The sequence below is a fragment of the Trachurus trachurus genome (assembly GCF_905171665.1).
Source record: "Trachurus trachurus genome assembly, chromosome: 6".
Classification (NCBI taxonomy): Eukaryota; Metazoa; Chordata; class Actinopteri; order Carangiformes; family Carangidae; genus Trachurus; species Trachurus trachurus.
The window spans coordinates 5577621-5638568 of NC_139897.1; the positions used below are offsets into that span (position 1 = coordinate 5577621).

Sequence of the window (60948 nt, forward strand, 5' to 3'; positions counted from 1 at the left end):
CTCATCAAATACACAATCCAACAACTCCAAAACACTCTCGTGCAAGTTGTGACCTGCTCATTCACCACGCTATGAAATAATAACGGAACGTTATGAGACAGAGTCGTTTTCGAAGTAAATGCGTAGCCAGAACCACATTCCAAATCAACTCATCAAATAAACTTTATTTGTCCCGGAAGGGAAATTTGTCTTGGGCAAGTGGCGTCGTATCAGCTGCTTTGTACTTGTAGTATATACATACACAATACATACACTACAGTAGTAACAACATATCCAAGAAAGGAAAGAGAAAAAGAGAAAGTGCAGAGAGTGCAATAAATAGTTTAAAACAGGGGTTCTCAACTAGTCTCACTCTGGGACCCACATTTTCCCATGGTCATTAAGTCGTGACCCACTTTTATAGAATTCAAACCAATAATTTTTTTTTTTTTAAAGCCTTTAAAAACTAATTTTGCTCTTTATTGAGCAAAGTGCATTTCAGAGCACATGAATGAAACTGAGGAGGACCATGACAACTGCATGTACGGAAGTTAATAAAATAATATCAAACTGCACAAAATGGAGACCAACAAAATGATATATTTGACTTCTAATGCATCTCTGCATTCAGAGCATATTCACAAAAGTGAATAAATATCCAATTGCACGAAATAAAGACCCACAAAACAAGGTATTTTCACTGCATTCAGGCCACGTTAATAAGAAACTGATATCTTTGCATTCAGAGCAAATAATAAGAAACTGAGGAGGACCATTACAACTGCATGTGTTCACGTGTCTCGTGTGCCTTTGAAAATAAGTTATTTTTCAAAATAAAAGACATGTCCAACATCAGATGTGCATTAAATATTATTTACTTTTTTGACCAGCTGTCCGCGACCCATCCAAAACGGGTCCGCGACCCACTTTTGGGTCCCGACCCACCAGTTGAGAACCACTGGTTTAAAATACTCATAATACAAGTTCAAATAAAAACATACTAAAAAACTAAAAAAAGAACAGGGGATTTTGATTAAAGCCAGTGAACCGGATGTAGGCTAATAGATATGATTGACTGACACGGCTGCTTGGCAGAGTGACTTCAAAAGCGCAAGTAGTTCCGAGTATTTGCCCCGCCAATCTAAAAATAGCTTGCACCGACAATTAAAGGTAATGAACCTACTGCTATGACTATAGAGATTATGGCAATAGGGGAATTTGCCCAAATGTTGAAATATCCCTACAAACATTCTTGAGAAAATCCATTAAACGTTTGTTCTCAAAGGAGCTGTATGTAGGTTTTGCTGTTGCTTAGCGTGTTGTGAGTTTAGCTTCAAACGTAATTGCTTTTCTCACCAACAGCTGTGTCCTGCAGTGAAAGCAACTCCTGTGTGTGTCTGTCACATTTTTTCTTTTAGTAAAGTTAGCCTGCTAACCAGCTAGCTCCACCTGTCTCATCACTTTGGGATAGAGACTTGCAATCATACATATCTATAGTGATTCATTACATTTATACTGACAATTACCGGCATATACTGTATGCCTTTCATGTGTTTAATTACACATCTTTATACTGATATGTAAATATGTTTACACTCGTACTCATAGATAACAATGTGCAATTTGTTGCTGCTGTAGTGAATTCTTCTCAGTGAACTAGTGTTTGACGTTTAACCACAAGCTGTAGAAATATCCTTTTTAAACTAAACCTCAGAATCTGATGAAAACTTTAACCATTTAATAACCTTACGGCTACATTACGGCTGTATAAAGAATAAGGTTACTATAGTTATACTCACAGCGACTTTATAATGGTTATACTAGTGTGGAATGTTACTCAACACAATGGAAGCATAACACAATAATTAGCATTTCCCAACATGTACAGGAGCTTATTTGCCGCTGACAGAAGGTTTACCTATTTCACTGCACAAGTTAAAAACACTGTATTCATAGGACATGGCTCAGACATACTGACATACTGTTGTCATGCTCATATTGATTAGTTTTATTGTTTGTTTGTTTTTTACCATCCGGTTGTTCAAAGAGTATACACATGATAACTACTTCCAGGAGTTAAAGTGGCAGTTAGAGGAATTAATATAGTGGGGAATTGTTGCTGCAGCACACAGTACACTTGGGAGAATTGCATCAAAGTTGAACCGTCAGTGCCGTTGAGTCATGTGCAACTGGATGCTAAGTGTTTTTTCTCTCCAACCAATTGTGACTCCAGCTTAGTTTATCGCTGAAAGTTATTTTAATGGGTGCATTATTAAATGCAGCCGGTGAGGTGTTGCATACAGGTGCATACATACAACGTGTCACCTTTTCCTGCCTAAAGGTCATCATGTCCTTGGTGTGGTGAAGACTAAATAAACTGGAGCTTACACCAGTTCTAAGTATTTATTTACGAGCTTATCTCTGTTGGTGTTCCGCGACCTCGGCCTGGCAAGATGTCTTCCACTTGTTTTAGTGCAGTCTGTCATCGCCTCAGAGGTTAGCAATGATGAGTTGTTTTTGGGCAGTGTAGCTGGCCCATGGCACCCAACACTCGTGCCTTGGCTCCACCTCTTACTTCCCATCTGCCCCTCACCCACCCCCGCAGGACACAGTTATTTTTGGGTCCCAAGGTTGGACGGTGGACTGTGTGTTGTGAGATTTGGTTGAGGTATGTCCTGGCAGAGAGATCAGGACATAGGAAGAGGAGTCGGCTTCGCAGCAGCCAGAGTGTAAACTGTTTCCGATGAAGTAATCCATGCCGTGTGTGAGCGAAAGTGACTTTTATTAAAGGGATAGTTCCGTTTTTTTGAAGTGGGGTTGTATGAGATACAAATGGTCACTAAGTGTAATATCTGCAGTAGAAAGGTCTCTGCTTCCCCCCACTGAGAAAAACCGGCATATTGTGCTGCACAGAGACACAGGCAGTAAAGCTTGTGAATGGGAGATGAATCATTTAATTCGCTGCCTGTGAGAAGTCCCGTCTCAAAATAATACACAAGTTCAAGAGTACAATATGAAGTAAAAATTTATAATGCATCAGCTGGTCGGAAAAAAGTTAGTGTATCTGGAACTAACCAACTCACTCAGTATTCCCCCGCGCAGCTGGATCAATTCACCTATCAGCTGTTTGATGTCATAACTGCGGTTACTTCCAGATGAACCCACTTTTTCCAACCAGCTAATATATATTATGTATTGGAAATGTTTACTACGTACTTGTGAACTGGTGTATTATTTTGGGACTTCTCGTACATGGTGAAAATACTCTGATTAATTGTCCCTCATTGACAACAGTGTACTGCCTGTGTCTCAGTGCAGCACGATGCACCAGTATTTCTTAGTGGGGGGGGGCATAGACCTTTCTACTGCAGATATTAGCCTTAGTGACAATTTGTACCACATACAACCCCACTTAAAAAAAAACTGAACTATCCCTTTAAGTTCTTGTAGACATTCAAAGACTGTACGGAGTGCACGGGCGGCCTGTGGTTCGTCATAAGAGGTGATATGATCTGCCTTGTCTGTTTGTGGAGCCTTTTCCCCTCGAGTCAGCTGTTTGCTGTAGGTGGCGGCGTGACGAGGGGGCACTGTCGTTCAAACGGGGGCGTCGGACCTCACTGATGAGAGGCACATGAACGGGGTTTTGGCCGCGTCTCAAGTTTGTGGACACACCGTTATAGAGCAGCAAGATTCCGCTTCTAGCTGGGCTACGTTTCCCACCTTGCACTTTGGCACACTTAATGACATAACTGCTTGTTTATTGTGCACATCGACTCAGGTTACAGATAAGCAGTAACACAGTTTGATAAACACACTGACCGGGGTTGGAAGTGGCTGGTGAAATTTGACCAGTGTTCACAGTTTAACATTTCACCCTGGACAAGACAAGCATTTTTTTATTGAGTATTAGTTTTATTGTATTTTTTGTAAATATATTTTTCAATAAGTACCAAATGATGTTCCTCTATTTTGTGCTAACTTGCTTCCCAGAATGCTTTACCCAAAGGCATGCTGGGAAGTGAAACGAAATAAAACACAAACGATTGCAGAATCGACTTGAACATTCAAGCGGTTTGTTGTGAACTGTGCATTAAACATGAGGAGCAGAAAACCAGCCTTGACTCAGTGACGGGTTTTCTGGCTGGATTAGAACAAGTGGCACCAGCAGCGACTGACACTTCCACCACAGCTCAGCCCAGTGCTGAGCCACAGTCGGCTGAGCTGCTCTGGAGCTGCAGGAAGCAGAGGAGCACTTTAAAACGGCTCAGTCCTTGTCCTTGGTGATTTTGTCAGTGATATTGGCGTTGTAAAATGACCTTCGTCAATCCATCCACATACCAGGACTTGATCTAGTCTTACAGTGTTGTGAAGAAGTATTTGCCCCCTCCCTGATTTCTTACTTTTTTGCATATTTGTCACACTTAAATGTTCAAGATCATCAAACAAATTTATATATTTGACAAAGATATCCCAAGCAGCCCTCACCGTGGTTCACTGGAGTCCAAAAGCTTTAGAAATGGCTTTGTAACACTTTGATTGATGTGTTGCTGTTTGAGATCTTTGAGCCTCCTTCACATTGTGGGACAGATTCAACCGGTCTGGCAGTGATCAGTGGGTGTGACGAGTGATATTGAACTCAGCTTTCCAAAAAATGTGGTTTATCACAGTTAGTTCATGATTTAACAAGTGGGAGGCAATTACTTTTTCACATAGAGCCAGGTAGGTTCGGATAGCTTTTTTCCCTTCATCAATGAAATCATCGTTTAAAAACTGCATTTTATATTGTATGATATATTTGTCTGATGTTTTTTTTTGATGATCTTCAACAATAAATATGGAAAGAAATAAGAATTCAGGGAGGGGGCAAATACTTTTTCACAGCAATGTATTTTCAGTGATGTATTAATGAGCAGCATCTACGTTCTAGTAAATGCATTCACGCACAGCAGTCAAAAACACACACCACTAAAGATGACTCATGCTCTTTCTGATCATGACTCAGAGTCTCATGTGCCTGCAGCAACAGTTGTGCAGCCAACAATACATTGTTTCCCTGATTAGTCTGCATTTTCTCTATTAAGCAACAGACTTGACTGAATCAAACAGTTTTGTTTCTCAGAGCCCAGGTACTGGCATCTTCAGATTCCCTCTTTTGTCCACATTGATAGAAAACGTCATGCTGCTCACATTTGAAACCTGCAACGGGTAAATGTTGTTCCTAAAGAGACTAATACAATTATTTGATTATCAGAGGAGTTAATGAATTCTGCCTGAAAGTGAAATGAAAACCAAGGAGGTAACGTGAACCACTTTAATGTACAGGACACAATAGAGACGTAGCCTGGCTCCTCTTCAGGCCCTGTTGCTGTGACAACCCCAAACAGTGACAAGGACTCTTTTTCGAACATTAAATGCGATGAGTCTGTATCAGGCTAACGTTGAGTAGATGATGATGATGTGTGTGTGTGTGTGTGTGTGTGTGTCTCATCTGACGTGGAGCAGCAGCAATGGATTTCTAACAGAAGTACAGATGTGTAACCCTTCACTTATTGTCCTTTAAGCAGACATAAAAAATAAAGCTATGCATATAGTCAGGGATGCGCATAACTTTCAGTGAGCTGGTCAGATGAGTACCACTACCAGGTGATAGTGTTTGGTACTCAAACCCTCACTTTTAGCGTCTGGCCTTTTTGAACTGATTCTGTTTTCTTATTGTTGTGCCTTTTTAGTTTTTTGTTCTATATTCATGTATTTTAATGTTATTTTATTGTTATGTATTTTATAGGGCTGAACCAAAAAATTCGAAGCTTCAATCGTTGCCATGGTAATTGATCATGAAGTCCGTGATCGATTTTTTTCCCCCTTTTTGACCAGCAACTGTTAAAATGAGTAGGCTAATTGACATCCTGGAAACCTTCCTGATAAGTTGTGGAGACATGCAGTGTTTCCCATCATTTGTGATTAATCTGATCTCTGTTGACTTCTCAGCCAAGTTTCATTTTTACAATAGAATTCTTTCTACATCTGTTTAAAACTTGAGTAACATTATTTCTTGACTCTTGAGTGTTGAAATGAACCAGGTTCCTCAGAAATGAAGCAGGCATGTCCAAACTATTCTACAAAGGACTGGTGTGGCTGCAGGTTTTTGTTCCAACCAGCAGCAGCAGCAGCAGCAGCAGAACACCAGACTGGACTCATTTAATCAACCATCACAGTCTTCACACAGTCGATTGGTCAAACTTTCCATGGGAAGTTAAGCTGGGGAATTTTGGAAATATTCCAAATTGGAAACTTTCCATGGGAATTATGGTAATTTATAGGAATTATTGGGAATTTGTTTCGTCATCCATGCAAAATAATACAATTAAAAAAAACATGACATTTCAACAGATTTATTTGTGAGTAGAACTTTATCAAGTTTTAATTCTCGTATGAACAATCAATTATTTTACTGAACAACAAAAACATGAATGTTGAGTAAAATATTACTAATTACTTAGTAAGGGCCAACCTTCAATTTAGTAAATTTCGGATTTATTCCCGTTAATTCCCATATATTCCTGTTAATTCCCATGGAAAGTTTCCAACTTTCAAAATTCCTGATATTTTGCAACCCTAGTTGGAACAAAAACCTGCAGCCACACCGGCCCTTTGTGGAATAGTTCAGACATGCCTGCAATAAAGTCAGTCTCCTGTTGTGCAGCTGATGTTACAACCCTGATGTTTATGTCACACAAACTTGTGCGTCAGTGTTAACCTGTTTTAAACTAGTCACTGAACCAGTTTCTCCATGTTTTTTCTATCCAGGCCAAGAAAGATGGTGCACAGATGCTGAGTGTGGAGTCTCCACACCGGGACATGTTGTCTCCCAGAGCCAGGCCTCCTCTGTCCTGACACAGGGAGTTTTGCAACCAGGATCCCGACCCGCCTACCTCAACACACATTGGGTTCACTTCCTCTGTTTGACCTCTCAGGGACATCCACCGCTCCTTTTCTACCTCAGCACGTACTGTACGCTCACGTAGCCGTTATCAGAAACGCCAACAAGACTCTTCACTTTATCACCACGGCTCTCGGCTGTCAGTCATCCCCGAGATAGCGCAACAAGTTGACAGAGTTTTCTTCCCTGCTTCGCTATCTGACCCCCCCGCGCTGGGGGAGGAGCCACCTGAAGCAGCCATGGTGCACGTCGGCCTGTGATGACCGACACCTGCGAAGGACCAGGACCAGGAGCAGGGGCAGGAACAGGGGACGGACGGGGGAGGGGCGACGGAGACGTTCCTCGGTTTGTGGTCGGATTGGAAGATGACGAGCGGGACGTCGGTCAAATGGAGGCAGGCGTGAAGAACAAGATGTTCCGGGAAGAAGAAATGGAGGACGACGAAGATGAGTCGGTAAGTCCCAGCTGGTGATTCAGGTGTGCACACAGTCAAATGTCTGCCATTCCAACGAGCTGTACCTTGTACCCTCGGGTATTAATTATTACACCCCCACTGACTTTTTATTAATTATGGAAAAGGGAAAAGAGCGGGGAGCTACATTATTGGTCATTTTCAGGCAGAAGGAGTGAGCAGGCAAATTGAATCTTTAAATAGGAAAGTTTTATTTGGAGTGGAAAAAAAAGAGACAAATATACAAAGGTTGGCGTGAGAACAATGTCGCATATAAACAACTGGAATGCCTCTGGTCTGTTTTGTGCTCCTGTAGCTATAAAAGGACTTTATCTCAGGGTTGTGTTGGCTGCTCACGCACTAGATATGATTTCCCCTCTGCCTTGTGCCTCTACATCTGTCTGTGAGCATGTGCTGATCTGCAGAGAGTTCATACATTAGCTGTCAATGTGACCACTGGCACAACAGCAGAGATTTCTGATTATTAAAAGTGTAGCAGTAGAAAACACCTCAGTGTAATTAAATTATGTCAATCAAATGTGAAAAAAATGACACATTTATGGTAAAACATTGTAAATCATTTATTCAAATCTTCGCCCAAAATGTGATACTAAAAACTAAACAAGAGCAAAGTCTGCAGCAGATCTAAAACTATTGGATAACAGCAAGATTTATGGATTCAAAGCAGGGTAATTATTATTAGCAGGATAAACATGTACCTACATCCGGAAGATTTCCCTTTTCCTACAGTTGCCATTTAAAGACATGTCCGTTTTGGATTTGACCCAGTTCACAGAGGCAGGACACGGCTGAAACTGCAGGTCACATGAGACCATAGCAGCTAGAAAGATATTTCTGTTTCACTCATCTGTGAAAGAAAATGAGTTGTTGTAGAATTGGATGAACCCATTATACAAATGAAGAATCACAGTACAAGACTCATACTGTTTGTGTCTCTGTGTCAGTGGTTCTTGAAGTGGGGTCCAGGAACCCCGAGGCTCCTTTGAAAGGGTTCCTCACATCAGTTTAATTGGGGATGTGTAGTGTCATTATTGTCAGTTAAGGCAATGGTTCTCAAAGTGAGGTCTGGGGACCCCCGGGGGTCTTTGACAGGGTTCAAGGGTGTCCCCAACTTTTTCTTGAAATGTTACCACCCTTTTCTAGAATTTTAAAAACTTTTTTTTTTTTTTTTAATGTTTTTGAGAAATGTTTCCACTTTTTTCTAGAATTGTTTTTGAGAATGTTACCTCTTTTTTCTAGATAATCTTTAACTAACTAATTAACTTTTTTTTCCTGAAATATCTCCACAGTATTTCCAAAAAATCACACCATTGGCTATAATTTGAACGTACATTGACTAAAAAAGTAATGTTCTTCAGTGTCAGAACAAATATTTGTGTATTTCTTGTGTTTGCTTCAAAATTTTGTCCAATGGGGTCTGTGGTCTAATTTGTGTCAATTTAGGGGTCCTTGATGTGAAAAAGTTTGAGAACCACTGAGTTAAGGCATTCTTTTTTTTATTGAGATATTTTCATTTTTCCACAAAACAAAACATTCACTGACATAGGACCTATTAAATGCAGTAGAAATACCACAAAAGTAAATCACATGGAAAATAGATATCTGTACCAAGGGGAATTACAGCAATACTGTATCAATCATAGAGAAACACAACAATCTTATAATAAACCGTATTCCTTCATCAGTCGTCCAGATACAGTTCCACCGTTGTTCAAAAGTGTCGATTTCCAGTTGTAGACCTGCAGTCCTTCTCTCCATTGTGTCGACCCTTTTCAGTCTCTGTACCCACTGAGTTATGGCCGGTGGTTTTGAATCCTTCCAGTTGACAGTTATCATTTTCTTGATACATGCTGTCCTGCAGAGTTTACCCCAGCACATTTCTACTATCAATAACTATCAATACACTCACCTCATTCCCTTATATCATGTCCTTCCACCAGCCATCAGAGCGACAGATTGTGGTGGGCATATGTGCCATGATGAAGAAGTCCAAATCCAAGCCCATGACTCAGATCCTGGAGCGCCTTTGTAAGTTCGACTACATCGACATGGTCATCTTTCCCGAGGAGGTGATCCTGGAGGAGCCGGTGGAGAAATGGCCGCTCTGCGACTGCCTCATCTCCTTCCACTCCAAAGGTAAAGCAGAGGTTTGGAGCTTTTCTTGCAAGTGGACTGTTAATAGCTACTGTTGAATTCTGACTGGGTTACAGTAACCTACTAACTTATTCTCTTGATACTGTGTGTACTCTTCTCTTATTTTGTCATGAAGAGTAGAATACCTAATCTGTCCACTAAACTGAATGTCATTAACAATTAAATACAAGGAAAATCAACCTGTAGTGTAACAGTAATAAATAATTGATTGCTATCAACATTCTGATCAGAAATTCCTTTTTATGTTGGGAGACAGAAAAGGAAATAAGTACACATCCCCTGCTCTTTGTGTAACAGCATATACATCTATTCAGTTTACTAAATGAAGAAAATACATGTTCCCTCTCTGTCCTCTAGTGAACTATATATACCTAAAAATCCCCCCATGTATTAGAGAGTTTGCCAGGTTTGTGTCAGGCTGTCTGACCAGGTTATGGGAATGTCTCGGTGTGAAACAAGTGGTGTGGGAATATCTATTTAAGGGTTGTAGTTAATTGTACTCCTGTCTACCAGATCAATGGACTGCTTCAAGACAAAAAACCCTTTCTAGTCTTGTTGACCACTCAAAGTGCCATACAATACTTTTGCAGCCCATTCATTCACAAAGTCAAACATCAACTGATGGAGAAGCGGTACCACTCGCCTGTCGTTTTAAATCACCGACTGAAAAACAGCCACCCGTCATTTAAAAATGAAACGGACTGTTATGATAATCGGTACCACTACCGCCTCTCATCACAGCGGTACCGTTCAATTAAGGCCTTGTCACGGACAAAGTCTCCTTTCGTCAATACTCTCCGGTAGCCTACTGCTTCTCATCACAGTTCGCACCTTGCAGAGTTTGTGCTGCTCCTCAGTTTCATTTGAGTTTCACACAGAACTTTCTGATGGCTGTAGGAGTCTTTCCATGTTTCTCCCTCTACCACAGTAAAAAGGGAACATTTACATATTTTCAGACAAAATAGTATTATTAACTTTTTTTTTTTTTCATTGAACGACTATTTGGTATTCAAAAATCATTTCCCACCCCTAAAACATAAAATACTCTTAAACATTGAGGACTATTATTTATAGACAAAATAACTTTAATTACCACACATACACATGAAAGTACCGAAAACAGGTACTGCTGTGTACAGGTACTGATTCCGAATATCGGTACTGCATTGGTTCAAATATGAAAAGTACCATCCCTATCTGGAACTAACCAAGCCGGTGTTTCTCAGTGGGGGGAGCAGAGACCTTTGTACTGCATCTAGTGTACTTAATGGGCATTTGTAGCTCATACAACCCCACTTCAAAAACACTTAACTATCCCTTTAACACACCGGTCATACACTTTTAAAGCAGCCACTCTCTGTGAATCTGATCTGTGTACTGTATGTTTGTGAGGCAGGATAGATCTTATGGGAATGCTGCTTTACAGTCTGTTTTTAATAGAGTCCTGTGTTTTTATCGTTGGAAAGAAGGAACACTAATATAAACCTAGTCATTTCCCACAGACATGCATGTTAGTCACTCAAATATGGTGAATAATCAGAGTCTTCTTGAGAGTGTGTGTTTTAGGCATGAAACACACTTGTGACTTGCATGAGTCAACGCCAGAAATGAGCAAACTTTATTTAGTGAACTACCCAGCTCATAGTGCTGTGCAGTGGTAATTATAAAGGTCCTGTTCCCTCTGTTAATGTTCTTTTCTATATTTAGATTTATTTAGTCTGAAAGGTCTTTACACAGCATCATAACAACATCATCTGCCCTTAGACCCTCACATCCACTGAGGAAACACTCCCTCAACAGGAAAAAAAAAAGCAGGAGGGATAGGACATCATGCAAATCAGAACCATAGCAACCATGATATGCCATCATAAAATGGGCTACACTGATCACGTGTCCACTCAAGCTTACAATGAATCTCACAGTGAAACTCACTGACATCTATGAAAATATGGTTTCAACCTGTTGGATGTCCAAAGGACGACGGACTTGTTGTAATACATTAGAAGTTAGAACCATGACATTTATTAGTTTGACTGTTCTCAATACTTTCACCTGGAAAAAACAGCAGACCGAGTCGAATATGGATCCATTCACTGTTTTCCTAAAGATTCAGTTGACATTTGGAAATGCAAGCTGAACTTTGCTTGTTGAACTCCATGGGCTGACACACTTTCTTTTTTATCTATGTGGCACTTTTTCAGGTTTTCCTCTTGACAAAGCTGTGGAGTATGCCAAGCTCAGGAACCCACTGCTCATCAATGACCTCAACATGCAGTATTTCATACAGGACAGGTACGTTTTCAGCAGTAAAACAAACACAGTCTCATGCCTCACTCCCAGTCACTCTCACTGTTATCAGTATAAGATGCACTCAAAATGTGTAAATGTGGGACATATTATGGAAATATCACTTTTTGAAGGCTCTTTAATATATATTTGGCTGTTTGTCTTGCCTTCCGGCCCCCAGAATGTGAGAATTGACAAAAAAATCTGTAATGTGCAGGCTCCCTACCTGGTACCAGTAGAAGGGGCGGGGCAAGCAGTGGTTCATTGCATTTAAAGGGACAGGCACTGAAGCCAGCTGTTTTGGACAGGGCTGTTTAGAGAGGATGAAAAGAGCTGTGATGTTTGATCCTTGGGGTATTTTGACCAAAGCATGTCACAGACATGTCTTTAAGACACCTGGGAACTATTTTAATTTGTGGAAAAGGGGCATGATATGTCTCCTTTAAATCAAATTCTTTTAGCAGCTGACTGTGAACAACACTCTGTACTACACCTGTTACAACTTTCAACAGCCTGTGTATTTCTGCATTTCAGCTAAATATCTGAACATCAACAGCCTGGGCATTTCAACTTTTGGTTTAGGATTGGTTCTATTCTTTTTTGGGAGGGGCATTTTGTGGAAATTGGGAAGTGGAAGTGAACTTTGGAGTTCCGCAGGGATCCATTCTTGTGACCTATTATTTTCCACTGATGTGCTGCCACATATCAACCGAACTTCTGCAATAGCATTTCAGATATTAATATCTGAATGCCATACTTTTTACAGCTACTTTCTGCAGCCAGACTACATTTCTCTCTCTCTCTCTCTCTCTCTCTCTCTCTCTCTCTCTCTCTCTCTCTCTCTCTCTCTCTCTCTCTCTCTCTCTCTCTCTCTCTCTCTCTCTCTCTCTCTCTCTCTCTCTCTCTCTCTCTCTCTCTCTCTCTCTCTCTCTCTCTCTCTCTCTCTGCACATACACACTATGGAAGCTGAGTGACAGTTGTTTGATTCCTTGTCAGGAGGGAAGTGTACCGGATCCTTCAAGAAGAGGGCATCGACCTACCTCGTTATGCTGTGTTAAACCGAGATCCCGACAATCCTGAAGGTGGCTAAGAGTTCTTTATTTTTTTACTTAATAAGTTTTGCATGAACTGCTTGATGATGATGTAGTAAAGTAAAGAAAGAATATCAGCATACAGTAACCAAATAATCTATTAATCATCTTCACTGTCACTATTTTTATGTTTTTATTCTGTAAAAATACAGGCCTGTAAAATTACATAACAGGAAACACTTTCTTTGTGCTGCTCTTGTTTTAAACATTACAATGTAACTTTTCTTACACCGTAATCTGTTGCACAATAGTCGAAGTAACAGCCAGTAGCCACATCCCAGATCTGCAGGGAGATTTGATTTGATTGTGCTTTTATATCAAGTGGAAATGTATGTGTGCATTTTCTTTGTCTGTGCCATTTTAGGATTATTCAAAGATTATGTTATCAAATATGTTTTTGTGCAGAGTGTAACCTTGTCGAGGCAGAAGACCACGTGGAGGTGAATGGAGAGGTGTTCCCTAAACCCTTCGTGGAGAAACCTGTGTGCGCTGAGGACCATAACGTGTACATCTATTACCCAACGTCTGCTGGAGGAGGCAGCCAGAGACTTTTCAGAAAGGTAGCAGCTCAGTGACAGAAGGTTCAGTCACGGGCAGATACGGCACTACAGGGAAGCAACTGTTCAAGATGTTGCTTAAACTCACACAAACTTTAATGAGTGTGAGTTGATGCGGGTCCCTTCAGGTATTATGGATATACAGCAGGGAAAATAAGTATGGAACGCATTAACAGTCTTGCATGGTGAGCGTGCATAGAGGACATGCTGGTTGAGTAAATAATCGGCTTTTAAACAGTAAAGAAACACGTCTGTAACCAACAGCGTCAGTATGAAGTTCAACATAAGGTTGTGAAGGTGTTGACCCGTCATGAGAGGCTTCTTGTGTGACACCTTGGTGATGACAAACCTTTTTCTAGGCATCAGTTAGGACTAAAGCAGCTGATGTTAATGAGCTCTGATAGGAGACAGGAGACTTTCTGAACACTGACACATTCCTGCTGCTTTCTGCACCTCCTCCTTTTCTTATTGTGTTCACTAGGTATTCAGTTTATTACACTGAACTTCATTTATGGACATGTATGTTTAGATGTATTTGTATGTGTGGAATTACTTGGGTTGTAAGTAAAGTAAATCTTTATTGGGCAAATGGTGTTACAGCATAGTGCTTGACATTTAAAGACACAACAGGCACTAAGGCAAGAGAGGGGAAGAGACAAAGAAGCAAAACAGCACTGCTGTACAATGATGATGACAGGTAAACATAAGACTCTTGTGGCAACAGTTTTCCCATCTCCACAGATAAGAAACAACAATTAGTCAAATTTAAAAATACATGAACATAGTGAATAAATAAGTGCAAGTGTATGAGTCCTTTTCCCTGCATTAAGGAGGGTGATGGCTGTGGGGGTGAATGAGTGTTTGTATCTGTTGGTTTTAACTGAGGGAGCCAGAGGGGAGGAACTGAAAGTGTTGGTGAAGAGGGTGGGAATGATTTAACAAAATAGAACTCGCCCTCTTCACCACCTGACTATCGTACAGGTGGAAGCAACCAGCTGCCGGTCGCTGCATGAAGATTTCATATCAGTAGTCTTATTAGAGATATATTCACTGAGAAAGATGTTGATGCGCTCAATACTTATTTTGTCTGATTTTCCCTGTGTTGTGTCTGCAGACTTGAACCTGTTAGCTTTTCCAAACATCAGTGGCACAAAGTACTGTTATGAAGCTACATGAGGGGTTGGGTAATGAGATGAAAATCTGATCTCTCTCTCTCTCTCTCTCTCTCTTTTCACTGTAGATCGGGAGTCGTAGCAGCGTTTACTCCCCAGAGACCAACGTACGCAAGACTGGATCCTACATTTATGAGGAGTTCATGCCCACAGATGGTACCGATGTGAAGGTATTGTTCACTTGGCCACTGACGGAGCTGTTAGATTTCTGGAGCTGGTTTATGTGCCAGCGACTCACACTGAATCATGAAGTCCACTCCAGTTAGAAAATGTCTTGGAGCGGGTGATGATGATGTGTATTTTGTGTGTCTTCTCTGTGTATGTGTTTGGGTTTTGTGGTTAATTCTGGACATCTCAGGTGTACACAGTGGGTCCAGACTACGCCCATGCTGAGGCCAGAAAATCCCCCGCTCTGGATGGGAAGGTAGAGAGGGACAGCGAGGGGAAGGAGATCCGTTACCCTGTCATGCTGACAGCCATGGAAAAACTGGTGGCCCGCAAGGTCTGCCTGGCATTCAAGGTAAACATCTGTCATCGTGTAGTAAATCAAAGAAAGAAGCCCAGTTCTGAGATATGTTTTTCTAAGTTGCATTATTTATCACAGTGGTCCTTCTCTTAACCCTGCCTTCACAAGCCATTAGTAGTAGAAACATTCCACTCAGTGCTTTTTATGTGCAGTAAACACAAACATTGCATCATGTGTCTTATGGCAGAAAGCCATAAGATCTTGTTCTATTAGCTAATCTTAGGCCAAGGAGAGAGTGTCTGAGCCAGTTACAGTGGAGCCGTCATGTGGACAAGCAGTTAAGAAATACAGTATTTCCTCATATAAATATACTTGGTGAATGGAGCCAGAAACATTTTAGTTGAAGCTTTCTACACATCACACTGCTCTTACCACCACATATTAGACCTGTAACCAGTAAGCAAACAAATTGCTGTTGCAGACTCCTGTAAGAACCACAGCTTATTTAGAATGACTCTGTATTCAAAAAAAGGTAACACTTTATTTGACGCATTATAACCATACTTATGAGTTATAATGCAGTTATAGCACTGTATAACTATAGTTATAAACACACAAATGACCATAATGCTTTATAACAATAATCATAACACACAATAAAGCATTTTATCTTGACTAAAAGGTCAGGTATTATAATAAGTTATAATTGTTAGTAACTCGCTGACAATGCCCACATAGATAATGCCTTATAAACATAGTTATAATGTGTTATAATTGGCTTATAAACGTGTATAACCATCATTATAAACACTCATAAATGATCATAAGGCTTTATAACAATAAGCACAACACATCAGATCATTTTATAATGGCTTATAAGGTCAAGTATTATAATGCTTAATAATAATTTATGAGTGTTTATAATGGTAGTTATACACATTTATAAACATAACACATAAGTATATTTATAATGCATTATCGATGTGGGCATTGTCAGCGAGTTACTACACAATTACTACAATTATAATGTATTATAATACTTACCTTATAAGTCATGATACAATGTTTAGTGCTATAACTGCATTATAACTCATTATAAGTATGGTTATAAATGCATTTGGTATGTGTCAAATAAAGTGTTACCAAAAATATATTTGATTGTCAATGTTACAAATAATCACTACAAGAGGCAGAGCTTAATCACTCAGTATGTATTTTTATTGTAAACACATGTCTGACCATCAAGACATTGTGAATTTCATAGTTTTCACAAAATCAAGCAGATAAAAAGGTCTCTGAGGTTGGAGAGAAGAGCACAAACAAGATGCCTGTTCAAACATACGTTCTTGTGCTCTTTAGGGAATAAAGAATCAAATACACAAACCTTCTTTACTGTGAGATTTTTATAGCTTTTTTTAAAACCCCCGAGGACATCTGTGTCTGCTACTGGTTTGTGTCAAAGTGTTTGCCTTGTTCAAGAGCTCAGATTATACACGTGTGCCACAGAGCTCATCCCTCCAGAACCTGCGTCTGTTTTCTCTGTCTGTTTTTAATCAGACTGAGGTAACAGCAACAGCATAATTTAAAAAAAACAGAACATAATTGTGTGTCTGATCAGTCTCTTAAACCTTAAACCCGGTTTGTTTGTGTTTGGTTTTTAGCAAACAGTGTGTGGGTTTGACCTGCTCAGAGCCAATGGCCACTCCTTTGTTTGTGACGTCAACGGGTTCAGCTTTGTGAAGAACTCTATGAAGTACTATGATGATTGTGCCAAAGTCTTGGGGTAAGTATCATGAGCTTACTAGCAGCCCAGGTTCATGTCCTATAGTACCTGTGCTCTGTTGCATGTCATCCCTTCTCCCTTCTCTCTATCACTGCTACTGTAATAAAGGCAAGATATATAAGTTCATAAATAAATAATAACTGTGTGGTCATAATGGCATTACTACACAGCCAGCACAGTGTTACCCATCCGGTGCCACTGAGTAACACAAATATATTGAAACACAAGACTAAAGCTTGGTTACAGTTGGATTTTTCTGTGCTGTTATGAAGAAGCAGTTCATTGTCTGACGGACTTTTTGGACAAACCTGGGCTTCTCTCTGTAGACGAGACCCCAGTGTCGTCCTTGGGAATATCCTGGAAGTAGCCGCTGGTTACCAACTGGTCTTAATGAGTGCTTTGCAGTCACTGTTTCAACCTTGTTCCGTTGTCTGACCACAGAAACACGACAACATGTAAATGAGAACAGCTCCAGTGGAAATTCAGCTGTATTCAAATCCTGTTTATGTAGAAACAGTAAGAGAGAAGGCTGTAACCAGCAGATGCCAGGCAAGAAACACGTGGCTAAAACTGACCAATTCATAAACTAACGACGAAACAGTTTAACACAGATGTCTTATAGGATTAAATCCATTGTAGTCCAATCCTATTATGTTAAATCATGCAACTTGACTAATTGGCGGAGGAAGTGTGAGGTAGTAATTCTAGCCTAGCTGTAGCTTTAAAGTAAATATCCCCTGGAAGCTGTCGTGTTGTAATTTATTCACAGCTCCAGACTCTGAGCGTTCGGTTGTCAGCTTTACATCTCAGTTTGTCTCTGATTTACCACCACTCTCTTAGAAAAGTAACTGAAGCTTTATGACTGCAGACTCATAAATTTTACTAATAGAAGGACAGATGAAAGCTTCTCTCCAGTAATGGACAGAATTCCTCAAGGTGTGATGCTCAGGTGGAAGGAACATGCACTGCAAATACAAAGTTGTCACATATACTTGTTTATTTTGGTAGACTGTAGTTTGTATGATCTGGCCTGCAGCATCTCCATAGAAACTTGGAAGTCAGCTTTTTGGAATATGTTAATCTGCCTCATCTCTTCTAGCTGAGTATTGTAACATAATCTCTATGTGCAATATGATGCACAGCTTTTAAATTTAATTTAGCCTCCTATATATTCAGAATTTTACCTTTTAACCTGATTCCTTCATGATTTTAAGTCTGTTTTTGCTTTTCACCAGGAACATGGTAATGAGGGAGTTAGCCCCTCAGTTGCACATCCCCTGGTCCATCCCCATGGAGGCTGAAGACATCCCCATCGTCCCCACAACTTCAGGAACCATGTATGTACTGAAACGTGAATGTGTGAAATATGTTGATCAAAGGCCTCTGTGCATATGACACATGATTCATGACCCTATACAGTATTGTCTGTCTTTGTAAACTTTATTTTGTAAATACTACTAATGATGACAGTAGATCTGATCTCTGCTAAATGGCGTTCAGTATTTGTTGTATTATTTCCACCCAATACATTTAGATATTCACACTAATTTCAATAATCCCATGTCATGCTTTATTACTGAAATCATGCCAGTTGTAATTTTGTAAATTTCAAAAGGATTCCCATGCATGCAGGATTCCCAATTTAGACAAATAAAGCAAAGGGGAAACAATTCGCACATGAAGCCAGAGTAATTCAGGATCACTGACCCACTGACCTCACAGTCACTCAGTCCTCACTGGAACTGAAATCCCATCTCTGTCACTGGTGTAAGTGACACTCTGGATGATGTGCAGTGCATTTTCCACAGTTGGCGAAAGCTTCAAAGGAGGTTGGATGAGGTCAATAGTAAAGTAGTCTGTGCTGCATTTTAATCTTGTTCCACCCCCTCCTCTAATTTCTCAAGGATGGAGCTGCGCTGTGTTATCGCCATCATCCGCCATGGAGACCGCACACCAAAACAAAAGATGAAAATGGAGGTCCGACATCCTCTGTAAGTGTCTTCCACTCCGCATTCAGATATTTCTCTTTCTTAACTAGACCCTTGTGAGTGAAGAAAACCTCAGCTGTGAAACTGTATCAGATTATGCAGAATCAATTCCAGCCATGTAAAATCACCATAAAAACACCACTCTAAATTAATCACAGACATACTCTAACCAACTATCATTATTGTCATGCTTAACAGTCATATGTCAAAATGTCACACAATTTGATTCAAGCATCTTATTCAGATCCAGATTTAACTTTATTGCCATTGCACATGTCTTGGAAACAAGGCAATGGAATGTAGATTGCATCTGACCAGAAGTGCATGAGCTGTAGGTAATATAACATACATCTATAAATGAAGTGCAGGAATGATATATATTTATAAATATTCACAGTTTGTACAAAATGTGAAATATGGGTGAATAAAACTGCAAAAATGTAGTGCAAGCAGATTGAAAGAGAATGCTTAAAAGTGCTGTACGGTATGAGTATGTAAACAGTTCACACAATATGTGAACAGTTGAGTTAAAATTTCAGTCCAACCCCTCCAGTGCATCAGTCTTAACCCACTTTGGGTCAGATGTGTATGTTCTTATTCTTCTTGAGAAATAATTGATCTTCTCTCTGTCTGTCTTTCGCAGATTCTTTGAGCTGTTTGAGAAGTATGGGGGCTACAAGTCAGGAAAGCTAAAGCTGAAGAAGCCCAAACAGCTCCAGGTGACTGTTGTTCCTTCTCTTTCCCACGCTGTCTTTCCAGCCTGCGTCTGTTTTACCCTGATTATCAGTGAATCCTTTTAGTAATTAAGGGTTTTTAGTTGGGATACAGTAATGTTTACATACACAGGACTGGGCCTCATAATCATTATGGAACATAAACCGTCATTGCTGTGTTGTCTAAATATTTGGACTGGGTTGTCTTGAGTCCTGTCATCCTGTCACTGTATCTTCTTCTATATTATAGAACATTGTTGACGCTTCCATCTTCACTATCAGTCTTGTCTTTCACACGATGTCCATCAAGGACATTTGCAGAGGATCCTGCGTGTGTTTAGTCTGGATAAAAAAAAATTAGAGATAAAAAGGCAAATTAAGGATAAGTGGCTCCTTGTCTGTGCAGGAAGTGCTGGATATTGCCCGCCTGCTGCTGGATGAACTGGTCCAGCACAATGACTGTGAGATTGAGGAGAAGAAATCTAAACTGGAGCAGCTCAAGACTGTCTTGGAGATGTGAGTGATGCTTCACATCAGATACACACACACACACACCACCAGTCATTATCCTCCTGTTTCTTCATCACTCATCCACTCTCATCTGTGATTCACGATGCAAAAACTAGCTTCATCTTTCAACACTCCACTAAGGTTCAGTCATCCTTCTCATACTCACAGGCAGACATATGTTGACTGTGATTCACTCCCTCCTCTCTTGTGTCTCTAACTCTTTGCTTTATCTTTTCTTTCCCTCCTCTATCCCCCTTTTCCTCTGCCCGACCATCCCTCCTTTCTCTCCACAAGGGAATCCAGCTTGAATGACACTCAGTACGCACCCTCTCCCTTCTCATTTTAAAGGATGAGGTTTTACCACCCTCCTTTTCTCTAGTCCTCACAGACTGTATGTACAAAATATAAGGAATTCCTTTGTCTGTGACACAAACATCAGCATTGACGGTAGTTTAGTCATGTTTGTGCAAGACGAGAAATTAGAGATAATGGTTTGAAGGTATTCCTGATATTTTGTACACTGAGTGTATCATTTCCATTAACATCCATTCATTTGGTGCCATTAACATTGGACACACACACACAGTCAAATATCTGTGATGATTTCACAGTGTTTTAGGGGTGGACGGTATAAAAAGTAAAGTCGGTAGGAATTTGTGCTGCTGTGTGGATTTTGTCTCAACCATGTGACCAGTAGAGCAGCTCTTAAAGGGATATTCCGGCTTCAATATAACCCATGGTCTAACACACTGTGACACCGAGTAAGACCCCCCCCCCTCCAGAGATCAAGTTTGCCAACCGCTAGCTTCTCTAGTTGTAGCAGCTTCAGCAAAGATCACACAATAGCAAAACACTGCTGTCGATTCCTCCTAAAAGTACCTTTACGAAAAAAAAAAAAAAAAAAGGCGGCACGGTGGCACAGTGGTTAGCACTGTTGCCTCACAGCAAGAAGGTCCTGGGTTCGAATCCCGGGCCGCCCAGGGCCTTTCTGTGTGGAGTTTGCATGTTCTCCCCGTGTCTGCGTGGGTTTCCTCCGGGTGCTCCGGTTTCCCCCACCACTAAAAACATGTCAGCTAGGTTAATCCTCCAGTCAGCGCCCCTGACCAAAGGCACTGGCTCATAATCTGGAGTTGGTCCCCGGGCGCTGCACCGCGGCTGCCCACTGCTCCTCAGGGATGGGTTAAATGCAGAGAAAGAATTTCACTGTACTAGCTGTATATGTGACAAATAAAGTACCTTTACCTTTACCTTTACCTTTACCAGCAAACCGCCATAAAAAAAAAAACACTCACAGCCACAAATAATGTTCAGAACAGCACCAAACTTCATCAACAGTACAAACAGGGTCCCAGCACATAATACGAGACATCAAACTTCTGTTAGCTTTGCCTGGTGTCTATTGAAAAGAGACAAAAACACAACTCACCCACTCTCCTCCAGCTGCTTTCTACTAATGCGGAAGCCCTAACAAGTTCATTACCGAGTGCAGAAGAAAATCATTTCCCTGTCATCGCTAGTTATTGTTAGAAACAGACAGAGAGGAACACTGATGCATTCGGTATTCGACTCGTCAGGGCTTTCCCACAAGCAAGCGGCTGGAGGAGAGTGGGTGAGTTGTGTTTTTGTCTCTTTTCAATAGAAACCAGGCAAAGCTAACAGATGTTTGATGCCTCATATTATGGGTTGGGACCTTGTGTGTACTGTTGATGAAGTTTGGTGCTGTTCTGTACATTATTTGTGGCTATGAGTGGCTTTTTTGATGGCGGTTTGCTGGTGGAGGAATCAACAGCAGTGTATTGTTATCATGCGGTCTTTGCTAGTGGTTGGCAAACTTGATCTCTCTCGGGGGGGGTCTTACTCGGTGTCATGGTGTGTTAGACCATGGTTTAAACTTAGACCGGAATATCCCTTTAAGTAGCAATGACATAACCACAGGAAGCCATGGCGGTACGCTGCTGCTGCTAGATAGTGAGCGATGACGGTTAAATTTCCCTCGCTGAGGGTGGCGCAGGGATGCAGTGGGTAGAAGTGTTGCCTCACAGCAAGAAGACCTCGGGCCTGTCTGTGTGGAGTTTGTGTCCTTCCTGTTCCCGTGTGGGTTCTCCCACACTTCAAACACACACACATTAGGTGAATTGGTGACTCTAAATTGCCTGTAGGTGTGAATGTGTGTTGTTGTTGTTTGTCTCTGTATGTCAGCCCTGGTGAGCTACGGTGACTTCACCCTCTGTGGGGTTGGTTCAACTCCACAGGTTGGTGGGGGTGGTGAATGTACTGTGAACTAGTGTGACCATCTCTTTTCAACAGACATAAATTAAGAGATGTTCTTTTCCATGTAAAGGTAAAAGAACAAAGAACATCTCTTAATTTAAGTTATGTTTTGACTGTCAACCTGCAGTCTTCCTCAGAAGCGTCATCGAGTCACAGAGTCGATGCGTCACAGCCGTCAGCTGGCGCTTCTGAGGAAGACTGCAGGTTGACAGTTAAAACATGTAAAGGCAAACAAACAACTCCTTATTTATTTGTCTGTTGAAAAGAATTAATAAAACTAGTGATACAAAGAAAAAAACATTAAATGAAGAAAAAAGAAGATTTTCAAGCTAATGTACTGTGACATACCATTACTATTCATGCTTCAAATGGATTTAAACCATACCGTCCAGCCCTACTGTGTTTCTGTGTGTGTACTGTAAATCAGTGTTTGCTGTGCTACTTTCTCTTGCATGCCGTCCTCAGCACACACCACCCGCAGTCTAAGTCTTCTAATGTCTTCCTTCCTCATGCCTCCTGTATGCATTTATACTAATTACAGCGATTTTGCTGGTTCACAGATAACAATTCAGGGAAAGCAAGGTTGAAAATATATTTCAGTGCCATGAAGTGATGGGTGCAATAGACTGGCTGGATTTACAGACACAAGTGAGGCTCAAAAACTATGATAAAGTCGACTGAAGTGAAAGATATCTGGTTTGCTGTGTGATTGCCAGCTCTTGTGCAGAGGTTTTGGATACTTAAAGTAAAGATGGAAGATTGCTTACATGTTTTATTTATCAGTGCAGTAGATCAAAACCTTTTTTGCTTAAGCCACATTTGCCTTTAATATTTTTGGCAAGTAGTCTGTTTGAAGCATCTCTGAGAACCTGCCTCAGACTCTTCATGCAATTTATTGACCCACTTCGCAGCCCCTGGACAGTGACTGCTAACAGATCTTTTGTTATCAGTTGATGGAATCGACTAGCTGTTGCCGCTAGTCGTTCCTTTCTCAGTGTGACTCTGGCTCATCAAAGTCCAGGTCTATGAATCCATTAGATTCCACAATGTCTTCTTAAGTGTCATTAACATATTCAAAACTTTAATCCAAAGTCAAGAAGTTGTAATATGTTCACATGAACACATATAAGAAAACAAACAAGCAAACATTTGGCTCACATACATATTCAAATTACATGCAGACAAGGGATTCAGGAGTCACATCCTATACAAGTAAAAAAATATATATATTGTTATGTATGATATATTTACATGATTAAATAAAGGTATACAGAAATAAAAGTATATCAATTAAATGGAAAAGTGGAGTGTCCCTTTTGAGGCAGAGCATTTAAAGCTCTGATACAAACCCTCCTGTGAGAATGGTGGAAATATTCAAACCAGTTTATGACAGAAAGGGTTCACATGTTTTACCAAAAGCATCATTGTTGCTGTGTAGTTGACATGTCAGATAGTCCAATGTCATTTGTGAGATTTGTTGATGGTGAGTAAATTATAAAGAATCACCAGTATTATCTTATGAAATGTCTCACTCATGACTTATATTAGACCGTATGTACATCATGACAACTTTGATTCTTTTCAGCAACTGTCACAAACATGTAGATCCCCAAAACCTGCAGCTCACATTACAGAGCACACACAGCTCTTAGAGAGACTTAACGGCCTGTAGCTCTGAGGCCTCTCGCTCATTCTCTCTAGACCTCATGTCATAATGTAAAGCAGCTCTTAACAGGCTGGGAGTAATTCTGCTGTAGTAGTTCCAGCTGCTGAACTCACAAAATAAATGTCATGCATCCAAGAAACGGAAACAAACCATTCTAATGCAGCAGGTCCCAGCTTCAGCTCTCTGGCTCCGTGCCAGAGTTATTTATCCTGGTTCAGGGTCCATCATCATGTGGCTTTTTGAGGCGTCCGCTCGCCAGCTTGTCCTATTACAGAACACTATGTGGTCATTAGTTTGCTGAATGTGCCAAATTCTTACTGTGGAGCGACACGTCGGGCGAGTACAGGCGCTCGAGAAAGAATCGCAACAGATATTTGGCCTTGGTTGTTCACCTCACACTATTTTAAAATGTCTGGGTGACACTTTGTTGGTTATGTTTCTCCTGCCCACACTCATGTGCACAAACACACCCCGAAATCACACAGGGAGGCCCACTGGATCTACCGTTTAGTGGCAGAATGATCATTAAACCGGCTGCTAATACTTGGTTGTGTGTCTGATTAGAGATAAGATGCTGCCCTGTTCTGTTGTAGTGGAAGTGTGAGATACTCAAGAAAACTGCTGAAGATGGAGTAAACCCTTTACCTCTACTGTATATTTGCCTTTTTTCTCTATTTATGTGCACATCAAAATTTGCTGTGTCTGCTCTGTGTGATCGTTCCCACCAGGTACGGTCATTTCTCAGGTATCAACAGGAAAGTCCAGCTGACTTACTTGCGTAACGGCCAGCCTAAAGCCTCCAGCGAAGAAGAAGGTACGAACACACAAACACAGAAACAGCAACTATGATTATGTGAATTCTTTAAATGCCGCCTGTGTTCAGACAGACAACATCTATGCTGTGCAGCTTGCACAAAGCTCAAACATTTAACAGTGTATTTGTGTAGCGATTTAAAGATGCTGCTGCTGTTTTTCCAGACTCTAAGAGAGACGGTCCGTCTCTGCTGCTGGTGTTGAAGTGGGGCGGCGAGCTGACGCCTGCAGGCCGCGTTCAGGCTGAGGAACTGGGCCGGGCCTTTCGCTGCATGTACCCCGGAGGTCAAGGTACCAACCTGACGCGCTCAAACATGCATACAAGCTAATTGAAATACAAGGGACCTTTCCTCTTTGGCTCTGATGTAAATTCAGCTCTTTCACGGTGCAAAATTCTTTTTCTCCTGCTTTATTTTTTTTGTTTCGCACAAAAAAACATATAATAAGAAAGAGACAAATTGTAGAGCACATGCAGATGTTTTCCTCTCTTGGCCTTTTCCTGTGTGAAATTCAACTCTCCAAACTCCATGAGATAGGAACTGCTTTTGTGTACAAATGCTTGCATGCCCTCAAGAAAAGCAAACATGCAAACTTACACATGTGTTTTTAAGCAAAACCCATGCATACATCCACTAAGGCACAAAGTTCATCTCTTTTTAACACAGTCAAAATAACAAATGATCATGGTGCAGCCCAGACCGCCCTCCCACATGCTCCTTTCTTTGCTCTTCAATGCTTATTTCCAGCCTTTCTTTTCAGACAAGTATGAAAAGTATAGTGTCAACACAGCATAGCTAACATCCATGTCACCGAAAGTTGGATCAGCGTTGTCAAGCCAGATCTGAAGGCTGTCCACAGCCACTGGGTCTTTTTTTGTAGAGTTGATGTGTCCATGATGGATTTCTGTAGGAACAAAATAGGTGAAAAGTCGGTGTCGCAACAATAGATGATGTACAGTCTGTCTGTAAAACAAGTAAAATATCTGTGGACCATACCTTAACACCACCATAGTAAATGTAAGTACACACATAACTTACAGAGGGAGTGTTTTGAAAAGACACTTAAACTCGTAAATCTAAAATGGGAAAAACATGCAGCCTTAAAGGGATATTTCAACATTTTGGCAAATTGGCCTATTACCATAATCCCTATAGTTTTAGGAGTAGGTTCATTACCTTTAATTGTAGGTGCAAGCTGTTTTTAGATCGGCGGGGCAGAGACGCGAGCTGCTGAGCTAACGCAACTGAGGCGCTCTGTATTTCTACGTTTCCCTAATCAAAGTAAATATGCAATCCAACAACTCCACTGACCTGCACATTCACCATGCTATGAAATAATAATGTATAATTATGTATCATTCTGACGTGTGAAGCAAACACTCAGAACTACTTGCGCTTTTGAAATCACTCCGCCCAGCAGCCGTGTCTGAAATGTAGTTCCGGCTACGCATTTGCCTCAAAAACAATTCGTAACGTTCCATTATTATTTCATAGCGTGGTGAATGTGCAGGTCACAACTTGTCCACAAGAGCGTTTTGGAGTTGTTGGATTGTGTATTTGATGAGGGAAAGGTGGAAATACTGCGCGTCATGCAGAGCTCACGTCTCTGCCCTGCCGATCTAAAAACAGCTTGCACCGACAATTGGTGAATTTGCCAAAATGTTGAAATATCCCTTTAAAAGAGGTGGATTCCTTCTGTTGAACAGAACAGTCTCTCCTCCTGATAATCTGTGTGGTTTGGTCAAATGCACCACAACACCACCAAATAATCACATCTAACAACAGCCCAACACTATTCAGTTTTGAGTGACACTGTCACTAAAGTGCATTGCTGAGGTTGTAGTAGTTAGAAAACAAGGTTTTAACAAAAACTGGCTAAGATACATTATCAGTGGGAAGAAAATGTGACAGAGCTGCTGTACTTGATTGTATTAGACTGTGAAGTGGTCAGGGAGCATAGGTTCTAATAATGAGAAATAAGATCTTAAATAAATAATCCAAATAAGTTAAAAAGTATTAAAGGCCCCATGGCATGAAAAATGTGATTTCGGTTATTTTTTCGTGCTTGGGGAGGTCTCTGGGCCACGTATATACTGCCCCATGCATCAAACTGGTCATAAATGGAGAAACACACACCGCCCATTTGTAGGAACATTCTCTTTAAGACGAGCAGATAGGCACTTCCTCCTTTCTGTGATGTCACACACAAGGTAACTCCGCCCACCGTGACCAGTTGTTATTTTTCAATTTTTATGAATGCAGCTTAGGTTTCAGTTACTTGCCTGTGATTGGCCCGACCACATGCCACTCAAAAACAGTCAGCCAATCAGAGGAGAGGTTCTCATTCTCTCTTCTGATTGGCCAAATGACCTGTGCCTGCTAGAGCTCCAGAAAGAGGCAACAGAAAGGGGCAGTATAAACAATATTAAGCAGATCACAGGTACTCAAAACCAATGATACATCTTGTTAGGGATATCAGCAGGTAAATAAACCCAGAGAAAAGTGCACAGCATGGGGCCTTTAAATAGAAAGCTAGGTCGAGATAAGTAGATGTTAATGTACTTAAGGTGATGGATAAGTTTTGCCTAGTGGAAAGTGACTGGCTGCAGGTAGAATGATCTGGGCTGTAGTGGACTGATGTTGTATTCTGTAAGAAATATCCATCACAATGGATAATGATATTTAAAACAGTAAGAACAGTTTACCCAGGAAGAAAATACTGTTTGTGCTGCCATCTAGCTGTTGCTAAGTGTTGTCCACACCCTGCTCAGTTCAGACAATCAATCTGGGTGTGGACATGGAGTGGACTACATAACCACACCCTGCTGTGACAGCGACGCTTTGCTTTTTAATGTTGTAGCATCTTTGCCTTGCTGCTTTTAACCAGAGTGAAATACAACCAATAACTGGACGAACCTGCCCGTCACCTGAAGGTCTTTCAAATGCTTTTCATCCACCACGCTTTTTCAGGCTCTCTCGCTCTCTTAATGTTTGTTTCATAGTGCATGAAAACCTGTGCAGCTCCCGAACTGCACAGAAAAACAAGCTGAAGCTGAATGGGAGACAGAATCAGTGGTTAGATGCGCTCTGTCTCTTTCCTGCTTCTTTCTTTTTGAATGAAAAGAAGACCATAGTCTCATCCCAGCTACTGTTTTCATACCTCTTTCTCCACCACATGTTTTGTCTATTAACTCTGCTCTTCTCTTCTTACCTGTTGTTGCACTGTATAAACTACTAGCCGGTAACCGCCGGTCCCTTGGCTGTGAGTCCCCTATTGACTTTGGTAAGAGAAGGGTTTCCTGGATATCACGCTCCTTCCGCTGTCTCTCTCATTCTGCGCGTTTGTCGCTTTGTCCACTAACGTGCTCTTGATTCCTCCTCCTCATCTCATCATGATTTTTTTTGTTCCATTTCATCCGGAGACTGGTCTTGTTTGTCCGACATTGAGATTGCTGTGGATTGTTTGTGTCGTCGTCGTCGTCTCCAAGTTGATCCACCGCAGCCCGATTGTTGTTTTGGGCCACCAGCTCGTACATACACATGCAGCTAAAGCGACTGCAGTTTTTGGTGTTGTAAGCTAACGCGGATCATCTCACACTAATCCTACTGCATTTTTATTTTCATGACTTCTTGTATGTTTGATGATGCATATTTTTAGCCTGGATTGGAGCCAGGCCAGGGGTAAGTCCCCCCAACGCCAACCTGATCTTCCATTGTGAAATGTGGCATGATAACCCAGACATCAGGCTCATTAGATTTACACTAGAGAAATGCATGAAGCATCAGTGTGATTTGATCTGTGGCGTTGGTATGCATCCACCTCCTCCAGCTACAACAACTGAGGTACATTTAGCGTGTTCAAGACATGTATGGTCTTTGTCCTAGTAGGTGATCTGAAGTGTTTGATCTCATCTGCAGGGAAGCTGTCCTTATTAATTTTGGGGGGTTACTCAGCATATTCACTTTCACTTCATTTTATTGATGCCTGAAAGGGATAGTTCACCCAAAATTGAAATTTCACTCATTATCTACTCACCCTCATGTCGACTAAGGGCTGGGAGAAGTTTCAGAGTTATCCGTGGCTTCTCTGAGTTACAGGGGGTCTCGGCATAGCAGTGCATGTCCATATAACGGTTGCAAATGGATACCAACTGTCTTCGTAACAAGAAGACACACCAAAAAACATCCAAATACCTCCATGCTGCTCGTATGTAATATCCGTCTTGTATTGAAGCCCCGAAATGCGAAATTGTCCCGAAAAAAATGAAAAAAATCTTTATTTCAAGCTTGTTTGTAGCGGAAGCTCCTCTTCCCGGTTCGTCAAATTTGGATGAACCAGGGTCTGTCCTCTTCCCAGTTCGTCCAAATTTGACGAACCGGGAAGAGGAGGTTCGAGAAGCTTCCGCTACAAAACAAGCTGAAATATAGACTTATTTTATTTTTTTCGGGACAATTTCGCATTTCGGGGCTTCAATACAAGACGGACATTACATACGAGCAGCATGGAGGTATTTGGTGTGTCTTTTTGTTACGAAGACAGTTGGTATCCATTTGCAACCGTTATATGGACATGCAATGCTATGCCGAGACCCTCTGTAACTCAGAGAAGCCACGGATAACTTCAATTTTGGGTGAACTATCCCTTTAAACCACACAATTCCAGTTTGCATTAAAGAGAACCAACCATGTAAAAAACAGACCAAATGTTTTGCATTTGAACTGAAAGTGATGTCACACCTGCTCAGGTGCTGTGTTGCCTGTGTGCCTATAATTAATGGAATGGAAATCCTTGGTACTTTTGGGTACAATCAACACTTTTCTTTTCAACTACCTCCCCAACTCAGCCCTTCTTCTAAGTGTAAAAGCGTTGTACAGTATCTCGGTGCTGTAGCGGGTCCAGTTAACTGTGATTCTCTGCTCTGTATGTGATCCCCCAGGTGACTATGCTGGGTTTCCAGGCTGTGGTCTCCTGCGCCTGCACAGCACTTACCGCCATGACTTGAAGATCTACGCGTCTGACGAAGGCAGAGTGCAAATGACGGCTGCTGCTTTCGCCAAGGTGATTCTGTCTCTGTCAAATCAGAAAAAAACAGTGATTTCCTATATTTTTATCATTTACACCAGGGACGTACTTAAAGCAGAAGTAAGCAATCCGGTCGTTTTGGCTAACTTCTTGTCAGCCGATGGAGTTAGCAGTCCCCGCCCTCGTCCCTACGTCATCACATTCACACGCATCCCTTGGCTGCACACACAGAGAGGACCCCGCCCCTTTATGCCGTTCTCTCTCCTCATTGGATAAAGGTTGTAGGATACAAGGAAAGTTTTCTCCTCGGCTTACAGCAGAGCAGAGTGACTGACAGACCCGTGTTTCAGACCAAACACTCTATATAAGTGATTGCTGTCGGAAGATAGAACTATTTAAGACTTATATTAACACATACTGTACATTCCGCTTACTTCTGCTTTAAATTAGATCCCCTCGAAAATGAGATGGTTCATCTCAAGGGGCTATCCTTTCCAAATAAAGTCAAAATAGGGGATGCTTTACTCTCACCCATGTTCTACAGTAAGTTTGGAGTGACTTAGCTGCAGTTGTTCCTTTCAAGATCCAGAATATATTGTGCTCTAGTGTGACTTGAACGTTGTCAAATGTCGATCAGTGTATCTCAACTCGGGGTGAAATCTTCAAGAAGCTTGTTTGGTTAAACCAGAATCCAAAAAATAATTAGTTTCCTGTCCTGTAAGTCAGAGGAATCCAGGAACTCCTCAGAACCCAGAACAAATAACACATGACAGTAATTCATTTTATATTGTTTGATCAAACAACTAATCTCCCAATCATTTCAGCTCAGCTTTAGAGATTATAAAATCTAGTTTCAGGTTTTAATAGACAGAAATTACAATATGAAAACTCTTTTCAGTTAAATAGACATCAAAGTTTACCTTTTAAAAGGTGCAGGTATAGTTTTTTAAAACTCGGCTTGACCGTAACTTTATGCCACACAATAGCTTCAGCTCAAGTCCTCTGGTTTCTCTGCAGGGTCTGCTGGCTCTAGAAGGAGAGCTGACCCCCATCCTGGTCCAGATGGTGAAGAGTGCCAACATGAATGGACTGCTGGACAGCGACAGTGACTCTCTGACCGACTGCCAACAGAAGGTGAAGGCCCGGCTACATGAGATCATGCAGAAGGATCAGGAGTACACACCACAGGACTATGACAAGGTATTTGTCAAACGTGAGAGGCTGAAATGAAAATTAAAAAAAAGACTTCATATGATAAGATATCGCTCGTGCAATATCCTGTATGCAAGTAAGTTAAACACTTGGACGTGAGTTATACGTCTCCATTTCAGAGGTATCCAGAGATAATGATAACATGTAGAACATTTTATCAGTTTCCTTCTATTTCTGCTGGGCTCCAGTTGGCCCCAACAGATAGTCCGTCACTGGTGAACTCCATGAAGGTCATAGACAATCCAGTCAGGACGTGTGACAAGGTCTACGCCCTCATCCAGAGTCTCACATCACAGATCCGAAAGAGACTGGAGGACCCCAAGTCTGCAGGTAGTGTCAACCTCGACTGCCTGTGTTCAGGTTCAGGTGTTTTCAGGTGTTCAGGTTGTTACAATTGACTATGTTCTGGGATATTATGTACTCTGTTTCAATACTTGAATTACTTGATGTATGTTTTGAGATGTCGTGTATTTTGTTTTGAGTACTTGAATGCACATAACCTGATGTGTGTGCACATGAAGCCAGATAGTGTGACTCTAGCTTGATAAACAAGAACAAGATGTAACTGCTACTCAGCTCCTTTACCCAGATGCCTTACTGAATGGTGATGTATCCGCTGCTTTGCTCCAGACCTGCAGCTTTACCACAGCGAGACGTTGGAGCTGATGCTGCAGCGCTGGTCCAAACTGGAGAGAGATTTCCGCACGAAGAACGGACGCTACGACATCAGCAAGATCCCCGACATCTACGACTGCATCAAATACGACTCGCAGCACAACGCGTCTCTGGGGCTGGAGGACACGCTGGAGCTGTTCCGACTGTCCCGCGCCCTGGCCGACATAGTTATACCACAGGTTAAAGTCTTACTCACACTATAAGGTCGAACTCATAAGGTTCACTCCCACATCTCTCAGTTCTGAATGGTCTTGTAACATCAGAATATATTCCAGCCAGCCAAAGCTGGAGGCATGAATGATGTATTTTAATTATCTGTACACGTCAAGGATTTTAACAAATGGGTCAAATTAGAAAAGCGCACCAGGGGGCATTATGCAGATAATTGTGATGAAACGATTATCTTACAGAATGGAACTTCAGTGATCCCTGTGGCAAAATTACAATGTTAAAGCTGAACAGGTAATAAGATTCAGCAGTAAAAGAGGAGTTCTTAATATTTTGGTGATCCACACTCCAGAAAAACAGTACGAATCACATATCACATACGAATATACAGTAGTTGAGTAGTTGCACCTCAGCAAGTTTATAATGGTATTTTCTAAAGGGCTGATGACTTGACCGAAGCAGGTATTTCACTAATTATTTTTTAATAATTGTCAATAATGTTTTAAAACATTGTTTTCACTGTGACGAGGAGGGTTACATACAGCTCAAAAAAGTTGAATGAGTGAAACATTCTTTTTAATTTTCTAGGAAAAGGTGTTCAGGTCATGGAAGTTTTAGAGCAGAATTTTGCAAAGTCATTGAAAACCTGCTGAATCATATATATTGAGGCCTCAATGCATGGTTATGTCACTCATTATCTGCATTCACCCCGTGATGCTGAGGAGAGTTCAGCATGTTTCCCTGCTTTCTAAGATGTGGTCCATCTCCTCACTACCATGGAGAAGTAGATTAAAATGGTTATTTCTTCCTCCGTGTCTGTCACATCAGGAGTATGGCATCACCAAAGCTGAGAAACTGGACATTGCTCAGGCCTACTGCGTTCCTCTGATGAAGAAGATCCAGCTGGACCTGCAGAGGACCCATGAGGACGAGGCAGTAAACAAGCTGCACCCACTGTGAGCATAACCACTGAAGCAAACTCAACATTCATGTGCACCTAAGCTTGTGTGGTGTGGTACTGACCCTCGTGTCATTTTGCCGTCCCCCTGGTCTTCAGGTACTCTCGGGGTGTGATGTCTCCCGGGCGCCACGTCCGGACACGCCTCTACTTCACCAGCGAGAGCCACGTTCACTCCCTGCTCAGCATCTTCCGCTACGGAGGACTGCTGGACGTACGCTCTGATTTCATCTTCTCAGACAGATCAGTTGTTTTCGCAGAGCGATGCTGTCCCTTCCTTCTGTGGCCGCTCATGATGATTTATTAGAATATTTAGCACATGTACAAATAGAAGAACATCCACAAATTGAATTTTATATTAGAGTTGCACCAGTTGCAAATTGGTTCATGTCCATAAAAGATCGACACATTTTTTTTGGAGTTGAAGTCAATTTGGTGGCTATAATGAATGTATCAGCTGAGGGCTACTGGGTGGGATGATTCAGATGCAGGTTCAGACAGTGTAATTAATTCCAAGTAGGGCAATTTCCTTGCATCTTACCCAGCTCATACCCACAGCTTTAAACTCACAGGCAAATCAGTTACCTTGTTATCAGAGCCAACACACCAACTGGCAACAGAAGATAAAAGAAGACAAAACAGATAAAACAGTGTCTTATACAGTTACTGTTTACTGTTAGAGTTCATACCAGACAGTCAGGCAGCTGTTTAGATCACACACTGTGAAACACCACGATAGAAAGCAATCTAACGTCTTTAGAAATGATCTGTCTCTAATACTTAATCACCTGACTCACCCCTGCCTGTCATAAAGTTAAAACTGCAATTATCTCTATGGATCAGTTGCTGAAAAGCAGAATATGTGATTATTTGTCTTTGTGATAGATGGTGTAGTAACTTTTTGTACACCAGAGTGGCCATAATAACAATGGAGTTGTGCAGATATTCAGTATAATTATTAGCTTACTGTTGGCATATACAGGCCCATGTCTTACAGCAGCATGTTGTGTGTATCAGGACGAGAAGGACCAGCAGTGGAAACAGGCGATGGACTATCTGAGCGCTGTGACTGAACTCAACTACATGACCCAGATAGTCATCATGCTGTACGAAGACAACAATAAGGTCGGCCTGCAGGAAGCTGCTTTACTGGGGTTACAAGTGTCTTTCTTATTCACAGTCGGTCAGTAAAATGAATAGTCTTTGTATGTGTGTGTGTGGTGAACAGGACCCCTCCTCAGAGGAGCGTTTCCATGTTGAGCTTCACTTCAGTCCAGGAGTCAAAGGATGTGAAGATGAGGAGAACGTACCTCTTGGCTTCGGCTTCAGACCAGCCTCTTCTGAGGTATGTGAGCGACTGAGCGTGTGTGTTTTTTTTTTCATATCTTAAGTTGCGCAACAGAGAGGAACAGTATCTGGAATGAGATAATTGGTTTAGCCGGCCCAGTCATGTCTGTATTTTATTTGCCACAAGGGTTTCCTGCCCATCGCTCCAACTTAATTTTATTTCTTTTTGGTCACATTTAGTTGTGCGGTTCTATTTTAAAGAGATAACGAGCTCTCCTGGGGTCCCCGAGTTGATTAATTGTTAATTATGAAATATAAACACTAGAGATTTCGCCTGTTCCTCTCTCTGCTTACATGAACACGAAGTTTGTTGGTGTTGCATAATTACATTCAGAAGTTCGATGCCTTATTAGTAGGAAGTTAAATTGAAAAGTTAGTGAGCTCTTGCTGGCACAACTCTCATGTCTCTAACTACAGTTACACAGGCCTTTGTCACGCGTAGATGCACTATAATAAAACCTTTATATTGTGCACTCTGGTGTGTAGGCTGTTATATTGTGGCACCGTCTGTGTGAAGAGAAGATTGTTGAACACTATGACAATACATCACAGCAGCACTTGAGCACGTGATGCTTCTACTGTAAACTAATGTGTCATCAGATTATTGTTATCATTTATGACACAATATGATCTTGGAAATTAGGTTGGTTGTGTTGAAACATAGAATTGATATTGACAATGGCATGGACTGTACCACTTTTCTAGTCTTCGCATCCACCCAAATCACGTAACGGTACTTACCACATCCAACCAATCACTTCTATATATACACTGAATCTGTGCATGGACTCATACACAGCCAGGAGGAACAATCTGGGGCTCAGTATGTTGCCCGAGAAAACTTAAAGGGGAACTATGCAAGATTTTTACCTTAAAGGGATATTCCAGCGTAAGTTTAACCTATGGTGTAACACTGTTTTTGTTCTTTGACAAAAACAGAATCAAGACAAAAAGCCTAATCAGGGTAGTCTGGAGGACCTCACCCAGGACCAGCCAGACCAGGCACTTCCTATTTCAGAACCAATCAACATCCAGCGACGATCTCCCATGATTCGCAACCGAAAGACTGGCTCAATGGAGGTACCAGACTGTACTATTGGTGTATGTTGTATGTTAAGTGTAGTGTCTTCAGTTCAGTATCAGTTCAGTTTGTGCAATTGTTTTTGCTCTTCTCTTAAAGGGATAATTCAGCTTTTTTGAAGTGGGGTTGTATGAGCTACAGATGCCCATTAAGTACATTAGTGTACTAACTGTACTAGTGTACTTAATGGGCATCTGTAGCTCATACAACCCCACTTCAAAAAAAAAGTTGAACTATCCCTTTAAAATTGTTTGTGTTTAAATGAATGGGAGACATGAGGCCCCTGACTTACTGCGGTGATCATATGAGTCTTAACCCCTGGTCTCCATGGCCCCACTCAGGTCCTCTCTGAGACCTCTCCCACCCAGTCCACCAAAGGCTGCACGTCCCACCGACTCTTCCCCTCGTGTTCACGCCAGTCTCCTGAGATCAAAGCAACCAGTGGCTTAGGTGGGCACCTCATTTCTGGTGTGTGTATGTGTGTGTGTGTGTGTGTGTGTGTGTCAGACCTGTGTCCTGTATGTGTGTGGGAGAGAGTTTTTATACCAAGAGGCACACTGACCTGACCTCACATCACATTTATCTCCAGCTGTCATCACAAATCCTCTTCCTCCTCATAAGCCCTGACTGTGACTTCTCGCTCACCCCCCCAACCTCTCCACCTCTCTCCGTGTGTCCTGCATTTCTTTGTCTATTTTTCTTTTCCTATCTTTTCTTCCCCCCCCCCCCCCTCTCCCCCTCTCCCTCGCTCTCTGATGGTCACATAGCTCCCACCCCGGGCTTAGCTTAGCAGCAGCCAAGCAGGATCAAACTTCAAACTATGTAGGCAAGAGGTCAGTGGGGAGAGTTGTGATCACAGCCAACTGCAGGACTTCTGGTGTCGAAAGAGGTACCGGTACCCTCGCCAGGTGATAAGGTGACAACATAGTGAACATTCTATAGGTACTTCTGTCCGTTAGCTCTGAGGTCTGCACAGGAATCTAACCGCAGCAGCATTATTATGAGACATTATTCAGATAATTGCAGAAGAATAGATCTTGCATAAAAATCCATAAACTATTTTAAAAGTAATGTGGTGGTTTCGAGTGCGGTCTGGTAACATCTTAAACAAATCAACACACACTTGATCTAATGAATTCCTTTTATGATAGATCCGTCCTCCTCTAAAAAGACGCTTGAAGGACTCTTGTGTTGTATGTTCAGCTCCCAAGGGCGTGCAACCTCCAACAACCTGCTAACATGGTGACACTCACACATGCATGGAAGGTCGGCAGCTAAATCAAGACGTGTGGACAAAACCATAAAACTTTGAATATGAGAACGGAACGGAGAGCAGAGTCACTTTGTCTCAACAGTCTTGTTATGTGCACTTCACTGAGAGTCTGAAGTCTGTAGCTCGATGGTTCCCAAACAGATATGATGATGTGCTTTAAAAAATCGCATCATATTTGTTCAAGCAAAAGAGAAGAATGAATCATCAAGTATTCTATTTTACCAAGATTTTACATAAGTTTTACATCAGAACATTGTAGAAAAAGGTAGTTCTACTGTTTGCACAATCAATACCTTAAAAGGGATAATTCAACATTTTGGTAAATTGGCATATTGCCATAATCCCTATAGTTTTAGGAGTAGGTTCATTACCTTTAATTGTCAGTGCAAGATGTTTTTAGATTGGCGGGGCAGAGACGCGAGCTGCTCACGAATCAGTACTTTGGCCTTTCCCTCAAAACTCATCCAATGCACTATCCAACAACGGCAAAATGCTCTTGTGAAGAAATTATGACCTACACATTCGCCACGCTATGAAATAACATATATATGAAGCATATACTCTAAATACTTATGTTTTTTAAATCACACCGCCCAGCAGCCGTGTCTGGAATGTAGTTCCCGCTACACATTTGCCTTGAAAACAACCTCATCTCATAATGTTACATGAGTATTTCATAACGTGGTGAATGTGCAGGTCACAACTTCTCCACAAGAGCGTTTTGGTGTTGGAGTTGTTGGATTGTGTATTTGATGAGTTGCATTCATTGCGTTAGCTGGGCAGCTCGGGTCTCTGCCCCGCTGATCTAAAACAGCTTGCACAGACAATTAAAGGCAATGAACCTACTCCGAGGACTATAGGGATTATGACAATAGGCAAATTTGCCAAAATGTTGAACTATCCCTTTAAAAATATTAAACATTTAGAGGATCTCAGATGCGATCAAGTGAAATCACAAACAAGAGCAGGCAAAAGTGCAAAAGGACAGTGTTGTTTTGCTCCTTCTCCTTAAATGTGTTAATCATCCAATCACCCAGAGCTCCATTATCACAGATGTGAAAGTAGCAGCTAACTCTGTGTTTACAAGACATCAAAATAGCTCCTTCTAAAGCCTGTGGGCGTCCTCGTGAGCGCAGCCTGCTGGTTTGTTATGTATAGTAAGTGTGAGGCTGCTGAGTGATCCCTCGCTGTTGGAGCGCTCAGGGCACAGACGGAAGCAGCAGGTGTCGGGGACGACCTCAGTGAGCTGATTTTCATACCTTCACGCTCTTAATAGGACAAGGGAATGAGGCACAGACTCAGCACTGATGCCCTTTTATTATTTATCAAAAGAATTTATAGTCTGTACTTGGTTTTGTTGTGGCAGCGATAAGTGCAACTTCACATGGTTTGTGCTCAACAGGGGTCTGAGACAGTCCCACTTGCTTGGCCTGTTTATCACACTTCTGCTGCTCTTTGCATACAAAACACATGTGTTCTGTATGCACCATGTGGGTATATAGATATGCATGCACCCACATACACCCACAGGTGTATGCATGTCTATATTGTGAAAACCTTGTAGCTTTCATGTCATCATCTGTAGGAATAATCTTGTTTTCAGAATGTCCATTTTATATCTTTTTTTTTTAATGAGATGAGAATATGAAAGTTATTCAAACTGTACTTACAAGGTTTTCATCCAGGTGTACATCAGGACGTAAGATGTACACCCACTCATGTCAAAAACTGCCCATAGCAACAGTTTGAACAGTAATGGCATGGTGTGTAATGAGAAACTAATCCTCACCCATCACACCTCCACCCATCCCCTCACCCCTCACCCCACACACCTCCCACCCTGGCTCCTCCTCACACAGGCTCGCTCTGCTCTGGCCTCTTCAGTGCCTCTGCCCTCGGCGTGTCCTGTAGCGCCCCCAACCTGCGGGAGTACGTCCGCACGCACCACCACCACCACCGAAAGCCGCCTCTGTCCCCCGGCAGCCTGCCATGCCAGATTGGCATGTTCGGTACGTTCACACCGCTGGCTTTCCTCCTCCCTAAGGCGGGTGTTTTTTTGTTTCTTTTTCCTTCTGGCTTTAAAATATCTTCATTTTTTTCCCTCTTCTTTTTTTTGTTTCTTTAAGCTTCCCCTACCTTTGATTTTTTTTGTTTTTGTTTCTGGGGCCATTCAGTATTGTCACTGGTTTTTGAATCAAAGCTCCCTTTCCTCTCACTCCCTTTCCCAAAACAAACCAGCAATTTCAAACTGTTGCATCACCTTTCTGAGTGATTTACCTTACAGTGTGCATGCCAGTGGCACTCACTTGACGACAGGGAGACTGTCTGTGCAGCCGAGGCTGGGCATGCTACTTTGCATATTTTGACTGTGTGACATTATCAGTGATCAGTATTTTCCACATCAGCATGACTGCTCCCTGATCACACTACCGTCTGCTTGGGTCTGGATGTGCTGGAATGCTCTCTGTGCATGTTGTTGAACGGTATCCTCTCTCAGGGAGTTAAATTTTGTAATGAAGTAAAGTAATTTTTTTCGTGTCTGGAAGCCAGAAGGCTGGCTTTTCTTAGTAATCACAATTTATGGTAATCCACACATTAAGAAACTCAGCCTATTATTTGGAGCAGATCTATTTTCAAGACCCAATAATCCACCTTTACATAATCCCCAGCCTCCTTCTCTGTACTTGCCCTTTCTCCTCAGTCTTATGTTACCAACGGTGAGTACAAGAAAATAGTTTCCACAGCCATCAGGGGTACAAATATGACATTTAATTATCCTAAATATCTATGTTGGACAACTAAACAAGTTTGTTTAGTTGCCTCCAAAGATGAACCATCAGCAGCAGTTCATTTTACTGGCAAAAGACATGTATCCATATGGATCTGCACGTTGAGAACCTGCAGGGAGTTTTCCTCCCACTGCAGGTCTGACAGCCAGGAAACCGAGGTGTTGAGTCTGTCCACTGGGTGTCACTCTGACTGCAAGGCTGCGCACCGGTGCCTCGCTCTCTCAGTTTTCTTAGATCACGGTATGTGCTGCTCTGTGAGCGACAGGTGAGGGTTCGGTTCTACGCTGCTCATTTAAAGGAGGAACAGGCTGCTTCAGGACAAAACACCATCCTGTGGCTGCTGGAGACGTGAAGGGAATTCAGGCCCGGTTTGAAAGCAAAGCTTTGAATGCCAACATGTTTATGTTTGCTGCAACCCCACAGCACTGTCATACTGTATGGCATCACTCGTCATGTTCCAGATGTCTTCTTTTGCATCGATTTTACATAATTTTATTTGATATAATTTAATGCCATTATACAAAAGTGGATATTCTTGCAATCAGCATTTCAAACAACGATATTTGTCGCTGTAGACATGGAGTCCGGCATGCCGTCTGCCGTTTACCGGACTCCATGTGAACGCAGCATAACCCCTTAATATACAGGCCTGTAATTACGTGATAATGTCAAGAAATAGCCAAGAAATAACAAGTATCATAATGTCTAGAAATAGCCTGGAAATAATGGTCAATTTCATAGTAATGTCGAGAAATAACGCCAAGAAATAAAGATTGATCGCGTAGAAATAGTTCAGAAATATCGGTCAATTACAAGGACTTAGTGGAGAAAAATTCTGTCCTTTCCCAAAAGATTCAAAGCATGAAAAGCATGTGTAATCTTTTGCCTTTATGAAAAACATGACATTACTATGAAATTGACTATTATTTCTAGATTGTTTCTTGACATTAATATGCAATTACTTGTTATTTCTTGACATTATTACGTAATTAATAGCCTGTAAATTAAAGGTTTACCGAAGAGATTAAGATAAAATTTAAGCGTAGTTACTATTTCAACTTTAAGTGACAGAAACGCATCTTTTGTTTAATTCAGTCATTTCAAACAGCTGCAGTCGATACAGTCATATTAACAATGGATTCCATTGACAACTTTAATATGAAATGAAACCACAGAGAGCCATCACCCGACCCTCAGCTCCCCTCTCCACGGACCTCCATCCTTCATCCCATCATTTGGGTTTTCTTGCTGCAACTTCTACTGGTTTGATCCACACCAAGGACATACGACTACCTGCATGTGTATAGTGTATATTGGTTGGCTGTCACATAGTGAGGCAGATACTACAGGTACTGTAAAGATATATTCAGATATTTTCCTCAGAAGTTGGAGACCAAAAACAGAGCTAACGGAGAATCACATTAGATTTATTTGTTAGGTCGTCAGAAACATGATGTAATTTCTGTATATGATTTAAGCAAGAAGCAATGTGTCCCTCTGTTTTGAAGCTTTATGCTAAGCTAAGCTAAACTAACCAGCTGCTGTCTGTAGCTTCATGTTTGTAGTGAGATCAGAATGTCAGTCTGCTGCTTCGTAGCCAAAACAGAAAGCCACGAAGCAGCTCTTAGGGCCGAGGACAAACAGGAAAGGTAAAGTGGATTCTCAGATTGTTTCCTGTCAGAGTATCGCCCTTCAGATTAGGACTCATCATCACTCCTCCATGCATGTTTATTATTCAACCAAAACATCCATCATTTCCTCTATCCATCCCATAACCTTCCCCTTCACTTCCTCTGATAGCCTCTCTCCTCTCCTCTCAGTTTACCCAGAGACGACTCTCCTCTTCACGCATGTTGGTTGGCAGACAGACAGTGATGAATGGACAGGCCAAGTCTTTTTTTTCTCTCTGTTTTTCTCTCTTCATTTTTCCCCCCCACTCATGTTAACACATACAAACAGGCAACGAGGTAGACGCAGGTTCCAGCAGTCCCAGTAATACCAGTTACCTTTCTTATCTCCTCAGAGCTGTTCTCTATGCCGGCAGTAAAGAGATTTTCTGTGTCGTTTGCCAGGCATCCGACTAATGGTATGTCTGTATTTAAGTTCATTTCGACACTCCTCCAGTTTTCTTTGTTATCTTGCATGACCTTTTTTGTGGGAAAACATCTCCTGTGTTTTCTGTTGTTGGGGGTTTGACGTTTGACTGCGTTAATTACATTAAACGTCTCCAGGAATTCCAAATTCTCCTCACCAGTTTCTGTTTCTCCACACACCCTCGGTGTTTGTACCTTGTGTTGTTTTTGGCCCTCACCTCTAACACCACCTGCTCTGCCTGCATTTGATAATTTGCCTCTCTGATCTCACTGTTTCTTCACAGTATGGAAGTATGTTCCTTGTGTGCAATATATCTCCCTCCTCAAGATATATTCCCACACGAAGACAATCTGTGCACACATCATAACACGTCCTCTCTTGCACTTTTTCTTCATTTTAAATCATTTATTCTGTTAATTTTCTCAGCTCTGGACACAAACTAAGGAGTAATTCAGAACCACTCTGTCAAATAGTCTTCCACTGTTGAAAGTTTCCACGTTAAATCACTGGTGGGTGTGGTCAGACAAACGTCCTCTCCTGTACCTGTAGCTCCACCCAGCAGTGTCGTCATGGTGCACTGATCCCACCTCTACATCACTGCAGCAAGGTGAGAGGTTAAACCAATGGAAATCAGGAAAGGGGGGGGGGGGGGGGGGATTCATCACCATGTATCTTGATTCTTGTGTTTCTTTAATCATTCGTTGGTGTTCACTTCACCTGTAGCTCCCAACAGGATAAAGATGTGTTCTGTGTCCGGCCTCATTTTCTAGAACTTGGGGCAATGACAGTTGTTTTCGTTTCTCAGTTGAAAGTTGAAACTGTTGACAAGAGATTGAGCAAAAAGCCTCCCCCACAGTGTGAATTCAATGTGGAGTTGAATTTTAAGCATTGTTTTGGATCACGTGAATTTAATTCAGTTTATATTTATCAAATTAGTGCCATTTCCCAAGAAGCTTTTCATCATTTCTCATTATTTACTGGAGCTGAAACAATAAGTCAAGTAAAATGCAAACAACTTTTTTTGTAACATAATGGGAATTTCTAAGTATTTTCTGATATTTCAATATCATTATTCATAATTTCAATTTTTCAATTAGTTGGAAACTATTGTCAGTGAAAATATTGTTAGTTGTGTCTCCATATTTTAAGTAATCTTCTTTTTCTACTAGATAGTGAGTGTGTTGTGCACACAGCGATCCGCTCGTACAGCAATAGACCAGCAATATCTAACTATTAAATAAATAAATCTGAGCAGTTTTCTGCTTTTTCATAGTGAGCTTGTTTGTCAGCCAATGAGATTGATGCAAAGTTTTCTTTTGGAAACAGGAGTTGTTGGGAAATTCCATGAGCGTAACTCCAAGGTTATGTCTCATATCTTTTTTTAAGCTTTAGTTTGATGAACACAGTGTGATGCTGTGCACAGGAGATTGTTCACAGATGAGCTCACTGATGGCCCCACCGGCTCTTTTCAACTGAAATGAAGAGCTGCTGCACAGCACGGGGCCATAACTCCTGTTAGGATATGTTGATGTTGAGGATTGAGGTAGGTAGCCCAGACACGGCCCAGCAGGAGAAATCCCATGTGATCCTACTGTAGCACAGGGGTCATCTGACACATTGATTCAGAGCCAGAACCAGATGTTAGCAGCTGTCAGTGTTGCTTTAGCAGGTTGTTTCTGCTGAGAACAAGTGGCCAAAGCTCAGTTAATGGCAGGTTTGTGACTCTTATCACCTTGGCTCATACATGGACGATGTGGTAACAGCTCTGGTCCTCGGGGTAGTGCAGTTTATCACAAATAGACAATCTTCTTCCCCTTTTCACCACCTTTGTTTCATCATCCTGATGTTATTTGAAAAAAAAAGGCCTGCGGATTATGGGATGTCACTGTTTTTTTTTTTCTGAAATCATTTTGATTATTTTGTCCTTGAATAATATTATTGATGACTCACTTGTTGTGTGTCTGATGTTTATTCATTGACCGTGTCATGGATTATTGGCTGTTGCTGTCTTTATCTGACGTCGGGCTCTTAAATTGAGTTTGCTTTGAAATGAGCAGGCTGGAGTGGAGTGTGTGTGTGTGTGTGTGTGTGTGTGTGTGTGTGTGTGTGTGTGTGTGTGTGTGTGTGTGTGTGTGTGTGTGTGTGTGTGTGTGTGTGTGTGTGTGTGTGTGTGTGTGTGTGTGTGTGTGTGTGTGTGTGTGTGTGTGTGTGTGTGTGTGTGTGTGTGTGTGTGTGTGTGTGTGTGTGTGTGTGTGTGTGTGTGTGTCCGCTGTGTGGGTGTGTGTGGCTGCAGCAGTGTTCATGGTTGGTCTGAGTCATTCATAACTTAAAGGTCACAGCGTGTATTGATGAAACTGCACTCTTTACAAACGCAGTCAGCGCACAGCTCTGTGTCCGTCTGTGGCACAGCTCCTGTCACTGCTGCTCCACTGTCCTCTCTGTGTCTCCTCCTCTGTCCCTACTCTGCCTCTCGCCCCCTCAGAGCCCAAAGACCAGCTCCATGTCGTCCAGCTGCTGGAGGGGCTTCCCGCCGAGCTGGCCCCGCTGGGGTTTGCCCCTCTGGCTGTGGACAGGGCCCTGGCCCACCACCTGCATCACTGTCCCTACCACCTCCGCCTCCTCAAGACTTGGCTGATGTCTGGTCAGCAGCTCCCAGAATCCCTCCATGGTCAGCTCCCATAATCCTCTAGCCCCCTTCACCCATTTGAAGCGAGTGGGACGCAGCCAGTGCCAGCTGAGCTTCGCATCGACTGCCTTTGTGAACCCGTTGCTCGTGTTTCCGGCTTTGGTTTGCGTCTGTGCATTCATCCCTTTTCCTCTTATTTCTGCCTGATCATTCCAGCCCTGCTCCATCCCATGCCAAACTGGAAACCTGTGTCTCTGTGTTGTTTGCATGACAGCCAGAGGGTTAAAGGGATAGTTGGCAAATTCTCCTATTGCCATAATCCCTATAGTCATAGCAGTAGGTTCATTACCTTTAATTATCGGTGCATGTTGTTTTGAGATCTGCGGGGCAGAGACATGAGCTGAGGTGAATGGTACAGGTCCACTGTCCTTCATCAAATTCATCAAATACACAATCCAACAACTCCAAAACGCTCTGGTGGACAAGTTGTGACCTGCACATTCACCACGCTATGAAATAATCATGTATAAATATGTAACAACACATGAAGCAAATACTCAGAACTACTTGCACTTTTGAAATCACTCCGCCCAGCAGCCGTGTCTGGAATTAAGTTCTGGCTACGCATTTGCCTCAAAAACAACTCTGTCTGTTAATATTACATTATTATTTCATAGTGTGGCGAATATTCAGAGCGTTTTAGAGTTGTTGGGTTGTGTATTTGATGAGTTTGGAGGGACAGGGGACAATGTACCGTTCACCTCCATTGTGTTCACTGAGCAGCTCACGTCTCTGCCCCACTGATCTCAAAACAACATGCACCGATAATTAAAGGTGATGAACCTACTGCTACGGGATTATGGCAATAGGCAAATATGCCAAAATGTTGAAATATCCCTTTAACAGTGGTCCTCAAAGTTTTTCAGAGGTGTCATCATACTTAAAGTCCCCCTGAAACAGCAGTTGTTATGTGTTGATTAAAGGGATAGTTCACGAAAAATTCAAATTTCACTCATTATCTACTCACCCTCATGTCGACTAAGGGCTGGGAGAAGTTTCAGAGTCCTCCGTGCCTTCTCTGAGTTACAGCGGGGCTCGGCGTAGCAGTGCATGTCCATATAACGGTTGAGAACGGAGCTCACTTTTCTTCGTCCAAAAAGACACACCAAAAAACATCCAAATACCTCCATACTGCTCGTCTGTAATGTCCCTCTTGTATTGAAGCCCCAACATGAGAAATTGTTACGTAAAAAAATTAAATAAGTCTATGTTTTAAGCTTGTTTGTAGCGGAAGCTCCCAGCACTGCTCTTCCTGGTCCGTCCAAATATCGCGCGATTTGCATTGACACCCAGTTCACGGCTCTGCAAATCGCGCGAGATTCCGGCAGAGCAACACTGGGAGCTTCGCTACAAACAAGCTTAGTTAAAACATATACTTATTTAATATTTTTCGTAAAAATTTCTCATGTGGGGGCTTCAATACAAGAGGGACATTACAGACGAGCACTATGGAGGTATTTGGATGTTTTTTGGTGTGTCTTTTTGGACGAAGAAAAGTGAGCTCCATTTGCAACCGTCATATGGACATGCAGTGCTGCACGGAGGACTCTGAAACTTCTCCCAACCCTTAGTCGACATGAGGGTGAGTAGATAATGAGTGAAATTTGAATTTTGGGTGAACTATCCCTTTAATATAGAACCTGCACAGACATGCAGCCTGTGTGTACACACTAGTAAAAGAGAAGAGTGCACTGTAGATCTCTCTGACAGGACATAATGTTGTCAGGAGAGAAGCAGCCTGAGATGAATCTTCTCCTTATGCTGATTTTAAAGGACAATTCCAGCCGAATTCAACTCTGGGGTGTATTTTCATATCATTTTAGGTCTAAAAGAATGAATCTGAAGATTTTCAGTTTAATTGCTCCTGTTTTACGGTAGTTGCATCTGTCCCCGCATCCCCACGGCAGCAATGAATGGGAGTGGATGTAAGTTCCGCTGTTTAGGCTGTTTCCAGCCCTCAAAGCCGCAATTTTTTTCCACAGACAGCGTCAGATGGCGACTCAAACATGCACCGAGAAGTTTATTTACTTCAAGCAAGCCGGCATGTTTGTAAAACTAGATCTAATTCAAAGTCTCCCGGAGTCTCGCGCGAGACCCAGTTGCAGTGCGCGGTGTATTCAGGTGCAGTGGGAAAAGCTACCGTTTGTGTCATAAACACAGGAATATCAACTCTTGACTTGCTTCAAGTAAAAAAAACTTATCGGCGCATGTTTGAGTAGCCACCTGACGCTGTCTGTGGAAAAAAATGTACACTTGAAGCAAGTAAAGAGTTGATATTCCTGTTTTTATGACACACGCGGTAGCTCCCACTGCGCCTGAATACACCAGCACTGCAACTTCGGGCTCGCGCGAGACTCCGGGAGACTTTGAATTAGATCTAGTTTTACAAACATGCCGGCTTGCTTGAAGTAAATAAACTTCTCGGTGCATGTTTGAGTAGCCATCTGACGCTGTCTGTGGAAAAAAATTGCGGCTTTGAGGGATGGAAACAGCCTAAACAGCGGAACTTACATCCACTCCCATTCATTGCTGCCGTGGCGACGCAGGGACAGACGCAACTACCGCAAAACAGGAGCGATTAAACTGAAAATCTTCAGATTCATTCTTTTAGACCTAAAATGATATGAAAATACACCCCCTAGTTGAATTCGCCTGGAATTGTCCTTTAAGTCACAGTGGAAAGTAAGTTAGAGCATCTTCTGCTGTGTTCACATAATAGTGAGAAAACCCATGTCAGTTTTTGCATTGTCTTTCTAAATGCAAGTCTGCACAAACAGGACTAATTGCTCTCCATGCATGCTGGGTGCACATTTGATGAACAGCGAGACAAACTCTTCTGTGGAAGAAGAGTTTGAGTCTTGTCTAACTGCGCTGTGTGCATCTTCCATCTGGAGGAACGGTTTGAAACGGGACATTTGTTCAGTAATGAGCTCCGTGTGGCGACTGGAGAGTGGAGAGGTGTTGATGGCATCCATTTGGCCTTCGCACAGTAAAGGTTGGGTACTGGGTGTCTCACCTAGTGTTTTTTGCACAATGTGCTTCGTGGCCAGGTGGCAGATATGCGAGTGTCTGAGAGATTTGGGTCATCATCTTATCCCTCATTTTAATTGGCTCATTAAGCGGTTTGCTGGCTTTATAAAGTGCTTCTGGGACATGCCTTGGTGTGCTGTGCATCCCTCACAGAGCTCATCATTTGCAGAGATGACTGAAATAAGTTGCAGATGTTTTGCTAGAGGAGCCAGTCGATTGACATCTCTCTGGCTCTATGTCTTTTTACTCTTTCAAGGATCATTGTTATTTCCTGTCCTCCTTTTCTCTGTCTGCCTGCCTTGGCAAGTAGCTGGATTTATGGTGCAGTGTAGCTTGAGTGTTTTTCTGCTCCCACTGCATCTAGTGTGTGAGCTGAATTTAATATCCACATGAAGAGACTGCAGCAACGCTGAGGAGGGAAATATGATGAATGCCATCCAGTTGGTGTTTCTGTGCAGCTCCTGCTTCATTAGACATGTCAGAATAAACAGGTAGAGAGGAGGATAAATGCGGTGTAGTAAACCTAAAGATACACATCTGCTGATCCAACAAACTTCCTCTCGAGGCTCTATAACATCAACTGAAGCAAAATGAGATGTTACTGTTAGTTTCCTTTTTGTCATCAAAGCTTTGGCAAAAAGACTTTTCGTGTTGAACAGCGATCTTGGCTTGGCCAAGTGAACAAAGCGGCTTTGGCCAAAATCCAGTAGGAGAAGACAGAGCAGTTGTTAGAGAATGAACAGTGTTTCTCCATGAATCTATCGAAAAACTGTTAAAGGGGACATATTATGGGAATATCACATTATGAAGGCTCTTTAAAGGGATAGTTCAACATTTTGGCAAATTGGCCCATTGCCATAATCGCTATAGTGATAGCAGTAGGTTCGTTACCTTTAATTGTCAGTGTAAGCTATTTTTAGAACGGTGGAGCGGAGCAGCAGGCTGCTCAGGGCTATACTATGGAGGTTAAGGGAATTTCTTGGTTTTCCTCATCAAACTCATCAAATACACAACCCAACAACTCCAAAAAGCTGTCGTGGACAAGTTGTGAGCTGCACAATCACCACGCTATGAGATAATAACGGAACGTTACGAGACGGAGCTGTTTAAGAGGTAAATTCGTGCAAAACCGCTGATGCGCGTTGCGTTCAGGGACAGTTTTTCAGCAAGCAGACTCTGTATTTACCCTGTATTTACCTCGAAAACGGCTCCGTTTCGTAACGTTCCATTATTATCTCATAGCGTGGTGATTGTGCAGCTCACAACTTGTCCACGAAAGCGTTTTGGAGTTTTGGGATTTTGTATTTGATGAGTTTGATGAGTTCTAAAAAAAGCTTACACCGACAATTAAAGGTAACGAACCTACTGCTATGACTATAGCGATTATGGCAATGGGCCAATTTGCCAAAATGTTGAACTATCCCTTTAAAGGCCCCATGGCATGAAAAATGTGATTTTGGTTATTTGTTCATGCTTGGGGAGGTCTCTGGGCCACGTATATACTGTCCCATGCATCAAACTGGTCATAAACGGAGAAACACACACCGCCCATTTGTAGGAACATTCTATTTGAGACGAGCAGATAGCACTTCCTCCTTTCTGTGATGTCACACACAAGGTAACTCCGCCCACCGTGACCAGTTGTTATTTTTCAAGTTCTATGAATGCAGCTTAGGTTTCAGTTACTTGCCTGTGATTGGCCCGACTACATGCCACTCTAAAACAGTCAGCCAATCAGAAGAGAGGTTCTCATTCTCTCTTCTGATTGGCCAAATGACCTGTGCCTGTTAGAACTCCAGAAAGAGGCAACAGAAAGGGGCAATATCGACGATATTAAGCAGATCACAGGTACTCAAAACCAATGATACATCTTGTTAGGGATATCAGCAGGTAAATAAACCCAGAGAAAAGTGCACAGCATGGGGCCTTTAACATATATTTAGGTGTTTGTCTTGCCTTCTGGCCCCCAAAATGTGAGAATTGACAAAAAATCTGTAATTTTCAGGCTCCCTAGGTTGAAATCCATGTGGTTTTACAAGCTGTTCCCTCGGTTTTTTTCCAGTGATGTAACTAGCTTTCGAATTTGCATAACCCCACCCCTACCTGGTACCAGTAGAAGGGGTGGGGCAAGCAGTGGTTCATTTGCATTTAAGGGGACAGGCACCGATACCAGCCGTTCTGAACAGGGCTGTTTAGAGAGGATGAAAAGAGCTGTGATGTTTGATCCTTGAGGTATTTTGACCGAAGCATGTCACAGACATGTCTTTAAGACACCTGGGAACTATTTTAATTTGTGGAAAAGGAGCAGAATATGTCTCCTTTAAAGCAGCTGTTGGAAGTATCCTCCCTCTGAGACCTGATTCACTGTGCTGTGGTGTGTCACACATCTGGCTGGCAATGAAATGTCATGTAGGCGTATTTACAAGCTGAGCAAAACAAGTGTTCACAATCATTTACATATTTCGTCCATGGAGGGTCACATGAATGATCCCGTGAGAACCATTAACAGTCAACTAATTATGAAGGGTGGAAATTCATATTGGCTGATGTGCAGTTGACTGCAGTCCGTCGTGCTTGTGTGGTTAGATGAGACAACAGCCGTGGAGCAAATCTGTAGCGGTAACACATTAGTCATGGAGACGTGAGGCTGATCAGCATGTTCTCTGAGGAGATGGATGAACTGAACTCCATCCATCGAGTGACTCCATCATGTTCGTTGTACTGAGTTTTACTGGACTGTGTTGCACTTTGTCAGCTTGCCGTGTTCAGTTGTTGTTTCTCAGCAACATAGAGGGAAAATGAAGTGCATGGATGGATATATGTCCTCATAAATCCCCAAAACTCTACATAACTCTTTCGTGAGGTTGTGGCTGATTCATTTTCCTACAGTTGATCCTAAGGATCATGTGGCTCTGTTCATCATTAAGTTTATGGCAGCTCAAATTATTGTTCTGTGATCCCATTTTTAAAAAGAAAATAGATATTCAAATTTACAAAAAAAAATAGATTAAAGTAAGTATTTTCCATTTTCCCAAGATTTTTTTTTTTACAGTGTAGATTCACTGTTTTTGCCTCCTGATGGTCCATTACTGTTGGTGGCTTTCCATTTCCATCATCCCCTAACATAAAACACTGTTTAATCATCATACATGACAACTACAACTGACAGTCACTATGACAACAGTGAGCAGCTGTTGGTCACTTAAACTTGATGACTCACCATTATGCATCATCTGTCCCCCATGTGTGCAATATAGAGTTCGTCTTTTGAGATAATTAACATCTACAATTGAATCAGTGAACAAAGTCATACACCGATCAGGCCTAACATTCTGAGCACTGACTGGTGAAGTGAATAACACTGAATAACTTCATCATGGCTCCTGTTAGTGGGTGGGATACACTGTATTAGGCAGCAGGTGAACATGTTGTCCTCAAAGTTGATGTGTTAGAAGCAGGAAAAATGTTCAGTGATCCAGTTCTCCAAGGACGACTGGGTCTCTCTCATCTTGTGGGCTGTTCCCGGTCTGCAGTGGTCAGGATCTATCAACAGTTGGTCCAAGGAAGGAACAGTGGTGAAGCGGCCACAGGCTCATTGATACACGTGGGGAGAGAAGGCTGACCCATGTGCTCCCATCCAACAGACCAGATACTGTTGCTCAGACTGCTGCTTCTGATAGAAAGCGGTCAGGATACACAATGCAGCAAAAGGGACCAACACAATATTAGACAGGTGATCAGAGTGTTATGGCTGATAAGTTTAAGTATCATAATTTCATCACTTCCAATATGAGTCTGAAGTCTGACCTCAGACTTTGACAGTTTGTCCACTGTCCCAATGACACCAACATGATAAAGACACAGATTAATCTTCCATGGGAATTAGAGGGAGCTGGTGCACATCATTTAATTTGACATTAATGACACTTGTTGATATGGTCTCACTAACTAAAGAATTAACCAGTTAACATCAGCCATATTATATGTCTGCTGACATATATCTGACTACTACACTCACGGTGTCTGTAGGAGCCCGACACAGTTACTAAGTGTAGATCTTAGAGCTGCCTAAAGGTCTGTGTGGCTAGTTAACCAATAAAAGCGGCCGCTGCGCTGAGAGAGTGACCAGCCGACATGCACAGAGAGCTGTAACTGCTCGTCCACTTGTTTCGGTTCTGATGGAGAAGTGGTACGATCAGCTGTCCCGTCTGTCTGTGTCTGTGTGTGGTGTCTGTGCTGCAGGGTTTGAAGGCTGCTCCATGGTGCCCTCTATCTACCCACTGGAGACGCTGCACAACTCGCTGTCACTGAAGCAGGTGGACGAGTTTCTCAACAGGGTGTGTGAGAGCAGCAGCGAGACACACGCCAAAACCATGAAAGGTAGGTTTACAACAAATATGGTTACCTATTTGTTTTCATTGTTTAGTTGTTTTCAAGATTCAAGATTTCTTTATTTGTCATTACTCAGGCACAAACGTACAGAACAAATGAAATACTGTTCCCCCAGCAAGTACCAGTAGCCTACCACAGAGACTGTGAAATCAGGAACAGGTCAAATATATTGATAAAATAAAATCACTTAAGTAGCACTTCAACATAAAAACATAAAACACACAGCTGGAGCCTGAGCACAGTGTGTAAAGATGCTTAGAGTGCATCACCATGTACATGACAGCACAGGGTTTGAATGTAGCACAAGATGTAGCTCTGCATTGGATATGAAATGCAGATAAATGAAGTCACTGGGAGGCTACAGTACATTAATTATAAACATCACCAAATTAATGAATAGTTTAAACACAAACTGTAATTAAAGCTGAGTTTTTGTCCCAACCACAGGCAAATTAAAACGAGAAGATTAGAAAAGTTATTGATGTACTGTCTGTATCAGCAGTGTCTTTCAATGTGCTTGTAAAGCCAAGTGCAAACACTGAGAAATTCAGACATTGACTCATTTTCTATGTTGCCTATTTACACTGCGTCTGGGGAAAAATACAATGTGTCTTTGTGGTTGTTTAATATATTGATCAGTCCCTGGTGACAAGACAGTGATCTTGAACACACGGCATCAAGGATATATTTTAAAACGAACTGTCTTCTTGACTGTTATTCTCCTGATGCAAGGACATGTCATCATGTGATTTAGTGACTCAGTGTCACCAGGGAAGCCTGTAATCAGAGGTTCAAGACTACAAACCACAAAGTATTTGGATGATGGCTGTTTGAATATGTCCAGTTCTGTTCTTAAATTGCCCTGAAATATTCCTGTAGTATTGAACTGATTTAAGTGGAATAGACAATTAAAGGGATAGTTCAACATTTTGGCAAATTCGCCCATTGCCATAATCCCTATAGTTTTAGGAGTAGGTTCGTTACCTTTTAATTGTAGGTGCAAGCTGTTTTTAGATCAGTGGGGCAGAGATACAAGCTGCTGGTATTTCTGGGTTTCCCTCATCAGACTCATCAAATACACAATCCAACAACTCCAAAACACTCCCATTGACAAGTTGTGGCCTGCACAATCACACCACGCTATGAAATAATTACATATAATTACAACACATGAAGCAAACACTCTGAACCACTTGCGTTTTTGAAATCACTCTGCCCAGCAGCCATGTCTGGGATGTAGTTCCGGCTACGCATTTGCCTCGAAAACAACTCTGTCTCATAATGTTCCATTATTTCATAGCGTGGTGAATGTGCAGGTCACAACTTGTCCATGAAAGCGTTTTGGAGTTTGATGAGGGAAATCCGGAAATACCATATATGCTTCTGTAACGTTACTGAGCAGCTTGTATCTCTGCTCCGCCGATCTAAAAACAGCTTGCACCGACAATTAAAAGTAATGAACCTACTGCTAAAACTATAGGGATTATGGCAATGGGCGAATTTGCCAAAATGTTGAAATACCCCTTTAAGTAAAACCAGCTTGGATATCTGACATGTGGAGGTTGACTCATGTTTTGTTGTGTCTTTGCTCCAGCTCTGTCCGGCCTGTTCGACTCTCAGAGCCAGACGTCTCTGTACAGCCCCCAGCAGCCTCTGTCCTCCTCTGGATCGGAGACGTCCCTCCGGCCTCCCAGTCAGCCTCGGTGGCGTGAGTGTTCTGTAGATCTTTTACGTCCTTATGACCTGAATTCATTTATTCTTATAGGTGACTGCCCAATATAGTTCCTTAGAGATCAACCCAGAACCCAGATCCACTGGCTGTGCTTGTGTTGTTGTGTTGCGTTTCTCTCTAGCGCTCTCCTGCCATATATAATCTTTTAAATCTTCACTTTACAACCAGTTCCAAGATGGTTCTGTGTTGCACCCTAACTATCTGGCACATCAGTTTAGCTGTGTGTCACAAAATTGTTCCATGTGGCACTAAACACCCATAAGACTTTAATGCTAAATGAATATTTTTAGATGCAGTTATTGTCATAGATAAATGAGTAAATACATCCAAGACACTGGCTGTTAAGATCAAAATAAAATCACTCATATAAGACTCTCAATGATAGACCGGGGTCACTAAGCAGCTCCTACTCTCTGGGAGTCTGGAACGAGGCTTTTAATCCCGGGCTGATCCAGCCTGTGTGTGAAAATGAGAAAGAGACGGAGAAGCAGACTGATGCTGAGAAGACTGTGCCCGCTCAGCAAAAACCTCCATGAAGATGAATGGCTCTCGCTCAGCTCCCCCACCGGCAGCGTGACCTTCACGTTGAAGGTTGTAGCAGTGACCTGATAGGCGTTCATTTATCTCCTGTGACCTGGTGGTAACGGATACTGAAGGTCACATCCTCCGTCCCTCGTCAGCTGAGAGGCAACCTGTCCGTCCTTGAACACAGCTCAGGACCAGGCCTGCAGCCAACCATCACATCTATTATTTATCATGTGTTTGTTACTTTTTTCGGCTGATGTATTGATTTTTAGTGAAGAGAGAAATATGCTGCTGGATGTGCAAGATAAATCAAGAACAAGTAAATCACTCTGCTCTTAAATCTGTGAACTATTTTCATCAACAGGAGCAACACGTTTATGTGTGAATCTGGTCAAAGGTCAAAGTCACAGTGACCTCAAAATACACTATGCTAATTATCATGCAATTTAACACTAATATACTTTTTTTTAAGCATGTGTATTAGTTTTTGTTTGCAATTTACAGCAAATCAAACAAGACATTCTTACAAGCAAGAAACAGAGCAAACTTTTTCTCCCTATTCTCCCTCCCTTCCCCTCTTCCCCTTGCTAAATAAGTAAAACACTAAAACTATAAAAATAAGATTAATAGGATAAAATGATGGAGAGATAACAGTCTGTATCCAAAGGTCAAATGTCATCTTGACGGCCAGTTTAAGCTTTTTAATGAGGTCGACCGAGTCCTTTTCAGAGCAAACAGAGCTATTTTGTGAATGGAGGGGTTTAAACCCGTGCCTGCTTCTCTGATTGGGAGAGCAGGGGAATGACGCTCACGTGATCGGTTACTACATCAACCAATAAAACAAATGTTATGATGTACAGTGTATACATATTAAAATATTCAAAGACATGATTTGATACACAGAATACAGAGATAGAAGCCGCGTCTATAGGCACCATTAAAAAAAAACAAGACAAATTCATCTCCTCATTTAGACCTTTTGGCTCTAAGGTGATGGTGGCCTCCGAGGACAAAAAAAAAAAACTTGTTCTCCAGGACTGGGGGTATTTCAGGAGCATGGAGCGATGAGGTGAAGATCTAAACCATTTTATGTCTGCTGGTTCCTCCTCCTTCTTCTTTCCTTCTGCCTTCTTCCTCATTGGTTTATTTATGCACATGAAACACGCTCTCTGGTTGGCTGGATTTTCCGTTCGGGCTGCCGTACAAACATGGCGGCACAAGATGGCGACGCTCTCTAAAGCAAGACCCTTGCTATATGTAGGCTATATATAAAAGAATAATTATAAGGCTATACCAAATTAATTTTATTTTATAGCGATTATACACTTATACAAATATATTCATTGGTAGTATATTCAGATTTTGCCAATAAACCTTGACAATTATTACACACTGGACCTTTAAATGATCATGATATTAAATGGAGAAAAGCAGCAGACTCTCTAATGGGAGAAGCTGAAACCAGTAAATATTTCTCATTTTTGTTTGATGAATTACTTTGATTTGATTTATTGATTCAGGATTGATTTTTGTTCCTGCTCTTCACAAGGTCAACACTGAACTGTCAGCTTTTCCTTGAAGGATTAATTGTCTATCATTGATTTCTATTCATCCGCTAATACAGTGATTCCCAACTAGCACATTGCAGGGGGTAGGTGGAAACACTGATTCATCTATTTTCAACATAAGTAAATCTTCTTGGTTATTTCATAAGCCCATTACTAAAATGGTACGTATGCTACAATGATTTTCATTTCATTGTCAGTTGTTATGTTTTAAATGACCACCATTGGAGAATCACCAACACGGATGAGTGAGGGTTGAACTCATGGTCTGACAAACCGGACCAAACAGGTTGGGAACCACTGATCTAATAGATGATCAGTTACTTTGAGCACCACCCTGAGATAACTGTCATGAATTCAGCACAGTGGGTTGTATTTCATGAAACACATTAAACAGCTAAAAGGCCCCAAACTGTCAGATGAGCTAAGTAACAGCAGCAGTGGTGACCGTCCTGTGGGATCAGTTATAAACTCCAGTAAAATGGAACAGCCCAGTCCATCCTTTTCATTGTTGTTCTCCTCCTCCTCCTCCTCTTCTCCTCCTTCTTTCAGCCTGTTTTTCTCTTTTCTCCCCCTGCACTATGAGGTGATTAATTTATCCTCTTACAGCTGTTGTTGGTTGATCTGCTCTCAGATCTCTCTTTTCCTTCCCTCTCTCCTTCCACCAGCATTGTGTTGTATTTACACTGGGCTCACTCCGGGTGACTCCTCAGCTCTCTGTTCTGGTCTCGGTCTGTTCTCTGTCCCGTCGGTACCTGCTCCAGATCCCAGCCTCTGTAACCGCTGAGAGCCGGTTCAGGCTGGTTCATCACGCAGCGTCCAGGCAGGGCGCTGGAGGTTAGAGCTGCCTCAATAGGACACTTGTTCTGCTGCTGCTGTGACACTGCCTGTAGTTAAAGGACAGCTGTTTGCATGAGCAGAGCCACACTATGTCACACACTCACTGTGATTTCATTCATTCAGTTAAAAATATGTATATATTAATAGAATAATATACAGTAATAATATTTAATATATCTTGCCAGATTATCATTATACATACTGACTTAAAGGTCCAGTGTGTAAAAATGTAAAAAGGTTCATTGGCAAAATCTGAATACTACCTATGAATAGAAAAATGTTCAAAACGAGGAGCGCTACGTGGACTCCTTTCTCAAAACTAGAGGTGCTCTTTGGAGAGGGATCCAAGGGATGTGGAAAAACTAAGAAAAACTCCAAGGCACTCTCTTGAGTTAATAAAAATGCCTTTTCGTTTCAGCATCAAGCCTTCATTTGACTCCCTGATGAAGGCTTGATGCCGAAACGCATCGTAGTCATTTTAAACATGTCATTGTGACAATGCCAGATTAATTAAAGGCATTTTTTATTAACTCAAGAGAGTGCCTTGGAGTTTTTCTTTGTTTTTCTTTGTTTTTCCACTACCTATGAATAGATTTGTGCAAGTATATAATCACTATAAAATAAAATTTGTTTCGTTTTCGTAGCCTTATCCACAAGTTTCCGAACGTCATCTATGGTAATTTCCGGTGGAATTGTACGTTTACGTTTCCATGGTTTTCAGTCGTTGTCATAGTTGCGGTAAAGGCATGGATCTATTAATGCTGGCTTTTAACATGGATGTCAATTTGTGTGATATCCATTGTTAAAAGCTGGTGTGATTATCCATGCGTTTTACAGATTTTCATTGAAAAAAAAAAATCCATGCATTTACCGCGACTACAGAAACCATGGAAACGTAAACATAAAATTCCACCGGAAGAGCAAAACCTGCTGACTTTCAGAAAAAGGTGGATAATTCTTCTTTTATAGATACATATAGCAAGGGTTCACCTCATCGCTCCATGCTCCTGAAATACTCCCAGTCGTGGTAAACAAGTCCTTTAAATGTGAGGATTCATCAAGCCCAAAAAAACTGTTCTCCGTGGCAACAGAGGATGAAGTACTGAGGGGATGGTGCTGTTGCTTTCCTGTGTTTTAAACCTGATAACCCCTGGCCCCTCATTTCATTTAATAACCCTCCACATGACGTACCAACAGTCCAGTTCCCCCACAAACAGCGAGGATGAGCTGAATGCCTCCGTCACCGGTCAGCAGAGGTTTAAAAATCCTAGGATTTAGTAGCAGAGAATTGATCTGTTATCAGATGTTTGTACAGTTTGTGCAAATCGCTGTGTGCACTGGGATCATTGCGTTTCTCAGCAACAGAGATAATTGACTGAATCTTCTGTTTGTTTTTTTTTGTTCAGATGGCAGCATCCCCTCCAGTGAGGTGTCCAGTGCGGGCCCCTCCTCCCCCATCACTGAGAGCTCAGGCCTCAACTTCAGCTTCAGTGAGTAGACTGAGGCTGTGTGCAAAACACAAAAGGACTTCTGGGAAGCTGAGGTCATGATCGAAAGACCACCATGGTGTTCTTCTGATAACATAATCAGTAAAAAAAAAAGAAGAAGAAGAAGAAGAAAAAAACACTGGAGGAAGATGCAGATGCTCTGCTCTGTTATTCCAAACACAGACTGCTTGAGGACCTGGACTCCAGCTCCACCCTCCCCGCTCTGTGCTGGGCCTTCATGTTCCTCTTCAGTTTCTCTCTACATGTTCATCCACCAGCTCTCACTGACTGTGTTACATTCAGACCAGCTGTGCCTTCAGTTGCCCATGTTCTACAGTAGCTAAAACTCACATGTTCTACAGTAGCTAAAACCCACATGTTCTACAGTAGCTAAAACCATGTTCTACAGTAGCTAAAACCCACATGTTCTACAGTAGCTAAAACCATGTTATACAGTTGCTAAAACATGTTATACGGTACTGTGCAAAAGTTTTAGGCAGATGTGAAATGCAGTGAATGGACAGAAGATAAATCTAAATCAAATCAGTATTTGGTGTGACCCACCCTCTGCCTTCAAAACAGCATGAATTCTTCTAGGTTCTTGCACACAGGCAGAATAGCAGAACAACCACAGATCTTGTGTGGATGTCGGCCTCCTCAGATCCTTCTGTCTCTTCATGTAAACCCAGACAGACTCCATGATGAAGAGATCAGGGCTCAGTGGAGGCCAGTACATCACTTCTAGGACTTCTTGTTCTTCTTTAGGCTTGAACATACTGTACGGTGACATGCAAAAGTTTGGGCACCCCTGGTCAAAATGTCTGTTAATGTGAACAGTTCATCAAGTGGAAGATGAAAGGATATCCAAAAGGTATAACATTACAGATGACACATCTTTTACATTTTCAAATGACTGAATGAGTAAAAGAAAAGGACCTGCAGTAAAAGTTTGGCCACCCTCATAGTACCTAGACTCCCAGACTGATGGTATTGCATGATGGGTAAGCATTCTTACTTTACTGCCTAAAACTTTTGCATAGTGCTGTATTTTGAGGAATCCTGTTTTCTTTCTGACCTGACCTGCAGATATTTCAGCTGAAATCCACAACAGACTGAGTGGAAGCATCAACAGTAACGTAACCGTAATCTCTGCTGCATTAGAACAGCACAGCAGCCCGGCCTGAGAGGAAAATGTGGCCGTAGCTTTTTGAACTTGACATGAAACTGAGTGACATTTGACAACTTCCACTTCAAAGCCTCAAATATCAGAACCTCAGCTGAGAGCGGCGGCTGAACGAAATTGTGTAAGCTCCCGAAATATATATCTGCACTCTGTTGCCTAGTATTACATGAGAGGACTAATATCACTTTCATAACTCAATGCCAAATCTGATGCTACAGCCACCGAGCAGTTAGCCTAGTTTAGCACAAAGACAGGAAACGGGGGAGGGGGGATGAGCTTGTCTGGCTCAGTCCAAAAATAACACATCAGCACCGCTAATTAACACCACATATCTTTCTTTTTTTTGTTTGTTTGTTTTCTTTTTTTAATTTGCACAGAAGCACAGTATGAAAACAGGCGTTTGGTTTTACAGTTGTGTTTGTCTGCTGAATTATTGATCTGCTGGCTGCAGCGGCTCACTGGAGTTTTCTCACAGAGTCATTTGTACAGTACGGCCTCTGTCTGTCTGAACTGAGGAGATGTTACATGCTAAGTAACAGTGAGCTGTAGCCATGATGGTGAGATATGTAGATGTTGTTTCTCCCTGTGTCTTCTGGCTGCTGAATCCATCAGACAGTGATGTAGATCCTCTCATCCCACTGTTCCTTTAACATCCATTCTTTGGCCCACATTAGCTCGGTACCTGCTGCCACTGGTTAGTGGCTTATTGTTCCCAGCATTTTTTAATTTATTCATCCTACCAAAATAAGAAGACTCCATCTTGAACTGTGTGATGTAAAGCTTGAGCCAGCTTGATCAAACCAACAGTCCTGATGATCGTCTGCTGTTCAATGGAAACTATTAACCTGTAAATGTGCCTTTTAAATAACTAGAGAGATTTAAGTCAGAGTATTCTACACACTGTGGGTCTCCTGCTGTATTTTTTTTTTATTTTTTTTTTATGATTTCATTTTGGGGGGCAGTCAAATGAAAATTAAAAAAAAAACAACAATCTGGAATAGATCAGAATGAAAGGGAAAAACCACTTGATTATCTGTCTGGTATTAATGTGCTTTTACATAATGAGGACTACCTGATACTGCTCTGTTTGTTTGTGTTCACATGCAGCTTGAAATGACATGTGTGTTCAATGTTAAATCAATCAAAGGATGGACTGTAAAGACAAGTGATGCTCAGGTAGAGAGATCATGAATTTTATCAGCTTGTGACTAAACTGGGGATTAATTCACTTGGAGTTCATTATTGAAATGATGTAAAAGTGTTTTGAATTTACTTTCAATCTCTAAAGAAATCATTTTATTACTTTGACCAAAAGTTCCAGCTCTGATTGTAGAGAGTGCAGTAATTACCGGCTCCTATCGGCCTCATGAACTGACCCCAACACCTGCTGTACAACAGAAACATGTTTATATTTTAGTTTTCATGAAAGAGCGACTTTTAGACTTGAATAGAATGTCTCAGTTTTTACTAGTAGGAGGGTTGTCGTAGGTATTTATGTGATTATTTAAGGAGCTATTTAAAGCCAGCCAAAGACGCGTGTGTTTTCTCTGACCAGTTTGGCTGCTACAGAACAAAGTCGAGGTTGAACTCGTGAAATCTGTGACATTTGTGTCGTGTGTGTGATCTGTGATCCTTCCTGGTTCAGGTCAGGGTGTTGAAAAGAGGAGGAGGGGGGGGGGGGGGGTCCTAATAAAATACAAATAATTAAACAGTGTTCAGTTTGTTATTGAAGAGAACAAATTACTGTGTGTGTGGGGGGGAGGGGGGGGGGGTTATTAATGGTCTAGTCCAGACACATACGCCTGTTATTGCTCCATAAACAAAGCTGTGCCAGTGCCAACATCTCTCTCTCTCTGTCCTGTGCTCTTCTCCCTCTTTTAGCCACCCGTTTCTCTCTCTCCTCCTACTCCTGTTCTCTTCTGTTATCCCTTCCCTTTCCCTCCTCTCCACTCATCCATTCCTGCTTCCTCTACTCTTTTATCTCCTCTCATTTCTTTCAGCTCACTCTTTTTTCTAGTCCTGTTTTCT

The 60948-nt window shown here is 41.8% G+C and overlaps 1 protein-coding gene across 2 annotated transcripts; it reads left to right on the forward strand.

The window, feature by feature from the left end:
* Positions 1-7243: 7243 nt before the first annotated feature.
* Positions 7244-59170, forward strand: ppip5k1b (diphosphoinositol pentakisphosphate kinase 1b). Of its 2 annotated transcripts, XM_083974531.1 has the most exons (29): positions 7244-7373; positions 9332-9527; positions 11747-11837; positions 12828-12913; positions 13328-13482; positions 14720-14821; positions 15010-15171; positions 16779-16900; positions 18136-18237; positions 18805-18891; positions 19532-19607; positions 20008-20117; positions 20406-20429; positions 24777-24862; positions 25027-25152; positions 29798-29919; positions 30901-31083; positions 31284-31425; positions 31726-31949; positions 32767-32894; positions 32996-33110; positions 33914-34021; positions 34125-34241; positions 35183-35323; positions 35666-35774; positions 38457-38606; positions 51439-51576; positions 53183-53296; positions 57657-59170. In XM_083974531.1, the coding sequence occupies exons 1-29, from the start codon at positions 7308-7310 to the stop codon at positions 57746-57748; spliced, it is 3474 nt and encodes a 1157-aa protein (XP_083830657.1). In that variant the 5' UTR covers positions 7244-7307; the 3' UTR covers positions 57749-59170. The 2 variants fall into 2 exon arrangements, with proteins under 2 accessions (XP_083830657.1, XP_083830658.1); XM_083974532.1 differs by lacking the exon at positions 20406-20429.
* Positions 59171-60948: the final 1778 nt, after the last annotated feature.

Coding starts and splice junctions, on each gene's coding strand:
- ppip5k1b (XM_083974531.1), top strand. CDS start 7,308: ATGGAGGCAGGCGTGAAGAACAAGATGTTCCGGGAAGAAGAAATGGAG. Junction 11,838..12,827: donor CAGTATTTCATACAGGACAG/GTACGTTTTCAG, acceptor ATTCCTTGTCAG/GAGGGAAGTGTACCGGATCC. Junction 13,483..14,719: donor GCCAGAGACTTTTCAGAAAG/GTAGCAGCTCAG, acceptor TTTTCACTGTAG/ATCGGGAGTCGTAGCAGCGT.